The 60,948-nt window shown below is 37.6% G+C and overlaps 2 protein-coding genes and 1 pseudogene across 6 annotated transcripts; all 3 read left to right on the forward strand.

Annotated features, from left to right (window-relative positions):
* Positions 1–11,404: 11,404 nt before the first annotated feature.
* LOC126611852 (40S ribosomal protein S3-1-like) lies at positions 11,405–31,293 on the forward strand (annotated as a pseudogene).
* Positions 31,294–49,235: 17,942 nt separating this feature from the next.
* Positions 49,236–55,922, forward strand: LOC126611407 (uncharacterized). Of its 5 annotated transcripts, none has more exons than XM_050279686.1 (9): positions 49,236–49,546; positions 49,917–50,079; positions 50,580–50,751; positions 51,254–51,309; positions 53,087–54,115; positions 54,274–54,411; positions 54,678–54,968; positions 55,081–55,137; positions 55,539–55,922. In XM_050279686.1, the coding sequence occupies exons 2-9, from the start codon at positions 49,951–49,953 to the stop codon at positions 55,698–55,700; spliced, it is 2,034 nt and encodes a 677-aa protein (XP_050135643.1). In that variant the 5' UTR covers positions 49,236–49,546; positions 49,917–49,950; the 3' UTR covers positions 55,701–55,922. The 5 variants fall into 5 exon arrangements, with proteins under 5 accessions (XP_050135643.1, XP_050135642.1, XP_050135645.1 ...); XM_050279685.1 differs by having other exon boundaries at positions 49,236–49,460; XM_050279688.1 differs by having other exon boundaries at positions 49,236–49,460; positions 49,961–50,079; positions 53,252–54,115.
* Positions 55,923–56,741: 819 nt separating this feature from the next.
* LOC126612142 (developmentally-regulated G-protein 2) lies at positions 56,742–60,630 on the forward strand. Its single transcript, XM_050280460.1, has 12 exons — positions 56,742–56,890; positions 57,151–57,242; positions 57,363–57,430; positions 57,726–57,802; positions 57,927–58,107; positions 58,311–58,367; positions 58,586–58,660; positions 58,812–58,931; positions 59,121–59,291; positions 59,596–59,709; positions 59,823–59,993; positions 60,217–60,630. Exons 2-12 carry the CDS (start codon positions 57,173–57,175, stop codon positions 60,310–60,312), a joined length of 1,200 nt encoding a protein of 399 aa, XP_050136417.1. The 5' UTR covers positions 56,742–56,890; positions 57,151–57,172; the 3' UTR covers positions 60,313–60,630.
* The last annotated feature ends 318 nt before the right edge of the window (positions 60,631–60,948 follow it).

The raw sequence follows: 60,948 nt of genomic DNA on the forward strand, positions 1-60,948 counted from the left end.
AAAATGATAATAATCTACGACAATGCCAAATAAAATCATAGCGTCAAATACAAACTTAAATTGCAATTCCAATACTTTTAAAAAACAAATTAACGATAGTTTTTTTTTTCCTTGAACAGCTAGCCACAATAATGTGGTTCAGTGCCTTTGGAGAGAATCCAACTTAAGACCTCTCGCTTACTAGTAAAGAGGAATACCATTAGACTATAGTACTAAGTCGCAATAATAACTTAAAATGAATAACATTATTTCTCAATAAAACATAAAACAAAATCACTTGTAGTAAAAGCTCGATTGGGTAAGCTCCATCTAGAGATAGGTCTAATTATGGGGTGGGTGAGCTAAGATAGCGATGATCATGCAACAACAGCAACAACACTTTAAGCAAACTTGGAAATCAGAAACACTCCAACGTAACCCAGGATTTCAACCGTTAAGTCTACAAACACCCCTTATGAAGACCACTCATGTAACCAAAACATCATTGAAAACACACCAAAGCACACACATAACAAGGAATACGAAACGATTGCTCTTCCACATAAAAGCCCTAAACCTGACAACATTAAAACATGAAGAAATACAGATCTTGAAAAGATACTTAAGTAACTTAAAGAACTTAGCGCAAGAGACAAGCCTACTCCAAACCAGAAAGGGGTAAAGCCCTACAAACAGTAGCAATCAAAACCCTAAGAACCTAGCACACCCTATGAGGAGCCCGAGATGAGTTAACACCAACTACACTAATCTAATCCCCTAAACAGCTAACAGTTTAACCATTTTCAAACTTAATCTAAAACTTCTAATCAGCAATTCTAATAAACTTCTAGAACTAAAACCGCCCGAATTAGCAAAAGAAGAAAATCCATCATCCAAATTTATTATCTTTACAGATCTTAGTATGACCAAGCTATTAACCAGTAATCAAACACGTATCTCAATAGTTTCCCTTATTTTTGCTTTGTTACCCAGTCTTCCCCTTTTTTCTCTAACCCCATTCTCATGGCTTCCTCCTCTAACCCTCCCAGAAGACCTAAGATTTGTGCCAACCAATATGTTCCTAGATAGGCTAATCCTTTTCCCATTCCCCAACTTGGTGAAGATCCCGTAGTGATTGAAAAGGATTTTGTATATTCACAATGGAGATAGGCGTTACCAAGGTGTCAACAACTTTGACATCTACCCTTAATGCAGAGCATATGTTGAGTAGAATTCTCATGGGAAAAATGCTTGGGCAACCCCTTGAAGCCAGGCTTATCAAGTGGAAGCTCAGGCTTTTATGGAAGAATAAAGTGAAGAATACTTTCTATTTGGACCACTATAGGAAGAAAAGGTTCGCTATGAGTTTACAGATGAGGCAAACCTCAAGAATGTGATGGCTAACAAGCTATGGTACGTTTGCGGGCAGATATTCCACCTTGAAAGGTGGACTACAGATTTTAGTGATGCGAATGCTATCTATAAGTTGGTGGTCTGGGCTAGACTTCTTCATGTCCCCCTCTAGTATAAAGAAGATAGGATCATCAAGGTCATATCTCAGCCGCTAGGTAATGTCCTTAAAGTTGACGATGTTACTCTCAGTTTTAATGGAGTTTTTGTCAAGGTTCTTGTGGAGGTGGATTTGAGGGTCCCTTTGAAAAGAGTTTTAATTATTAATGATGATGATAATCGCCTTATTCTGGTAAGGTATGAGAAGTTGTTTGAAATTTTTTATTAGGGCCGTATGAGGTCTGATGGTCATGTTTGTCCGGAGTATGAAGTGAATGATGGATGCTTCCTCATTAAGAAACTTTTCAAGGATGAACCTGCGATTTTCCCAAAAGACACAAATGTCGATACTGACATAAAGGATGCATTACATGATAATGCTTTGTTTCCCTGTTGCTTTGCTACTCGAGGAGGACTTTATTGAGACAAAAGTGAAGGTCTTTTTAGAGATCAAAACCATCAAACCTTACCAACAAATTTATGCTATGCATGGGCATTAAATGAACATGCACAAACCCTAATGATTTACTAAAAAGGTTCGCATTTCGCTTGAGCGGCAGAACACAGTTATATTGTTGGTTTCGTCAACCTAGCATAAAATGGTTATATATTGGGAGTTGTCCATCATTCTCTTTTATGAGAACAAGCTAATAACAAAGCATATGGACAAATTGATGAAACAAAAGGGAATAGTTTCAAAATGAGTCACAACATATGGTTTAACAACAAGACAATCCAAATTCGGCACCTCTTGTAACTATAACGCTCTATGTAGTTTTGATAAAGAATTATATCAACCACCTGTTGGAAATGTGCCCTAAAACCAATCATATGATGATACTTTACGGACATTTCACATGTTAAACTAATCTAGTTTAATATCAAGGGCAAAGATTATTGTTTAAGCCGTCTCATATAAATGTTATATGCTTAAACGATAAGTCCAAGGAATATGTACTTAGGAGAATGTGATTTAAACAAGTTAGATTAATGAGTCCATTCTCTTTCGTATACATATCCTAAACGTTCCTGATCATAGGATTGCCAATTGGGCATTGACAGTCCGTTAAGATCAGTACATGTTATGTCTTCTCTTAGTGAGAGTGACTAGTCTCGAGTCATTGGTGTGATTAACACCAAGACAAGCATGTAGGTGCTCAATAACGAATGAGTCCACTGAACACGATCAACGAGGAGTTCTCATACTCATGTCACATGAGAACTCATGGTTGGGATAATGCAAATTAGTCCTTTAACCTGAGGCATCATAGTTGTCTTGTGATTAGGTCCTTAATCTTTGACCATGTCAAAGTCACCCCGTCAGAGGGTGTCCACGGCATAGTTGGGGTTAAGCCACTTAGCCATGGAGGCAAGTGAATGCGCAACAAGGGATCTCTAACCTTCAAACTGTTTGAGGGAGAATATTCTATGATATGATTAAGAATCTCTGGCCAGAGTATGAATGAGATTTAGGAAGTCATTCCAAATCACATTCAAGGTAATCATATAAGTAAATGAATCACATTAGATAGTAGACATGATTAAACTATCAAACCAAACAATGTGGTCAAGAGTATTGTATTAGAGAAAGACCGTATTGCATTGTAATCCTAAACTGAATAGGTTTTCCACCTCTTCTGATTAGCTTGGGTAACCATGACATACTGCTAGGTGTCACTCATGGTTTGTGGAAGCCCTAAACGTGTATAATCACTAAAGGGAGAATTCAAAGTAAGTTTCAATTCACAATCGATTTGAAAGTGTTCTAATCGCCCACTGCCTCGCTAAAAGGAACTTAATGGATCGTACACCGTGTAAGGCAGAGATTGAAGAAACAATGGAGATGAGTAAGAATTGTTAAATGGTTTAATTATTTATGGAAATGATTAATTAATATGTTAATTAATCAAACGAATCAAGTTCGTTAAAAGACCACAGGTTAGGCCCAATGGGCTTCGAACGTCAAGCCCATTGACTTAAGTTGTATGACAACTTAATGACAAATAATTCACAAAGGCCTTAAAAACCCAATGAAACCCTATGGCCGGCCATTTAGTTAAAGGAGTGGGTTTTGGACTTAATTACAAGTTTGCCACTCAAATGAATGTAGGTATAAATATGACTTTATAGCCAAAATTCATTTAAGGGTTTCTTTCGGAGAAAAGATGAGAACACAAGCTCTCTTTTCTCTCTAAGAGGCCGGCCACCTAGAGGAATTTAGCTAGCAATCTTACTTCCTCTAGGTCACTCATCTCTTCTTCAAAGTGCTACCTTGGTGTGGAGACTTAGAGGTTCTCAACTTTGGGAACTTGGAGAATCCTTTCAACCATCCTCCTCCAAGAAATCGATGGATCTATGAAGCAAGGAATGAAGGCCCTCTCCTTGGGTGATTAGCCTTTGCTTATGCAAAGAGGAATCAACAAAGGTATAAAATTCTCAACTCACTTTGTTCTTGAGTTGAGTCTTGGTTCACCAAACTACTAGGCTTTGAATTTCATGGGTAATGTTTTGTTTTTAAGTGCATACAAGCATGATTCCGCCTTTAATTTTTTAATTGCATGCTATAGATGTTGCTTAAATAAACATGTTTTTCACAAAATTCCCTTGAAGTGGTATCAGAGCCTAGGTCTAGTAGTTGGTGAATCCTTTTGGGTTTTGTAGTTCATAATCTTTGATTTGAATGTTGTAATTGTTACAAGCTTTATTCTTGCTTCTTTGAATATAAATTTTGTTAGAAAATTTGCCATCTCAAATGTTGTAGATGTAGTTCATATGAGCATGAATTTTGGAGCTAAAATTTGGTGCCATGGTTTTGGGGATTTTCGGCCAAATCCAAAGGGTGATTTTTTGGGTTCATGTTTGTCTTGTTAAAAGTGTTTTAAAGTGACTTTTGGAACCCCTAAGTACCCTAGGATGTTAACCCCATTTTGAGTATTGAAAATTTGAGTTTTATTGAGTGAAAATGTTCATGGAACTCTTATGGGTTTTCATGGATGTTCTTCATTGTTCTTGATGTTCTTGCCAAGAACAAAAAGGTTTGATGTTTTGATTCAAAGTTTTGATTTATTTCATAAAGTCTTTGTTTTGTGTTGGTGGGTGTGACTTATCTATCACCAAAACATTTATTGAAATTTTTGAAAGGTGATATAAATGGTGATGGATGTGTAAGAAGTACTTCTCTTACACACACACCACTTGGATGGCTTTATTCACACCAACCTATTTCCACTTGCATGGCTTTATGACTCTAAAAACCGGCCACTCCCTCAAAGGGAGTACTTTTGGGGCTTTTATGCAATTACATAAAGTTTTGGTACTTTTGTGTATTTTGTAGTTTGACCCAAAAGTTTACGTATTTACGTAAAGGCCCAAAATCATTAAAGGACAAATTGTTTTGTTCCTTTAATGAAGTTTTTCATTTTGTTGAAATTTTTGGGTTCTAGTTGTAATTACATGAAGTAGTGAACTTTTGTGTTTTTACAAAGTGAGTCAAAAGTTTAAGTTTTGCAACATAGCCCAAAGGTTGAGGTTATTGCATTTTGGCCCAAATTAGGTTGAGAACAAAATGGTTTTGTCTCTTTAAATGAGAATTAGATTTTCATTTCATTTAGCTCCATTTAAATCAATTCTATGGATACAAAAACCAAATGACAATGTTGCATTCAAGTTTAATTAGTTAAAGCGTTAATTAATTAAAGAAAGGATGATTATGAACCTAAGCCTACGATAATTGAGCTATGTGAAAGGCCGTCTCAAATTTGTTTGAACCATGGGAATGTGTAGATTAGATTTTGGTTGTAATTTGATATGATCAAATGTTGTAAAAGAGCATAAGCTCTTCTTTACTTTAAAGTAATTTGTTTTGATCAAATGTTGTAAAAGAGCATAAGCTCTTCTTTACTTTAAAAGTACTCCTTTTCTTGTTTTATTTTGATATGCATGAAATGGAGTAGTTGGGTCCAACGCCCAATAAGAAAACACGCCTTAATATGATTAAACGCGTAACTAAAATCAATCACCATCCCTAGACTGAGATTCAACACAAGGCTCGTGTTGGATCTAATTAAAAGGTTCATAGTCATCCTAAGGCCCTAAGGCAACTATATAGTCCATCAATGAATGCAAACCTTATGTTAGTAGTACCATGTACTCTTGCTTTAAAAATCGTTTTACAAAGCATAGTGGGAGTATCATGTACAACTAAATCAATCACATGGACCAATAGTTGTAATAGGACCAAATTGTTTTAATAAAGATTAAAATGCATGTTTATATGTGATGAGACCTAAAACCCTCAACCAAACCATTATTAAGTTGACAAGCGTGAGAGTGCTTTGAACACTCTTTCGTGGTCTTCCACCGTGGTAAGCTCAATCGTTTGTGACTCGTACACCGGCTTCACCCTATCATGGGGGAGTACAAAGTGCGTGCTTACACTCAAGATGAGTTATATATGCATACATGATGTTGTGAAGATAGGCAACGAGAATAGCCAACATCATATCATTGTGAGGTTGTTCTTGAACCCCTACCCGAACTTGCATGGTGGGAATGACTTAACTAAGTGCAATGGAGCCAACATCATATCATTGTGAGGCTTCATTCTCTAGAGGCCAAATAAGATGGGTACTTGCAAGAGATGCAAATGAGTAAGTGTACTCTCTCATTATTATTGATGCTATCCAACATCATATCATTGTGAGGTGGGCTTGGTAATAGTGAGTCACCCATACCCTACTAAGAGTTTCCTCCAAAACTCTTGAATTCCAATGAGGGATATGGAATTTGCCAAAAATAGTGGGTGGTGTTATTTGATTTAAAGACCCAAATCAAATGGCTTAAAATCAATCATTTTATATTCGTTATGTATTTGTTTACCAATATATTTGCAAACGCTATCCAAAACTTGACAAAGAAAAGCCGAATGCTTTAGTTTCCGGACTTGGTACCACAATCCCAAAGATTGTCTTAAATGGATTGTATATGTACCTAAGTAGTCTAATCCTCACAATCTTCCTATTGATAATGTATCATTGGAATAACATGTTAGATAAGTTTATGATAAAGAGGACAACACTTTTAATGTCATAGTTCTTCACTTACAAATCGTTGTATGAAGAAATAAGAGTTGCTTTGAACAATCCTTAGTTAATGCAAACACTAGTGCTTGTTTCTTTGTTAAATGAACAAAGAACTTGAGAAGAAAGCACAATGGCATGGACACTTTATGTGCCATGATTCTTCACTTACAAATTGTTGTATGAAGAAATGAGAGTTGCCTTGAACAACTCTTGAAAGTTAAACCACTTCTAGAGACGGAAACTAGGCAAGGACTTCACCTTTGTGTCCCTATCCAAATGGTTCACTAAGTTTATTGTAAACTATATAGTGAACAATAACCACTCTCTCCAAATCGTTTGATGTGTATAACACAATTGAAATAAGTTTCAAGAGAGATAGTGGGAGTTTAGGGACCATGACTATTGTAGTCAAATGAGAAGTCAAATGAAGAAAGCGAAATAAACTCCAAGGGAACAAACTTTCTTTATGAAATGATGGACATTGGAAGGGGTATTTGCAAGAAATGTCTTGCAAGTGTCAAGAACACACCTTTCAAAGGTGTTGTAAATTGTTCTTGAAAAGTTCAAAACAGTTGGCTCTTCTACTTGAATGTTTGATTCTGTATTAGTAACTATAACGCTCTATGTAGTTTTGATAAAGAATTATATCAACCACCTGTTGGAAATGTGCCCTAAAACCAATCATATGATGATACTTTACGGACATTTCACATGTTAAACTAATCTAGTTTAATATCAAGGGCAAAGATTATTGTTTAAGCCGTCTCATATAAATGTTATATGCTTAAACGATAAGTCCAAGGAATATGTAATTAGGAGAATGTGATTTAAACAAGTTAGATTAATGAAACCCTTCTCTTTCGTATACATATCCTAAACGTTCCTGATCATAGGATTGCCAATTGGGCATTGACAGTCCGTTAAGATCAGAACATGATATGTCTTCTCTTAGTGAGAGTGACTAGTCTTGAGTCATTGGTGTGATTGACACCAAGACAAGCATGTAGGTGCTCAATAACGAATGAGTCCACTGAACACGATCAACAAGGAGTTCTCATACTCATGTCACATGAGAACTCATGGTTGGGATAATGCAAAGTAGTCCCTTGACCTGAGGCATCATAGTTGTCTTGTGGTTAGGTCCTTGATCTTTGACTATGTCAAAGTCACCTCGTTAGAGGGTGTCCACGGCATAGTTGGGGTTAAGCCACTTAGCCATGGAGGCAAGTGAATGCGCAACAAGGGATCTCTAACCTTCAAACTGTTTGAGGGAGAATACTCTATGATATGATTAAGAATCTCTGGCCAGAGTATGAATGAGATTTAGGAAGTCATTCCAAATCACATTCAAGGTAATCATATAAGTAAATGAATCACATTGGATAGTAGACATGATTAAACTATCAAACCAAACAATGTGGTCAAGAGTATTGTATTAGAGAAAGATCGTATTGCATTGTAATCCTAAACTGAATAGGTTCTCCACCTCTTCTGATTAGTTTGGGTAACCATGACATACTGCTAGGTGTCACTCATGGTTTGTGGAAGCCCTAAACGTGTATAATCACTAAAGGGAGAATTCAAAGTAAGTTTCAATTCACAATCGATTTGAAAGTGTTCTAATCGTCCACTGCCTCGCTAAAAGGAACCTAATGGATCGTACACCGTGTAAGGCAGAGATTGAAGAAACAATGGAGATGAGTAAGAATTGTTAAATGGTTTAATTATTTATGGAAAGGATTAATTAATATGTTAATTAATCAAACGAATCAAGTTCGTTAAAAGACCACGGGTTAGGCCCAATGGGCTTCGAACGTCAAGCCCATTGACTTAAGTTGTATGACAACTTAATGACAAATAATTCACAAAGGCCTTAAAAACCCAATGAAACCCTATGACTGGCCATTTAGTTAAAGGAGTGGGTTTTGGACTTAATTACAACTTTGCCACTCAAATGAATGTAGGTATAAATATGACTTTATAGCCAAAATTCATTTAAGGGTTTCTTTCGGAGAAAAGATGAGAACACAAGCTCTCTTTTCTCTCTAAGAGGCCGGCCACCCTAGAGGAATTTAGCTAGCAATCTTACTTCCTCTAGGTCACTCATCTCTTCTTCAAATTGCTACCTTGGTGTGGAGACTTAGAGGTTCTCAACTTTGGGAACTTGGAGAATCCTTTCAACCATCCTCCTCCAAGAAATCGATGGATCTATGAAGCAAGGAATGAAGGCCCTCTCCTTGGGTGATTAGCCTTTGCTTATGCAAAGAGGAATCAACAAAGTTATAAAATTCTCAACTCACTTTGTTCTTGAGTTGAGTCTTGGTTCACCAAACTACTAGGCTTTGAATTTCATGGGTAATGTTTTGTTTTTAAGTGCATACAAGCATGATTCCGCCTTTAATTTGTTAATTGCATGCTATAGATGTTGCTTAAATAAACATATTTTTCACAAAATTCCCTTGACCACCTAGAAGGAATGGTTGACTTTCTATATCCTTAGTAGGAGCCATGCTTCCACTAAAGACTTGGGTAATTCTTATATGACTACATTAAAGGTCTTAGTATGACTAAAACTTGAAGTATGGTGTATGACACCATATAATTTAAATGAATAGACTTGATAAAACAAGTCACACATTTCAAATGGAATTACTTGAGAAGAAATTCTTTTGTGTATGTTCATTTAAATAACTTGTGTTAGCTAGAGTTGTCGAATGTCCCAAAATTGTTGAGACATCATCAAATAAGCTAATGGATCTCAATGATTGTCAATAGATCCAAGACAAGTTAGTGGGAGCAATATGCATTCAAATCAAGAAAATGTAAGTGTTAATTTTTTAATGAATGCTAAGTTACAACAAGGCCAGTGGGAGTGATGTCATAATTTGAGCAACAAGATATGAATAAAGTCTATTTGATAGACTTGATAAAACATAGATGTTACTCAAAAATGACAAGACGTGACACGGTCAATTTTGAAGTATAGACTTGAAATTGGACTTAATGATATAGCAAGGCTATCTCAAGGATGTTATATGGGAAATTAAATCTCAAATGTTGAAGGTTTGAGAAAGTATTTTCCTATATGATAGAAAATCACTTTCGTGACCCTTATAATGAATGTGTCATAAAATCACAAAAGGGACACATGTATGGACTTGTGAGATGATATCCAAAAGTGAAAAACCACAGGGGTTGTCACTTTAAGATATTACTATAGCCCAGGATCAGAACCATAGCAACTGATAGAGTATTATTGCCTTTAAGAAAGGAACATCAGAGTAGGACTCTGGAAGCGTGCATTCACTTAGGTTATTAACCAAAGTGAAAATAACCCATTCCAAATGGTGGAGCCCAACAATTGCTTGCCATTTTGGAGCCACTGAAAGCCACTTTGGTGGGTTTCGAGCAATACTATTGCCCTTGCCCTTGCCCTCGCTTTTCTTGGATGGGTGAAACTGCTTTAATGAGTCGATCAAATGCTCCATAACATGGAGTTAAGTTTGAGCATTAATTGTGGAGAATAACTTAGACATTTTGAATGTATAATTAAAATTTTAATTGTACATTCTTTTGTCTAATTGAAATCGAGTGAGAAACATTTTTTGGCAATAAATGAGCTGTTATTGCAACCTAGAAGTGGAAACCATATCTAAACCTGAACGGAAGACAATGGAATGAGGCATTGACGGTTAGACATAAGAGTGGCTAAAGTTGTTAACAATTTATTATTTTAAATAGTAATTTGAAAAGAAAAAGAAAAAGAGACTTTCTACAATACACGTGTGGATTGGTGTACCCGTTTTAAAAACAAAACATGTACAACTCACATGTCTATTAAAAAATCAATTTTTTTAAGTACAACATAAAGAATTATGCAAGTGATGGCGACACTCTGGCCTAGTGTTACATCCCACATCGTCTAGGAGAGTGGATCATTTATGCCTTGTATGTATATTCCCATCTCTACCTAGCACGAGACATTTTCGGAGCTCATTGGCTTTGGGTTCTATCAGAACTCCAAAGTTAACTGAGTTCGCGCGAGAGCAATCCCATGATGGGTGACCTACTAGGAAGTTCTCGCGTGAGTTCCCAGAAACAAAACCGTGAGGGCGTGGTCGGGGCCCAAAGCGGACAATATCGTGCTACGGCGGAGTCGAGCCCATGATGTGGTGGGGGCCCGGGCCGGGATGTGACAATTTGGTATTAGAGCCAATCCCTGGCCGGAAGTGTGCTGACGAGGACGTCGGGCCCCTAAGGGGGTGGATTGTTACAACCCACATCGCCCAAGGGAGTGGATCCTCTATGCCTTATATGTATATTCTCATCTCTACTTAGCACGAGGCCTTTTGGGAGCTCACTGGCTTCGGGTTCCATTGAAACTTCGAAGTTAAGCGAGTTTGTGTGAGAGCAATCCCATGATGGGTGACCCACTGGGAAGTTCTGGTGTGAGTTCCTAGAAACAAAACCGTGAGGGCGTGGTCGATGCCCAAAGTGGACAATATTGTGCTATGGCGGAGTCGAACCCGGGATGTGGTGGGGGCCCGGGCCGAGATGTGACACCCAGAATATCCACCTAAACACCCAAATCGAGGTGTGTTGGCCGACACCTAGAAGGTGATGAAACTAGAAAGTGATGGTGATCTAGAAAATGCTACAAATTTAAAACTTAAAGTAACTAATTCTAGAGTGCACATGTGAGTGAGGTTAAACCCTTAGAGCATAGTAAATTGTAGTATTAAGGTATAGTAATGATTATACTATCAGGAGTAACCTACTACATGCCAGCCTTTGCCAGAAGTCCTCGTCGTCAAAAGAATTCTGTCACTAAAATCATGGAGGGGCGAAAAACAAGGGTGAGTATGCCTATAATATAAAGTTTTGATAACTTTTTTGTAAACGTGTAATCCTTTGCTGTAAAACAATATATAGTTTCCCAAAAATAATAATATTACGTAACTGTATAGTACCCGGCAGATATCGTAAGTCGAAGAATACGAGGTACGTATATAACAGTCATCTCAAAGTATAAGTTACTGCTCATTAATGTATATAGGCACACAAGTCCACTGTAGAGATATTCTGACAATAGAACAGGGTGGGTATAGGTTTTACCTTTTAGTACTACATCACGTGAAGCTCGCTTACATACGAGTTGAACATCAGACCTAGGGACAGGCTGACACCTAAATCGGGATTTACAATATATTTACATTAAAGCATTGAAAAATATATTAATATCAAATTCGTGATTCATTGTTCCAAACCTAAAAGTTCTCATGAGTTTCAAGTTCCATAGATCACTCCACAAATTTAACTCACCGATTTAAATGATCACTCTAATTCGAACTAAACATAGACTGCCCTATAGTATATATATGCCCTAATCTTTTGGGGATTCATTGACTTTAATAAGGCTTCAATCTCGAACGTCCATAGTCTTCACGGTCAGATCACCCCTTACCCTCCTATATTGTCTCTTAACTTTCTAACATTTCTCAATCCAAATAATGCAACTACCAAAAGTTGTAGAGCTCACTCACTGAACATATCCCTAAAGTTGAATGAACAAAAAGCGAATGGCCTCACCGCCGCCCAAACATGCTCTAATGTACATTTTTTGAAGATTTCCACTTCTTTGAAAGAATACGATTTGGTATCTAATTTTATTGAGGCGGACTGAGTGTTCTTCAATGAGCTGAATGAGTTGTTGACCAAAGAGCTGGGAGATGATGGCTACTCCGGCATTGAAGTTAGGGTTATAGCGATGCAAACCAAGATCATTATCAGAGCCACTTGGACTCACAACGTTCTTGGTATTGTGTTTGTTTATTTATTTTGGTTGAGTTTTTGAGTTTTGAGGTTTAATTTGTGGATTTATACTGCGTAATTAACTGAAAGTCAATAACTTTGATTGTGGTTTAATGTTTTGTTGGATAAGGCTTTTGAAAAGGAAAATGATTTCCGCACTCCCTTTTTCTCCGATACGTTTGTCTACCCTTGGATTGAATAATCAAGGGACAAGAACAGATAAAGGACTGCAGAGGAGATGACGAGAGTGTTAAATCATTTCCCTTAAAAAAAATTCTGAAAATAAATGATTGTCCCTTTGCTCAGTTAATGAAAATGTGAGAATTCGATACTCATACAATGAGTTTATTTGGAAATGAAAATGTGAGGATTCTTCTACTTCTAGAGATTTTGGGAGGAAAAAATGTTGCCTGATTTAGCTTATAACATGAGATGGATTTTGTTTATGACATGTGTTGATAAGTTTGTGTTTCTTGATTAGACTTTTTCGTTGATAGGCTTAGGTGAAAAGGGAAAAATAATTGGAGAACTGACATTTGTTGTTCAGAAGCGTCTTAAGTTTCATGAGAACAGTGTTGAGCTTTATGTAAAGAAAGTCAACAACCGAGGGCTTTGTGCCATTGCTCAGCATAGCCCTTGCATTACAAGCTTTTAGGAGGGCTTGATGTCTGGAAGTATGCTGAAATATGGCTTGATCTCTTTACTTATTAATATTTGGAAGAACATCATTGTGATTGAGGGAAATAAATAAAGTACAAGCATTTTTACGAAATAATTAAGTTTTAAACATGATTGAGTATTACATAAATTTTACTCTTGTGGATGATGTGTTGGAGTTTTTACTTTCCAAAATCTCATTATATCTTTATCTCTATGAACTGTGAATTGCTTCCTAAATTGAAGTCTCTTTTGCACACTCACATATTCATGCCATGCACTTTGAATCTATATTAAAGTTGAAAAAACGTTAAAGAACAATGTTCTTCCAAATATGCCCTCGCTTAGTTTCTTTTATTTCAACTTTTGCCACTGACTAGAACACCTCTTGACATCTGGGATTGCACTTACACAGACCATCTACAGATCGACCTCTTCTTCCTGCTCCATTTTCTTCCAACGTTAAAGCTATTGCTTTAATTCCATTCCCCCATTTTTCCCTTGAACGAAAAATCGAAGACCCAGAACCCAAAAATCACTCTGTTCGTGGCAAGATTTTCCGTCGAGGATGTTCCCTGGCCGATGAGCGCACAGCTCCCCGAGAGGTTGGCGTCGGTTGATGCTTTCGGTCAGGCTTCTGCTTCCTTGGCAATCTTGTCGGGCAAAGCCTGTCGGGCAATGCTTGTCGGGAAAGGCTGAAAGAGAAGGACAGAGTTAACTTTGAAAGGTGCCTTTGTGGGGCCTTAGGTGTAGGCCTTGAGGCTCACAATCAAGATTAACTTTTTAAGTGCTCAGGCGTGCCACTGCCATCTTCAGCATGGCAGATGTAAAACGGATGTTGAGTTCTGATTTCATATATACCCGATAGACTATATTAGTTATGACAGGTGCCTTTGTAGGGCCTTAGGTGTAGGCCTTGAGGCTTCTCGTTAATAACTAACATTAGTACTCGAATATATAAGGTTCGTGTTCTTGGTTAGATGAGTTTTATAACCATTATACTTCTGATTACCTGAGCCCGAATAGCAGAATTAATCCAAATAGGTGCCTTTGTGGGGCCTTAGATGTAGGCCTTGAGGCTTCCCATCAGAATTAATTATGTACTCAAACGTTCTAGTCCTAGGAACAGGATGAATCCAAATAGGTGCCTTTGTGAGGCCTTAGATGTAGGCCTTGAGGCTTCCCATCAGGATTCATTCTGTACTCAAACGTTCTATGGTTATCATCATATAATAGAAATAAAACTAAGTGATATGTCGATTACTTGCGCCTCAAGTAACTTCGGACTTCTTGTTTATCAAAGTTTGCCGTGGATGGGTTAAGTCCACATAAGGTTCTTTTTTATGCCTTGAGGTCAAGGACTTTTAATTAATCAAATCTTACATGCCCGAGGGCTTAGAACTCAGATCTGACTTGAACTATGAAGACATATTCAAATCGGATTCAAGCACTGAGAGAGTCTTTTAATAGCCATATTACTATAAATAACTTGAATACAACTTGTAGTATACAACATATTGCTAGGCTAATGAATGAAAAGACAAAAACAAAGAGGGTCGGGCAAGGTTTAACCTTGTCGGGCAAGGCTGATCGTCTTGCAACTTCCTATCTTTGTGGTTTATCAGGGGGTTTGAAAGTTTAGAAAATGGGTTGGGAAATGAGTTTACAGAAAGAAATCGATACTACAGCAAGAGTTGAACAGGGTAGCAGAGCTATTACAAAGGGTTTATCCCGAAAGGGATGAAGGCTTGGGCTGACTACAGCTTCATGTTGAAGGCAAATCTGGCTTTTGAGCAGAGTTTGTGCTTGTATTTTTTGTTTGTTTGAGTGTCCTTATTCCTGGTTTCTCTTTCTTCTTTTATAGACAACTCAGCTTGGCTTCCTGTAGCAGCAACCTTGCCCGAATGCAGCTTGAAGGGTAGTGACTCATCAGCTATTTTACTTGTTTGCCACTATAAAGTACTTTATGGGCTGTGTAGCTGGTCAGTCTATACCACTTGGCCTTTGGGTAGGTGAGCAAGTGGTCTGCATGGCCTGCACCTAGTCAGAAACGGGCTTCTCCTGCCTTCTAGACTTCGGCTAGGCTTTGACTGGGCTTCGAGTTCTTCTTCCTTTTGGGCTGCCACTTTGGGCCAACTCCCCCCGAGCCCAAAGCTCAAGTTTTCATCCAAACAGTGCCCCCTTCAATCAACGTTAAGGCTGGAATCCTATGCGCCAACATTGATTGAATATCTGCATGCTTGTATATCAACTCTTGGAACTTGTGTTTTTTGGACAGGATGAAGGCGATCCTGTGTCTCTTGCTCTTCCCACGACCTTTGAACTGTCCTCTGAGGTCCTTATAAATTCTGGCTCGAAATTTCTTCTGTCAAACCAACAAATCCTCTCCAGCCTCCTTCTTTATCTCCCTCGAGCGTTCGTCTTTATCCAAAATTGAGAAATGGGTTCTTCAGGATCTAAGTAGGGTTTCCTAAAACTCCCTTTTCGTGAGAAAATGGGTTTTCATCAAATGGCTGCTATCTCCAACACCCTTGGTCAAACACCCCGCTATGTTCAACACCCTTGGTCAGGCGGTTTCCTCTTGAAGGCTTGCCTTCCAGCTCGTTGCTGTGATAAATCAGGCTTCACCATCACATATGGTGATGACTCTGTCTAAGGATCCTCTACCAGGCGTGTCTTAGCCGCACAACCCGATCACCTGATCGGGTTCTATCCATGGAGACATCAAAAAACCAACTGAGAACAACATTACATCAGGAAGGAATCGAATGTAATACGTCGGATTTGAATTTGTTGTAAATTTCACCAATTTGTCGAAATGAAATAAACATTACTTTAGCAACTTTTGTCTTTCTGTCTTCTTGAATGATTGATGAACATACACTGCGCTTGGCATCCCGAAGCTTGCTTTACCTTGCATCCTCCTCAATGTAGCAATCTCTAACATCCCATAGTGTAGGACAATATTTCTTCAAGAATTTAACATTAATAGGATGTTTCTGCCTATTTCCTTCAAGGTTCGCTAAGTAGTATCCTCCCTTGTCCAATACTTGACTAATAATAAAAGGACCTTCCCATGTCGGGCTCCACTTTCCAAAGCCTCTGAGCTGAGCTCCTAGAGGGAGGACTGTCTTCCATACCAAATCTCTCTCCTTGAAAGACTTCATCTTCATCTTTTTGTTATAAGCTCGGGCAACAACTTTCTTTCCTTCTTGAATCTGATTCAAGGCTTCAATTCGGGCTACATCTAAGTCTTCAATTCCTTGACACATGGCTTCGACGTACTCCTCACTGTGTAACCCGAACTGATTTTGAATTCTGACAGAACTTACATTGATCTCCATGGGAAGCACTCCATCTTGCCCGAAGGTTAAAGCATAAGGAGTTGTGCCTGTTCCTGCCCTCTTGGAAGTTCTGTATGCCCACAAAGTGTTTCCCAGCTTTTCATGCCACTTCTCCGGACTATCCATCACCATTCTTTTGATAATGTTTACCAAAATCTTGTTGCTGGATTCTGCCTGACCATTTGACTGTGGGTAGTAAGGACTGGACTGGATCATCTTTATTTTGTATTTGTTTGCAAACTCCTCAACTTCTTTTGAAATAAAAGATGGCCCACGATCCGTTACTATAGTTTCGGGCACTCCAAACCTATACAGAATCTTGGTTTCAATGAAATTCTTAACTGTGGCTGAGGTTATGGACTTCACTGCCGATGCTTCCACCCATTTGGTGAAGTAATCCGTTGCCACAATTATGAAAGTGTGCCCCTTGCTAGAAGCTGGATATATCTGCCCGATGAAGTCCATTGTCCATCCTCGGAAGGGCCAAGGCTTAACCACTGGATTCAAAGGTACTGAGGGCACATGTTGGAGAGGTCCGTGCCTTTGACACTCTTCACAGCCTCGGGCATAGGATTTGCAATCCTTTTCCATGTCGGGCCAGAAATATCCATACCTTCTGAGCAACCACCTCATCTTTGTTCCAGCCTGATGTGCTCCACATACTCCCTCATGTAATTCGGCCATTACTCTCATAAACTCTTCTTGGCCTAAGCATTTCAGTAGTAACCCATCTGGAGTCTTTCTTAGTAGGTCTCTTGCCCACAAGACATACTTGGTTGCTTGCTGTCTATTCTTCTTGCTTGTGGGCGAAGAGGGATCTTTCAAATGATGGATGATAGGTGACCTCCAGTCTTCTACCTCGGTCTCTAGAACCATTATATCCAGACTGAATCCCTTTTCTAGGATAGAAAGAAGGTTTCTTCTCTGGATCTCGATATCTACTCTATATTTCCTCTCCGGTATTGGCACTCTTGAAGCCAGTTGCGCCATTTCGTTGGCCGCTAGGTTGGATCCTCTGGGAACATGACTAACAGATATATCAGAATCCCAGAAACTCAATAATTGTGTAGCCACCAAGTAATATCCCGCCATGGTGATATGTCTGCACTTGAACTCACCATTTAGATGATTTATTACTAACTTTGAATCACCAAAAACCTCCACCTTCACTGCCCCCAGATCCATCAAGATTTCCAGACCAATTATTAAGGCTTCGTACTCTGCCCGATTATTGGTGTTTCCTTGGTAATCCAGGAGAAATGAGTAATAATGACAAACCCCTTGAGGGTTGATAATGACAATCCCAGCTCCTTAAGCCTTCTGAGTGTATGAACCATCAAAATACAGCTTCCAATGAGTGATCCAGAGGCCAGTCACTCTTCTTATCTCTTGTTGGACCCACTCCTCTTTGCTCGAGATATCTTCTCTTGGCGGGATCCAAACGCTAGTAACTTCCAGGCTTCCCGGGATATTGATTTCCTCACCTTGAGATTCTTGATGCTCCGCCAAGAAGTCAGCAATTGCTTGGCCCTTAACTGCTCTTTGAGGTACATACTGAAAACTGAACTCCAATAGTGCTAGAATCCATTTCCCAATCCTTCCTGTTAGCATTGGCATTGACAACATGTACTTTATCACATCTGTCTTGGCGATGATGTGCACGTGATAAGGTAACATGTAATGCCTTAGCTTACTAGCAGTAAAATATAGAGCCAAGCACAATCTCTCTACTGGGGAATACCTTGTTTCTACCTCGGTCAGAATTCTACTAAGGTAATACACTGCTTGCTCTTTCCCGCCTTCATTAGTTTGAGCTAGTAAACTCCCGATTGATTTTTCTGAGGCAGAAATATAGAGCTTTAAAGGTTTTCCCCTTTTAGGTGGCACCAAAACTGGTGGAGAAGTCAGATAAGCTTTGATACCATTGAAAGCCTCTTGGTGTGGTGGTCCACACTCGAAATTCTCTTTATCCTTCAATTTTAGTAAAGGAGTCAGTGGCTGGATCTTGCCCACTAGATTGGCAATGAATCTTCTCAAGAAATTAATTTTGCCCAGCAGCCTCTGGAGTTGTACTTTGTTTGTAGGTGAAGGTGACTCCATTATTGCCCATGCTTTGTTTTTGTCCACCTCTACACCTCTTTGATGAACCAGGAACCCCAAGAAGTTGCCCGCTCTTACTCCAAACGCACACTTCTTTGGATTCATCTTCAATTTGTGGATCCTCATCCTTGTCAATGCCTGCTTGAGATCTATCAGATGATGCTCTTCTGTCTTGGATTTCACCACGATGTCATCAATGTACACCTCCATATTATGGCCAATCAGATCATGAAAGATGGCATTCATTGCCCTTTGGTAGGTTGCACCAGCATTCTTGAGCCCGAATGGCATAACCAGATATTCATATGCCCCCACATGCCCAGGGCACCTAAAAGCTGTTTTATGTATATCCTCCGGAGCCATCTTTATCTGATTATACCCGACATTTCCATCCATAAAAGATAAGACTTTGTGTTTTGCTACTGCATCAATGGATAGATCGGCCATGGGCATGGGATACTCATCTTTTGGTGTAGCGCCATTAATATTTCTGTAATCAACACAACATCGCACTGCTTTTGTTATAGCTTTTAAAATGGGTACAATGTTGGCTAACCACTCCACATATTTGGCTGGCTTGATAAATCCGGCTTTTACTAGCCTATCAATCTCTTCTTTGACCTTCTCTTCTATCTTCTTCGACATCCTTCGTGGTGCTTGCTTAACCGGCTTATATCCTTCCTTGATGGGCATTCTGTGTTCCACCAAGGTTGCATCTAAACCTGGCATCTCAGTATAATGCCAAGCAAAACAATATTTGAATTCTTGCAAGAGACGGGTAATTTTTGCCTGATCTTCACTCCCCAATAAACCACTGATTTGTATTGGCCTTGGATCTTCCTTTATTCCTAGTTCAATCACTTCCAAATGATCTTGGACCTCTGGTGGTGGCTTATCAGGTTCTGCACACAAAAATTCGACTAGCTCCGGGCTCTCGGGCAGGTCGTCTAACCCATCTAGGTCATATATGCACTCGGCCATTTGAATCGCCCTTTCCAATTCTTCTCGACAAGATTCCTCCTTGCTCTCATCCTGGCTGGTCGAAGCTCCTACCTGCCATTCCTGCTCTTCTTTGTCTAAGAGCTCATTTTCTTGTCTTCTTCCTTTCCCATACACCAGCAGTCTTTTAATCAGGGATCTGACTGCTATTACCTGATCTTTCCTTTTTTGCTCCGTCATTGATGGTGTAGGGGCGTCAGGATGATACAAGGTATATCCCACTCCTCAGTAGTAAGGAGCATTCCTTGTTCCAAGAGCTTCTGGGCCGTCACCTTGGTAGGGCGGCCGTTCTCATCTGCTCCTTAACATTTCAAGATTCCTACGTTGGGATTGTAGAAACTTGTTTCCGCCACATTGGCTGTGGGAAGAAATGGCCATGATTCGGCCTCTACCATCTCCCAAAAGCCTGGCCCTTCTGCGTTTGCCTCATGATAGACAGCCACTTGTTGGTGTAGAGTGGAAGGTATGGTAAGACTCTGGTGGATACAATCTCTTCCAAGTAAGGCTCCATAGATGGAGGTGCAGTCCACCACAAAGAATGCCAACATGATCTGTTTAGACCCCAAGTCCACTTCTAATGGCAATATCCCATGAGTCCTGGTGATAGCGCCCGAGAAGCTAGAAACTGTGAGGTCTGTATGAATAAGATCATTTGTGCCTCTTCCCAACTTTTTCATCTGCTTAGTTGTCAGCACATTAACAGCTGCTCCTCCATCAATCAAAATCCTTTTGAAGGGCACTCCCTCCAAATGAGCTGTCACATATATTGGCTTCAGATGATTGGCAAGTGAAATGTTCAGGTGGCTGAACACCATCTTGTCTGTATAGATCCTTAAAGGACCCTCCTTGGGTGTTTTAGATGACTCAGCTTTTCCCAATTCTCTTTCTTCAGCTATCTCCACATTGACATGAGCCATCATTGGCTCAGTTGCTACATAATCACCTTCCATGATGGCGGGCTGATTTGGTTGGGCACCAAACATGGCGGATAACACATATGCCATGTTTATATGAAAGTTGCTAGGCTCCAGCAGTCCTTCATTCTTGCTCCCCATCTGGTCCATGAACTCATCCAACCAAGCCATTGCATCTGGTGGAAGCAGTGGTTCTGGTGCCCCCTCTAGTTGATTCACACCTGAATATGGTATTTGCCTTGGAATTTCCCCGAAATGATCCACCACTGACAGAAAATGTGGTTTCCTTTCAGATGAGACCGTTCCAAAACAAATAGGCTGCTCTGTCTTCCATCTGGGAGTCGGCACCATAACCATATCTTCTTGAGCTCTCCTCAAGATTCTATATTTCCCAGGGTGTAGGCTTTGTGGCACATGGTTTCCTTCGCCTTCAGTCTTGCTATTAGCCTTTTCTAATTCCTTCTTACTCCTCCAGCGGAGCTGACTACTCCCTCAAGATGACGTTTTCTCCAACTTTTGATTTTTGGACGCTTCAGACATCGCAGGGGTTTTTAAGGAGTTCATGTAGGCTTTGTGTTGCCTTTGGACCCTTCTGATCATGGAAGCACCCATTTGTTTAACAGGCTGCCCATTCTTCCCAACCACGTACCATTTTCTCCCAAGGCGGGCAGGGTTATCTCTCTGGACAGGATTTGTTATCCTATCGTTCCTCTTGGCTTATCTTCCCGCATGGTCGTGCTGAGAATGCTCTACACCCTTCCCATTTGACCTTTTAGCTTCCTCATTTTTTGCTTCCTCAGAAACCTCATGATTTCGAAATACTTTTGATAAAGCTTTTGGTTGGGAATCACCTCCTAGCCGCTGAAAAACACTCCGGGAAGGGTTTGCCCGCCTGGCTTTTTCGCGGGCTTCTTTCTTTTTCTCTTCTTCCTTCCTCCTGATCAGCTCATGATCCATGAAGATTCCTGCGGGTGGTATTTTGAGCTCACACTCGCATTGGCACTTGCTGCACAGAACCATCCCTTTGATTATGGCTGCTTTTGGATGTTCAGGCAATTTGACCACCCCTTTTGTGGGTTTGTCAGCCAATCTTCCTTCCTCCACTTCCCTTGTAACTTTTTCTTTCCCCTTCTCAGCCCATGCCATACTAATCATATTCACTAGGGCCTCTGAGAAGGGATCTGTAGCTTTATCTGCCATTGCTTCTTCTGGCTGACTGGTTTTAACTTTCTCTTTTTCCCTATCATCCTTTTCCCCAGGCTGAGGTAAGGATGTAGGAATAGTTGATCTTTTAACCATGTTTGTTTCTTTTCTGAAGCCTGTGGAGGCGTCATCCAATCTTTGCAACATCTGCAACAAGGTCGTTTGCAAATCTTTTGGCATTTTTAAGATATATCTTTTGATCAAACAGATCCCACCGGGCGTGCCAAAACTATGTTCGTGGCAGGATTTTCCATCGAGAATGTTCCCTGGCCGACGAGCGCACAGCTCCCCCAGAGGTTGGCGTCGGTTGGTGCTTTCTGTCGGGCTTCTGTTTCCTTGGCGGTCTTGTCGGGCAAAGCCTGTCGGGCAATGCTTGTCGGGCAAGGCTGAAAGAAAATGACAGAGTTAACTTTGAAATGTGCCTTTGTGGGGCCTTAGGTGTAAGTCTTGAGGCTCACAATCAAGATTAACTTTTTAAGTGCTCAGGCGTGCCACTGCCATCTTCAGCATGGCAGATGTAAAACGGATGTTGAGTTCTGATTTCATATATACCCGATAGACTATATTAGTTATGACAGGTGCCTTTGTAGGGCCTTAGGTGTAGGCATTGAGGCTTCCCGTTAATAACTAACATTAGTACTCGAATATATAAGGTTCGTGTTCTTGGTTAGATGAGTTTTATAACCATTATACTTCTGATTACCTGAGCCCAAATAGCAGAATTAATCCAAATAGGTGCCTTTGTGGGGCCTTAGATGTAGGCCTTGAGGCTTCCCATCAGAATTAATTATGTACTTAAACGTTCTAGCCCGAGGAACAGGATGAATCCAAATAGGTGCCTTTGTGGGGCCTTAGATGTAGGCCTTGAGGCTTCCCATTAGGATTCATTCTGTACTCAAACGTTCTATGGTTATCATCATATAATAGAAATAAAACTAAGTGATATGTCGATTACTTGCGCCTCAAGTAACTTCGGACTTCTTGTTTATCAAAGCTTGTCGTGGATGGGTTAAGTCCACATAAGGTTCTTTTTTATGCCTTGAGGTCAAGGACTTTTAATTGATCAAATCTTACATGCCCGAGGGCTTAGAACTCAGATCTGACTTGAACTATGAAGACATATTCAAATCGGATTCAAGCACTGAGAGAGTCTTTTAATAGCCATATTACTAGAAATAACTTGAATACAACTTGTAGTATACAACATATTGCTAGGCTAATGAATGAAAAGACAAAAACAAAGAAGGTTGGGCAAGGTTTAACCTTGTCGGGCAAGGTTGATCGTCTTGCAACTTCCTATCTTTGTGGTTTATCAGGGGGTTTGAAAGTTTAGAAAAGGGGTTGGGAAATGAGTTTACAGAAAGAAATCGATACTACAGCAAGAGTTGAACAGGGTAGCAGAGCTATTACAAAGGGTTTATCCTGAAAGAGATGAAGGCTTGGGCTGACTACAGCTTCGTGTTGAAGGCAAATCTGGCTTTTGAGCAAAGTTTGTGCTTGTATTTTTGGTTTGATTGAGTGTCCTTATTCCTGGTTTCTCTTTCTTTTTTTTATAGACAACTCGGCTTGGCCTCCTGTAGCAGCAACCTTGCCCGAATGCAGCTTGAAGGGTAGTGACTCATCAGCTATTTTACTTGTACTGCCATTATAAAGTACTTTATGGGCTGTGTAGCTGGTCAGTCTATACCACTTGGCCTTTGGGTAGGTGAGCAAATGGTCTGCATGGCCTGCACCTAGTCAGAAACGGGCTTCTCCTGCCTTCTAGACTTCGGCTGGGCTTTGACTGGGCTTCGAGTTCTTCTTCTTTTTGGGCTGCCACTTTGGGCCAACTCCCCCCAAGCCCAAAGGTCAAGTTTTCATCCAAACACACTCATATGTCACCCATCTCCTTTTTTGCCACTATTCTCATCTCCTGGTAGTTTGTTCTCTCTATTAGATTCAATATGGGTGAGTTCTTCGTTGATCATTGCCTTCATGATTCCCAATTTGGGTTTTTAGGTGTCTTTAATTGTCGTTTTGATCTAGGTTTTTTTGCGTTTTTGCTTTTAGTTTGTGGGTTTTATCTTTTGGTTGTTTGATGAATGAATCTGTATGGGAGTTTTTGGTGTTTTATTAATTACATTGTATTTGGGGCCTTGGGTAAGTTCAGAAATTTTGTAAATGAGTGCATGTTGTTTTTAGGATTGTTGATTTTTATTTGAGTTCTGAAAACTTTGCAGAGCTTCTGCATCTTGGAATCTAGAACATAAGTTTTTAAGGCTACTAAAGTTTTCAAGTTCCTATTTCCAATTTTCTATTGTCTCATGGTTAAATAATACACACATATTATGTTGCAGAAAAAAGGTTCTTAGTAAGAAATAATTGCACCCATCATTTTCATGCCTTTTTCCAGTCGGTGATAGTAAAGGAAGACTTTTTGTGTAATTAAATTCTTTTTGCATTTCAAAGTTGTAAATTGATCAATTTTTTAGAGTTAGCAGTAAAAGTCCCAAGGTCCTACTATTTCAAAATGCCATAGGCTCATAGCCAAAAAGCCTTGAGTTTTTTGTTTTACCATCTTTACCATGTAGCTTACCACTCATACCATAACTCATATTATCTTGCATCTGTCAACAAGTGTCTAAAAGTTCTTTAAATATGTTCTAATCAACTGCAAAAAGGTCTAGAGTTCAACAAAATTATTTCAAGAGCTCTCGAAGATCCAACAGAACCAAATTTCAAGAAGTTCACTGGGTTTTGACTTTGAGTGCCTTTGTTTGCATGGATATGAACTTTGACATTTCACAATGACTAATGATATTGCAGATAAAAGAGAACAATGCCTCCTTTCTTTTTTGGCTGTAGAGAGAGAATAGCTGAAAGGCTTGAAATAATGATTTGGTCACCAGGCAAACATACTAGAGAATTACCACAAAATATATATGCATTCTTATCACTTTTTACTATAAGTTTTTCCTTTTTATTTTTATCCACTATATTAATTGAGTGTCCTAGGGTTGTGTTATTGTTTTCACTGCAAGTTTGTAAACATTTACATATTGCCAACATAGATTTTGATATATAGACACTCTTTCTAGCAATATGTATATTTTGTTTGCAAATTTACAAGACAATGAGCATCGTACGAATCTGTGACTTAAAGCCCCTTAGAAACGATATGAAGATCAAAATTAGAATTTGTTGAATGTGGAGACCCAAAATGTTTAGACCTCAAAACCAATTCAATGGCTTATAATGTGTACTGGTTCATTAATTGGTGAGAAAACCAGTCAAATGGAATAAAGTTAAAATTTGGAGAGAGAATGATGCTATGTGATCAGACAATAACATACATGTACAAATGGCTTAACAACTAATTCAATGGCTTCCAATTTCTAATTGACATATTAACCATTGAGTTTAAACTATCTAATTGACTTAGTGATTAACCACCATTACGGATATTAGACAAGTAATTTGATGTAATTTCTGTTGGAAATCACCCTGAAATTGAGGAAGACTTCTTGTGATTAGTAATTGTAAGTTCACTTAAAATGAACATCACGCTCTTAAGGGTTGCATGGTTTTCCAAAGGGTTTTCACAAAACTTAATGAGTTTTACATGTTTATATTTGATCTAAACATCATAGACGGGTTGCATATTAGATATACGTTTATACGTTTTCGCTTGAGCAGCATGAGGAAAATATGCATTAGGAAAACCTATCTTTCAAAGGAAAACTAATGAAAAGGGCTTAAAAACTTTGAGTTTTAATGATAAGGACAAAATAAAGGGTAAAGTGAATACTACCAGGATTGACTTTTTAGTGTAAAAATGTGGTTTTTCGTTAAAGTGAACAGTACCGGGTGCTTTTCGTTAAAGTTCCCATCTTTCAAAGCATGTATATGAAAATTCATAAATAATTGGTAAAATTGCATAGGATTGTTTATGGTGACGGCTAAACTCTAGTCTTTCCCATAATTGTTTTATTCTTAAAAATGTTTTTCCTTCTTTGGTGCCACTTTCCCCAATTTTTTAGATTCCTTTTATTGTTATTTTAGTTTTTAAATTTCAAAATCACAAATCATTGGTAAAATCTGTTTTAAATAATTAATTAAGAATTAGTTTAATTACAAAATTAGTAAAACAATCTTTGTGGAGAACGACCTTGCATGAGCGATTATACTACAATTTGCTTGTACTCTTGCAAGTATTTTACGTAATTTTAACCCTATTTATGCAGGTACTAAAAATCCTATTAGGTATCCTGTCTAGATAAAGTTGAAATTCTCACAAGTAATTAGACATATTTATAAACCTACACTTTATATGCAATCTTTGTATGCCAACATTTTTTCATGTTATAATCTTATGATATTAGATTGTCAAATTGCAAGATGTTGTGCATATCACAGCAGTGCAAGCATTAGAAGACAAGATGGTTAGAAATGAAAGAGTGGAAACTAAATGTGAAGTTCATCTTCAAAACACTAGATAAAAAGTCAATAAAGTATTTACAAATTTACAAATTTTATTTGACCAAAAGATGTAATATAGCAATTACAATTTTATTTTAGCAGAAGATGTAATATAGCAATCACAATCTTCATGTGTTTTTATACATCATTTGGTGTGAAAGTCACCACCCACAAGTAATTCGTTTACATTATCTCCTCTTATAAACTATATAATTTGTTGTTGCACAATTTGCTAAGAATATTTAAGTTATTTATTCGGGTTTGGCTAAACTAGAATTTTTTTTTTCAATATCCCACACATAGAAATTGCAATCCACATATGATATGCATAACAATCCATTATAGTATTATGTAAATCTTCTCATTTTAGTATTATACGTATCATTGTCTAAACAAATATTGCAAAATACTCCATTCGTGTGCAAAGTAATAGTTGCATGATTTGATTTGAGTAACGGTTGGGGGTACAATGATTCTCCAATCTGTTTCAAACAACTAAAACCAAAGCCCGAAAGTGACCTGCTGGTTTGTCCAACTGATGATATTGAGAAACCTATTGCTTGGTAATATGAAATTACTCTTAGTCTATTACTGTATAATACATAAACTTAGTTATTTTTCTTTATAAATAATCATATCAATTTTAACACATGTTAAAAGTTAGCTTAATTCTTGAAGATGCCAATGACGAAACCAATGTCGTCATTTTGGCAAATCAGCCGAAGAACTATTTGGAATCACATGTGAAGAATTAGTTATCAACAAAGGTTTATGTGACCAAAAGGAATTACCCCAATAAATGTTCTGAGCAAAAGGTCAAATCAAATTTTTCCAACTCAAACTTGAGAAAGTTAAAAATGACATGAGTATAAATGACTTACTCATCCAAGTTCTTTTCCATGATCAAACACAAACTCACCCTTCAAACAACAACAAAGGTGATGAAGCAATAAGTAACCCTGTTAGGAAACATATCATTCATGAAATGCCGCCCTCTGCCAACATCTCACTCAAGAAATCTCTACCAACATCTCCAACTGAGAGCAGTTCAAGTTTAAAGAAATGACAAAGGAACCAATCAGAAAAACTTTTTCACCTCTACACCAACGAAAAAAACTTAAGAGGTTAGTCTTTATAAAAAATAAAATAAAACAAATAACTAAGTAAACATTTTTTTTTCATTACTAGATGTGCATTAATGATTAATCACTTTCCATTTACATGATCCAAGTGATACCACAAGTGGATACAGTGAAGAGGTCATCGCATCTGCAGAGACTTATGACAAGAATGTAGCAAACACAGATCAAACCTCAAGCAAATAGAGTATGGATCCCAACACTCATAAATCAATGTTCTTAATGATAAGTGAATTTTATATTATATATTTAACCCTATTCTTGGTATATTTTGGTTAATATTTTGGAAGAATTTTGATACTTTGAATTGTATTTTCAATATAGGACTCTCGACTTCCTCTGAAGCAAAACGTGGTCAAATGGACGAATTTTGGAGTAATTCCAGTTGGAAGACGTTCGTGAGTTACTTAGCGTGATCGTATCAAGAATTGGGATTTTTCCATCAAGCGGTTATTTTCTAGCGATAAAATAAAGGAGCGATGCGCTGTGCTGGAAAATGACGTTTCTGGGCTTAAATTGCGTTTTTAGAGCCCAAGATGACCTCTGATGGTTTCGTGGCCTTCTGGAGATGTGTTTGGAACGTCCTTAACTTTAAAACAAGCTATCTTGGGCCGGATTTGGAGTAGATCTGAGACTAAAACGTGGCTGGACAAGTACTTGGCAGATTCTCCTAGTTAGTTAGGGTTTTATTTTCTAAGATATTTTATTATTTTTCTTAGTTTCCTAGTTGGAGTAAGAAACCTATGTCTTAGGGTTTGTGAGGGCTGAGCAAATATATTGCTTTGGCCGTCTACAGTTTTAGACGACGCTTATTATTATTTAACTTTAGAGACAAAGAAACTTAAAGGTGTTTTCATTCCTTTTCTTCTTAATAATATTTTCTATGATTTCAGTTATGAATATGCATAACTAATTCTTCTTGCTAGGGCGAAGCCTTGAGCCTTAGCATGAATATGTAATTTTTATTTAATTGTTTATGATTGATTGCATGCACACTTTGAATTATTGATCACTGTTTTAAACTATCTAATTATCTTGATGATTGGCCACCATTAGGATGTTTAGACAAGTAATTGGATGCAATTCGGTCGGAATATCACCGGAGGATTGAGTATTGCTTCTTGTGATTGATAATTGTAATTTCATCTAAGGCGAATATCACGTTCTTAGGAGTTGCATGGTTCTTCAAAAGGTTTTCATAAAACTTAATGAGTCTTGCATGTTCATATTTGATCTGAATATCACAGACGGATTGCATGTTAGACATACGTTCTTGCTTGAATATCACGAGGAGAATATGTATTAGGAAAACCTAACCTTCGAAGTGGCATGTGTAAATCGTAAGTAATTGGTAGAAATTCATAGGATTGCTAGGTGATGGTGGAACCCTAATGCCTTTATAAATTGGTATTTAAAACTCTTTTCTTCGATTATTTTAGTTTTTGTTTAAAATTCATTTTTTAATATTACCCACTCTCAAACTCTCTTTTCTCAAGATTTAATTCTAAGTATTTAATTAGGAATTGTTTCTACATCAATTATCCAAATAGTCCTTGAGGAAAACGACCTTGCATGAGCATCTATACTACAATATCCTTGTATTCTTGCAAGTATTTCATGTGATTTTGACCCTAGTTGCATAGACATTAAAAATCCAATCACTTAACAATTTTTTTTCCATCTTGAATGAGTAGTCTCTCTAATATGGAATTATGTCTTTATAAATATTAGATAATATAGATCTGCCTATTTCACTTGGGTTGTTGGTGAAAATGATTTGCATAATATGAATTTATGACTATTTGCAATTTGACGAAATCTATGATCATTCCAATTCCTGTTACAAAGTACTAACTCCATTAATCTGATTTCATTTTTCACAATCAAACTAAATAGATGCTACATAAGAAACATGACCTAATATGATGATCGTCAGTATATATTTCTTGCTTTATTAGAAGCTTAGTATCTGAGGAAGAACTTTTATATTCACAATTGTAGTTCGATTTTTGCTTATATTGTGTGTGTTGAGTATAAGTATGCCGCTAATGGAAGTAAAATATATAAATATGTTTAGGGTTAATCAATGATTGTTTAAATTTTTGGCCAATGTTAGAGAAACGATTAAGCGTTTTTGTTTGATTGTATTACTGTGCTTGATAAATGATTAAGGAGTAAGAAATTGTTTTTTGCTTATGCTTTGCTTAGGTGTGTACTTGATTAGATGTTGGGTTGGTTATTTTGGAGCTTTCAACATGACTTTCGATATCTAATACAAAATGTGAATAACCCAAGTTCAATTTTGTCAAATTTTTTTGTGTGGCTTGAAAAGAAATTTAACATTCTTAAATATGTCATAATTAGATAATACAAAGTTGCTTTCGTCTTTAGATAGTATCATATGTCATTCAATTTATTCCTATGCAATTTAGAGTCATCCAATTCATAAGTGATCAAATTCTGTTATTAATTTTTTTGTTTTGAATTTCAGTTCATTACTGTCGTACAAGACGAATGAGGTGCCATTAACGTAGTTATGCATATGGGTGCCTTTAATGGAACAAATCTTACTTTTTAAGCTTTGTACAGTCTTAGATGTAAAAGACTCATTGGGATAGGACCATAGCTTTTGAAAAACAATCCATGAGGATGGCCTACTAACATCCTCAATTTTTGTCATATAATATATGAATGTAAATAGAACTTCTTGGCTATAGCATACTACCATCCTAATTTTCGTCATGTAGTATGAGAATGTAAATAGCACGCTCTAACTATGGCATATCATCATCCTTAATTTCTCATGTAATATATTTATATAAGCACTACTTTTTGGCACATATTTTTTTCAAAACTTTTTCATGTTTAACATAGTTTTGAAACCCGCAGCATTGCACAGGCTCAGATGCTTGTCTGTATCTATTATTGGAAATCTATTAGCATTAATCTATAGTAACAAAAATGCTACCCTGTAGACTGCAAACTTAAAGTGACTATTGTTTTACATGTGAATTTTTTAGTATAAATAATTATGGACATCTGCAAATAGCTGAGTTTAGTTTGTACATCCACGCAACTGAGATCTCTCTTTCTAAGGAAAATGATTCCACTTGTCCAGTGTTTCTTGATTGCCTATCGTTAATAGCAATAGCATTCAGTTTTTAATCTCCCTTTGCTCATCATAATGCATTAAGATCTTCAAGAATGCTTACACTGTAGGTCTGAGTTTTGTTAGTCTGTTTAAACTAATAAATAGTTCTTGGAGGTTGGGAACTCCTACATTTCATTAATTGTCAGCGCGTGCTTCACTTGAGTGCTTGAGGGAATCAGTTAATTAAACATTCATTACTAAATGAAGTTAATTTGAATTCCGAGTTGGTCAATTATTATTGTTCCTTTAGGAACCATAGTCTTTATGAATGCTAATCTACAGCTTTTTGATGGTTGCTAAACCAAATGGCTTGAAAGCTTCCGTGTTCTTATTCAACATTTCCTTGTTCTGTGTTGCTTGGTTTCTGTCATACGTTAGGTTTATATAACTCTGTCTTGTACAACCATTATGCTTTAGTTATTACCTTGGGGTTTGGGTTTTGTCGACTCCTATTGAACTTACCTTTTACCTTCTTTTTTGTTAGGGCATGCTATGGCCTTTGGTGTCCTTAAATTTGTCATGGAAAGTGGATCAATGGGATGTGAGGTGAGAACGAAAGCTGTTTCCTTTCAATGACATTATTAGTAAGCATTACACACCAACTTAGTAAAGAGATTTATTTTATTTTATTTTATTTTTTTAACTTTACAACATGCATGTCATTGTTAGTGGTAAACTCACGGCTCAGCATGCCAAGTACATGGAATTCAAGGATGGATAGATGATATCCTCTGGCCAGCTTGTTAATGAATGTATCGATGCTGTTGTGCGGCACGTGCTTCTTAGATATGTTAGCTCTTCTAGCTTTCTGGCACTTATTGAGATTTTGGTTATCTCTTCCCTGCTTTTGTTATCTTTTACTTACTTTCATATACCCTTATGATGTTTTAGGATGGTCTTGGGTTGGTGCCTGACAAGTGGTGTCACATCCACAAACCAGACACCTAATAGTGCCACGTCCTATTGACATTTTGATACTATGATGTCATGCCGCAACGTTATAACACCACGTTCCCAATAGAAAGTAAGGCAAATAGAGTGGAACAAAATTGTGCTTTAACGCCCTACGAGAATGTAAATAAAATTGGTAAGCCAACAATAAATCGAAATTTCAATTTTATTTAACAAGCAAGTTAACTACAATAAAATCAGAGTTTACTTCAAATACAATTTTTAGCAAGGCAAATTCACTTTATCGCCACTGCCATATTCTCCCGTGACACACCCCAACCCGGAATATCAACTAGGACTTCGAATCCAGCCGTACTAGCCAACACCTGGAAGGTGACGGAGCCATAAAGTGTAATGATGTGAAAAAAAGTGAATAAATTTAAACCTAAAAGTGCCAAAATACAAGTGTGCGCTGTGAGAAGAAATGAACCCATTTGACATGTGACGTCAGAGCATAAGTAAAGTACAGTAGAGTGGATTGAAAATCATACCATCGAAGGTAATCTCCAATACCAAGACTTGCCACGAATCCTCGTCGATACGAAAGCTCTGCTACTAGACCTAGAGGGATAAAAACAAGAATGAGTGGGCCAGAAAATAAAGCTTTAATAAAGACCTTTAAACGATATAATCCCTCACAGCATCTCATTAGCAATATAAGTAATCATGTGCTTAATGACCCATAATAGCACGTCAGTCAGAGTCACCTATGGTGACCTGTACGACTACAACCATATCTCATCAATCAATGCTAGTACATAAGTCGGAGTCACCTGTAGTGATCTGTACAGCTCATCCATATCTCATCAATCAATGCTAGCTCAAAAGTCAGAGTCACCTATAGTGATCTGTACGACTCATCCATATCTCATCAATCAATGCTAGCTCATAAGTCGGAGTCACCTATAGCGACATGTACAACTTATCCATATCTTATCAATCAACATCCCAGTAATATGTCAGCTGGATCCACCTCTTGTGGCATGTATGACTGAACCCATAACTCATCACATATCCCTGCACTCTAGTCGGAACCACCTCGAGTGGTCTGTACGACAGGTTGGTTGCAAAATAATTACGCTCAAGTGCTACGATCACGTGAAGGCTATGCAAAGTATCGCAAGTCACCTACGAGTCAAAACCACCTAATGTGGTCTGTACGACAGGCTGGCACCTACCTTGAATCCATAGTGAGCGTGTGGTGCGGGAGGTGAACCATCATGTGAAGGCTAGGCCATGTCCTTGGGCGAGAGCACTAACACCGGGGTGCAGGGTTATGAGCTCTAAATGCATCTAATATGGCATGTACGACTTATAGACAACATGTACAACAATGTCGGAGTTGCCTCTATTGCAACTTGTACGACAATGTCGGAGTTGCTTAAAACATAATATAGTCATGTCATCACTCAATCGTTCTAAATAAAATGTAATCATAACCATGCATCCCACATTTCATAACATATACTCACCTGAATTTATCTGTGCATCCTGCGTTCACCTTCGTACTTGAAAGCATTCACAATAATTATGCCCAATAATAGACTTATGGACATGCCCTGATGCAAATCCAAAACTTAACTGTATCGTAGTCCTTCCAAATATATATATATATATATATATATATATATATATATCAATAATGTGGCTTAAAATGCACAATCTATAACGTCCTACTCCCGAAGTATTAATTTTCAGGAATAATTATCGGTGACAAGCTGAACTAAACACTAGTTTAACTAACTATCAATACTTACGATTCTTTACTTTAAATTTCTCAATCCTTCACACAATGATTTATGACCAACATCCAATCACTCAATCATACGGTTAAATCTCACATTTTCCACCAATGTCCCTCACATGGCACAATTTCCCAAACAAGGTTATTGTCTCAATTATTTAGTCTCATTTATGGTATGGATGCATCTAACATCTCGTTAGATTGCCTACGTACCCTAAACAGGGATCAAACCATTCGTAGTTCGCATTAGAACTTCAAAGCATTCACAGTAATTATGTGCAATAATCAATTTATAACCGTTTTTGGAATTATCAATCATATATATACGATAGAAAGGAAAAGACCCACTTACCTGAGGTCCGCGCTATGACTCCCTAGCAAGAATATTGCGACATCACGAACCATCGTCGCCTAGAACAATTATCAAATCACGTCTCAGAGTTCTTATCAATAAAATATGCAGCTTACATAACACACATCCCTACGTAGTTAGATTCGGAAGATCCACATCACGGATTTCCAATCCCTTACTTCCAAAGATCCACATTATAACAACATCGTAAAGTTCCATTACGATCCAACGGTCGGATCTCCACAAATTGCCAAAACCAAGTGGCGGTTAATATTTTATTTTATGAACTTACAAATCCAATTCGGGAAGATCCGTATATTGGATTCCCGATCCATAAGTTCCTATGGTCCTCAAATATTACGTACTATAACATATTAAAGTTTGGTGACGATCCAACGGTCGGATCATCGATTCATATAATGACCTATTAACATAACATAGAGAATTTAGGTTCTAACAATCAACCTACGTCATAAAATTACCAAAACTGAGCTCAAGACATCTAATTTAGCCTAAGAATAACATCGACGGCCCCCTGGCCACATGCCGCCGTGGGTGGTGGTCGGTCGTCCCGACTCGCCGGAAAATCCAACTATTTCCAAAAATTACCAAAATTTACAGGAATGAAGATCTCAATGAGTAGAGTAAAATTTATACATGTGGCCAAGTCCAATTTTTCCGAGAAAAGTTTCAAATCGCTAAGAACCCGCCGGACCCCAAGGATTTGGGTGTTCTTCAATTCAATTGATCCGCAACACCACTGCCCCTAAAACTATTTGGGCTTTGTTCTTGACCTCCAGAGAAGAGTTTTGGTGGTGGTGATTGAAGGTTGTTGCTTCATAAATGGTGAATTGAAGGCTAGGGTTTCACGGCACCCATACAGGTGTTCTTCGTGAAATCACGATGAAACTGGTCCATTTTGGGTCAATTTGGATGCTGGGATGTCGTGAAGGTGTTTGGGGGTGATGGGAGGTTGAAGAAAGCCGGAGAATTCAACGAAAAACTCGTCGAAACCGTCGTCAAGAGTCGGGTCAGGGTCGCGGGTCCAAAGGATCCGGCCGATCCTATCATTTTCTCTCATCTCCTTTCCCTTCCTTTCCTCTCTTCTCATTGGGCAGACTCTCCTCCCTCCTCTTCTAATTCGTTTCTCCTGTCCGTCTCTATGTTTTTTTCCCCGATTGGGCATCTTTGCCCAATCCTTTTTTCCTCTGTTTTCCTTCCTCCCTGCTTCCTTCTTTTTTCCCCATTTTCCTAACAACAAACTATTAAAATAATACAATAATATTTATGAGAAATGAATAAAATAATAAATAATAGTCCTTACCACGTACTTTCCGAATTTGTAGTTCCGTAAAGCCTCCATCGTAGTTCCGAATTCAATTTTGTGTGCGTCTACGCGTTCGCACCGCCAAGTACTTTTGGAATATAGTAAGGTAATAGTTCATACACGTCATGAACTAGCAATCAACAAAAATCAATACCCTCACCTCTAGGGTATTCTTGTAAATTCACATTTTTTAAATTTATAAAATTGTAAAATTAGGGACGGGTTGTCACAATCTACCCACCTTAAAAAATTCTGTCCCCGAAATTTGAAATCACTAGTTATACATAAAATGCTCCTAAAGATCGTAAGAAGATGTACACATAAAGAAGAAATCAAACTAGAGCGGTTGCATAAAAGAGAATGCCATTTCGTTGTGATCGGAGTGCAGTGATTCCTCTTTTATGCCTTCAAGCTCAAACTTTCCTTCCCCTTCAATACCATGCCAAAATATAATATTTTATCAAAACATAGTGTCCAAAAATAGACGTATAAAACATAACATCAGAATATGTATGTAGTGAAGTAAAGTTAAAATAGTGATAGGAGCATATTTATGCGACTTAGTTAGCTTGTTTTCTTGCATTTTCATAGTTAGTTCTTGTTTATTATAGTGTTTTAAGCTATTTTCGTGTGTTTGTAGGTCCAAATGACAAAGTTGGCAAGAAAGTGCATTTTGGAGTATTTTAGAGCAGTTTTGGGCATCAAATGGATAGCTTATGTATGTAGCAAGATGGATGGACGTTTTTGAAGTTCAAGAGGCTAGAAATATGATAAGAAGATGAAGAAAATAAATTCAAGACAAAGAAGATAAAGAATCAGCTCAAAAGAAGGAACATTATCCAAAACCTTATCCAACATTATCTTATCCAAACTAACATTATCTTATCTTATTTTTTCCTAATCTAGCCTTATCCTATCTTATCTTATCCAAATCAGTTTGTGCCTTAATTCCAGCCATTTATAAGGGATAATTATGCATTTAAAATACATATTTCAGATTCTAGAACCCTTATCCCTTATGTGCCGCATATATGCCTTCTCCTTGGTGATTTAGGACTTGTAATCCTTCTCTAAAACATGTGTCGTGTATCCTTGTCCCTTTAGGTTCAGAAATATGTGCTGAAACATCCCTTGTAGAAGTTCTAATACCTGCCACACCCTTCCCTATTCTCTTTGGTTTCTGACTTCTAGATGGCCTATTCCTTATGGATTTGGAGTGTTAAGTTCTTCTCCAATACAGAGTCTCTATGTTGTGCCCTTTTAGCCATATAAATACATCTTTTGTGCCGCATAAATCACCACCACCCTCCACATAATTCGACATCACCATCTACTATACAATTCACGCCAAAACACAAAGATTCATCAAGTGCTTGCATTGAAGGAAAGAGGATAAGGAGCTTTGTGTCGTGGCTTGCAACCCAATGAGGGTTCGAATCTGCCATTGGAGTTGTTGGGACGTTCCTGGTTCTTTCTATCTTTAAATTTGTTTCAATGTTGGTTTTAATGTTTATTTCAGTTTCTAAAGACATGCAGAACTAATTTCTTTTTAGTTAGAGGTGAGTTCGAAGCCATGATTATATGCTTTATATGAATTGATTACATCCAGTTATTGTTTCTTGAGTCTTGAATGTGATTTGCTTATCTGAGTTATTAAAACTTGTTTATGTATGTTGATTGATGATGCATACTTAGTTTGCATGCATGAATTTGATGCTAGAGTATAAGGGAGTTTCACCTAATCGTTATGAACTTATATTCACAAGTAGTGGAAGTCACTAGTCATGATTGTGTTAAGTAAATCCTAGGCAGGAGTATCATGCTTTTCATAGTTACAAATGCCTCGTCAATGCTCATGGTTTTCAAAGAACTTAATGACCTTTGATATGTCTTTCTATCATGCTTTTCATAGTTAGGGAACTTGATAAGGATAATTTGGTTGTGATACGTATCTCGTCCAATTCAATGAGTTAAGGAAAATCTGATGGTTAATTTGTGCTGTCACGGTTAACTTAGGGTGTTGTCACTCATAGTTTAAGGGAACAATACTGGAAATTGGTTTATATGCATATGTCATGTGTGGAGAAGGATCCTATGGCTAAGTTTTCACCATTCAAATCACCTAATTTACTTTGTTTTGCAATCTATTTAGTTTAGTTAAATTTCGTCAAAATCAATCCCCCTTTTAATTAAGTGTCTTAGATTAGTTAGAAAAGTGTTTAAATCTGTCTAATTTAGGGTTTTGAGTCTTACTAGTCTTAAATTCGTCCAAATAACTCCCTAGAGTCTGTTTTGAGTCTTTTTAACTTAGTTTTGCTGTTTTGAGTAGTTTGAGTCAGTTTTAAGTCTTAAGTGTTTAGTTTTGTGTTTCTGAGTCTAGTTGAGTGTTTCAAAGTCTAGTTTGGTATGTTTGAGTCATATTTGTATAGATTAGCATCCCTAGTTAATCCCCGGTCTAGAACGATCCCTACTTACATCTTTGCTACAATTGTCAACAATAGGGTTTAATTTGTGTGTCAAGTAATTTTCACATCAAATAGTTGTACTGAAATAAAAAACGAGCATAAAATATTTTTCACAAACGCACTCGTAGCGTAACGTACTTCAAAAATAAGCATGTATTATCTTTAGGTCAAGCCCAGACAACAAATAACTACTTAAATAAGTAAATACAAATACTAACGTAGAATGACCTACTTGTTTACTTGCCTAACGAACCCAACGAATAAGTTATTGATATTACGGTCTGCAGCCCGCAATACCGACAACCCACTGTTGTCTCGATAAGCGAGTAACAATTCTCGAGGGTGCAATATTACCATCTTGCCCCTCATTGGGAAATACACATACACGCCTCGATCGTGCTCATTCACTACCTTCTTAGGCAACATCGTCAATAACATAAAATTTTCTACAACACAAATTCAATCATTCAAATACTTAATCGCAATACTCTTCCGTAAATCACAAGATGTGCATAAAATATTTATATTATCTCTCAAATGATGTCATACTCCTAATCATGAATGACACCGTAGTTACCCATAACTCTAACAAAAGTAAGCGTCTACCGAATATGTACTAAGCATAAGGTCTCTGTATGTCAACTTCAATGGTAACATAGCTAACCCAAAATTGTAACCGTGGTTACAAGCAACTAAAATAGAGATAATGGTATGCTGCAACCTAGCTAATGGTGGAAATATGACACTAACAACATCTAATACTCATAATCTTCATAAAGACTTCCAAAGGCTTGGAAGTGAAACATGTAGCACGATGAAATATAAATACACCAAGATGATAATCTTGTCGGGTTTCTGTTTGCCTGAACTAGCATAGAAGTTTAGAAGCAGCTTTCTCATAATGCCATCATCCTCTGGATGCAATTAGAAAAATTGTAGTTGTCCAGAAAGTTTGAACTCCATATTCTCAATATCCTCTCAAAGTTAATCAAAAGCGAGGCGTATCTAGAATGAGGATTCTCTTCAAACACACCAAAGGAAGCCTCAATTTCATTCCTTTCTTACCTCCATGTTTGATCATGCCACAACGAGAACTTCTTGATCACATCACATGGAGGAGTTAACAGCATCCCACTTCTATCTTAGTTATCTTCACAAGTGTCTTGTTGTTGAAATTTCAACGCCTATTTTAAGAGAATAAACCATTGCCAATACTTTAAGCTTTGAGGCTGGAAGGATACTGCTTTCTACTTAAGTAAAACTACCACTAATTGGAACACCACATGAGCGTAACATTGGTTCAGCATCACAATTATTGATTTTCACATTCTCTACACATACAAAATACCTCGAACTGAGAGTGTATAATGATACTTCCCAACTCCATTCATATAACAAAATGATTATAATCATTCAAACCATTTCTTGATAGGTTAAAGGTAACTCCATATCGATACTCGTATTTTCCAACTGAAATAGAATAGGACAAGCTGAAAGTGTTCAAAAGTAAATATATCCTTTTCGTACACCGGAAGATACAATATAGTGCACTCATAGCTGTTGATTAAATTCTTCTAATGCCACTGTCAGAACTTAGTCCATTCCAAAAAGTAAGTGTATTAAAGAAGTTCTAAGGTTGATAAAGATTTTGGACACGTTCTTCACAGAGAAATGTTATTCGATTTCCAAGCAAAGATGATAATTGTTAACTTTAAATCACAAATAAAATAGTTCATTCCAAATGGTTCTATACATTGATAAGACTACTATGAATTCAACATGCTTCACGAGAAAACTCTGAGTTTCAAAAATTTGTTACATAGACCACCAATTTGAAATAGGATTTGTACAAAAAGATGCAGGAAAACTAATGTAGTACAAAGAAGTGGAATGGTGGTATTCTCCCAAATATCGCCAAGGAATCAAAACTATTTTTGATTTCTACTCTCAAAAGGTTTAATAATGACGGTTAACAATAGTGATGAGATTGACCCATAAATCCCTGGCGATACACCAATAATGATACATTAACCCCATGTTAGGGCCATCAACTAGTCTCAATTCCACATCTTTCCTTGGCAGAAAAGTTCTTTGCTTATAATCTAGAGACACTCGCCAAATTGATCTTCTAAAGATCGACGAGTCGTCATATCTGCCCAAAACTTAGGAACAACTAACATATTTTCCTTATTCGACGAGGTGGCAAGATTCAAGCATTAGACTCGAGAACCAAGAATACTCACATCACGCGTGTGATGAACGCAATACTGCCCAACTTATGCTATGATACCAAACTGACACACCCCAACCCGGAATATCAACTAGGACTTCGAATCGAGCCGTGCTGGCCGACACCTGGAAGGTGACGGAGCCATAAAGTGTAATGAAGTGGAAAAAGTGAATAAATTTAAACCTAAAAGTGCCTAAATATAAGAGTGCGCTATGAGCGAAAATGAACCCATTTCACACGTGACGTAAGAGCATAAGTAAAGTACAGTATAGTGGATTGAAAATTATACCATCGAAAGTAATCTCCAATACCAAGACTTGCCACGAATCCTCGTCGATACGAAAACTCTGCTACTAGACCTGGAGGGATAAAAACAAGAATGAGTGGGCCAGAAAATAAAGCTTTAATAAAGACCTTCTAAAGAATATAATCCCTCACCATAGCACCTGTTTAGTTTCCAGAAAATCATACTACGTATAAGTATAAAATCAAAAGTATACTAACAATGAATCCAGAGGTATACCACCACATATCATCTCATTAGCAATATAAGTAATCATGTGCTTAATGACCCATACTAGCACGCCAGTCAGAGTCACCTATGGTGACCTGAACGACTACAACCATATCTCATCAATCAATGTTAGTACATAAGTCGAAGTCACCTGTAGTGATCTGTACGACTCATCCATATCTCATCAATCAATGCTAGCTCATAAGTCGGAGTCACCTATAGCGACATGTACCACTTATCCATATCTTATCAATCAACATCCCAGTAATATGTCAGCCGGACCCACCTCTTGTAGCCTGTATGACTGAACCTATAGCTCATCACATATCCCTACACACGAGTCAGAACCACCTCTAGTGGTCTGTACGACAGACCGGTTGTAAATAATTACGCTCAAGTGCTATGATCAAGTGAAGGCTGTGCGAAGTATCCCAAGTCACCTACGAGTCTGAACCACCTAATATGGTCTGTACGACAGGCTGGCACCTACATTGAATCCAAGGTGAACGTGTGGTGCGGGAGGTGAACGATCACGTGAAGGCTAGGCCCTGTCCTCGGGCGAGAGCACTAACACCAGGGTGCAGGGTTATGAGCTCTAAATGCATCTAATATGGCATGTACGACTTATAGACAACATGTACGACAATGTCGGAGTTGCCTCTATTGCAACTTGTACAACAGTGTCGGAGTTTAAAACATAATATAGTCATGCCATCACTCAATCGTTCTAAATAAAATGTAATCATAACCATGCATCCCACATTTCACAACATATACTCACCTGAACTTATCTATGCATCCTGTGTTCACCTTTGTACTTTAAAGCATTCACAATAATTATGCGCAATAATATACTTATGAACATGCCCTGATGCAAATCCAAAACTTAACTATATCGTAGTGCTTCCATATATATATATATATATATATATATATATATATATATATATATATATATCAATAATGTGGCGTAAAATGCACAATCTATAATGTCCTACTCCCGAACTATTAATTTTCGGGAATAATTATCGGTGACAAGCTGAACTAAACACTAGTTTAACTAACTATCAATACTTACGATTCTTTACTTTAAATTTCTCGATCCTTCACACAATGATATATGACCAACATCGAGTCACTCAATCATAAGGTTAAATCTCACATTTTCCACCAATGTCCCTCACATGGCACAATTTCCCAAACAAGGCTATTGTCTCAATTATTTAGTCTCATTTATGGTATGGATGCATCTAATGTCTCGTTAGACTGCCTACGTACCCTAAACAGGGATCAAACCATTCATAGTTCGCATTAGAACTTTAAAGCATTCACAGTAATTATGTGCAATAATCAATTTATAACCATTTGTGGAATTATCAATCATATATATATATATATGATAGAAAGGAAAAGACCCATCTACTTGAGGTCCGCGCTACAACTCCCTAGCACGAATATTGCGACATTACGAACCATCGTCGCCTAGAACAATTATCAAATCACGTCTTAGAGTTCTTATCAATAAAATATGCAACTTACATAACACACATCCCTACGTAGTTCGATTCGGAAGATCCGCATCATGGATTTCCGATCCCTTACTTCCAAAGATCCACATTATACTTCTAGAACAACATCGTAAAGTTCCATTACGATCCAACGGTCGGATCTCCACCAATTGCCAAAACCAAATGGCAGTTAATATTTTATTTTATGAACTTACAAATCCAATTCGAGAAGATCTGTATATCGGATTCCCGATCCATAAGTTCCTATGGTTCTCAAATATTACGTACTATAACATATTAAAGTTTAGTGACGATCCAAAGGTCGGATCGTCGATTCATATAATGACCTATTAACATAACATAGAGAATTTAGGTTCCAACAGTCAACCTACGTCGTACAATTACTAAAACTGAGCTCAAGGCATCTAATTTAGCCTAAGAATAACATCGACGGCACCCAGGCCACATGCCACTGTGGGTGGCGGTCGGCCGCCTCGACTCGCCGGAAAATCCAACTATTTCCAAAGATTACCAAAATTTTCAGGAATGAAGATCTCAATGAGTAGAGTAAACTTTATACATGTGGCCAAGTCCAATTTAGCCAAGAAAAGTTTCAAATCACCAAGAACCAGCCGCACCCTAAGAATTTGGGTGTTCTTCAATTCGATTAATCCGCAACACCACCGCCCCTAAAACTATTTGGGCTTTGTTCCTGACCTCAAGAGAAGTGTTTTGGTGGTGGTGATTGAAGGTTGTTGCTTCAGAAATGGTGAATTGAAGGCTAGGGTTTTTGGATGCTGGGATGTCGTGAAGGTGTTTAGGGGTGATGGGAGGTTGAAGAAAGCTGGAGAATTCAACGGAAAACTCGTCGAAACCGTCGTCAAGAGTCGGATCAGGGGGGTCGCGGGTCCAAGGGATTCGGCCGATCCTCTCATTTTCTCTCCTCTCCTTTCCCTTTCTTTCCTCTCTTCTCATTGGGCAAACTCTCCTCCATCCTCTTCTAATTCGTTCCTCCTGTCCCTCTCTATGTTTTTTTTTCCCCCCGATTGGGCATCTTTGCCCAATCCCTTTTTCCTCTGTTTTCCTTCGTCCCCGCTTCCTTCTTCTTTCCCCATTTTCCTAACAATAAACTATTAAATTAATATAATAATATTTATGAGAAATGAATAAAATAATAAATAACAGTCCTTACCACGTACTTTTAGAATTTGTAGTTCCGTAAAACCTCCGTCGTAGTTCCGAATTCAATTTTGTGTGCGTCTACGCGTTCGCACTGCCAAGTACTTTTGGAATACGGTTCATACACATCATGAACTAGCGGTCAACGAAAATCAATACCCTGCCTCTAGGGTATTCTCGTAAATTCACATTTTTAAAATTTATAAAATTGTAAAATTATGGATAGGTTGTCACATCCCGTGCATTACTTGCATCCAAAAACTGTTGTAGGGGTGAGCATCGCCTATCTACGATCACGCGCTCGATCGTACCTCACTCACAACAAGTAAAGCAAACCAAACATAATGGCATAAATGATAAGTATATCCTCACTACTCAATAATTCACAAGACTAATTCAACTTCTGTGCTTACTCAGCGTTTACAATTGTTTAAGGTTATCGTAGCTGATCGGTCCATAAGACCCACTACCCCTACTACATATGATAAAGTATTTAGAGTGTCCATTTTCCAACTTCTGTGCTCACTCAGCATTCACAATCACTTTAAAATATTGTAGCTGATTGGTCTATAAGACCCACTACTAGCACGCATGATAAAGTAGCGAGACTGTTCATTTCCATGGTCATACAACATACTACATTAACCGCACTAACAGGATATTGGCTAGTGTGTTCATACAACCCCTCTGAAAGTTTAAGGTATCAAATCCTAAGCTCAATTGTATGTGACCCTTTACTCTTAAGTCATCGCAAGAATAATGCTTGAAGGCCTAAATCCATTCCATATAAACATAAAGATAAACTTATTATTCCACATAACACATACTATAGCAGTAATCCTATACATTTGAGTTTACATAAACTAAGCCAAGAGCAAGGCAAAGCCACCTTAATCAATGTCCAAGATTCAAACCCAAATAGCTAGGACGTTAAAACTCAAACTTGAACAAATTAAACCAAAAATAACTTAGAGAAACTAATGAAAATGACTTCAAAACTTTGAGTTTTAACCAAAAACAACCTAATAACTTTATTTAATGGTTAGGACAAAACTCAACATTAAACAACCTAACAAATTGGCCTAACTACTATTTTTTTCTCTTTCCCTCATTCCTCTTCCACTAGCCCCACCCTTTTCTTTCTCTCTTTCATCTCTCCCCTCTCCCATCTCTCATCGTCCATCCGTCCACTTCTCATCTCTCTTATCACTTATCTTCCACTTGGCCCCAACCCCTTTCTCTCTTTTCTCATCTCACATTCATTTTCTTTATATATATATATATATAAATGGAGATTAGTTGTGGGATCCACACCACATCGACCTTCAATGATCTGAACCATCTATTTTTCAAGTTGGGCCTCATAGATCATCCTTGCAAAATTTTAGCCAAATCGAAAATATTTGAGACATCTAATTGAATTCAAAGAAATTGGCGAACACTTTGTTATATAAGAAACAATGAAATTTCATCGTCATAAATAAATAGGCAAATGGTTTCAGATTAAATTGAATTTTGTAAATTATTTTTATAAAAAATAGTGTGACCATTATTTCTATAAATAGTCATCGTGTAGCACCAATTCTAGAAATAGTGGCACCGATTCTAGAAATGGTGTTGTCGTTTCTAGATTTAGTGATACCTTATGCATACTCATTATAAAAACCAAAGAAAATATCATTAAGTAGAAAAATGATTGAAAACATCTTGTAGGTAAAAAGTTTAAATTCACCAAAGCTTTGTTAAGTTCTCTCAATGTTGCATAGAGAACCCTAATGGTTGAATAGCCTTATTTATACTGCTACAAATTAAAATCCCACATAGAAAGGTCTTCTAAAAACTAGGAAACAAAATAATATAAAGATAACTTAAAAACACAATCCAAATCAAGGTAGGAAATCTGCCTAGCAGAAAAATAACCACGTTTCTGAACCTTCAAGGATCCAAAATAGGCCCAAAAAGACTTGAATTAAAGATTTGGACCTCCTCTTCAGGTCCCAAGAACAGCTCAAGCCCAAAATTCATCATCTTCCGGCCCAAAAGTTGCAAATAAGCTCTGCAGCTCAATCTGCTAGCACTGATGGCTAGGCATAAATTAATTTGCCACAATCAGATGCTTTGGGCTAAAATTATGAAATTTTGACAACATTCTTGATAGACTCATGAATCCACTCCAATTGGAATAACTTAAAAATTCCACCGTTTGACTATTTTATGCTAAAAAATGATTCACATGTCCTACTTTAAAAATACATAAGAAAACATCAAAATCTCACCAAAATATACCGAGAATAGGGGAAATATGTAGTATAAAATCGACTCATCAATATCAATTCACTGTAATCCACTAAATAAAAGCGGTGCTCAGGAATGTGTGGAGGTTTTTCTGGTATCCATTTGAAAGTTGTTTTCACATTGAATAACAGTTGTACAGAGTATGGTACGACCTTGTAGTTTTGTTTACTGCAACGGCTGTGCAACCGTGTGATCTCATATACACAACCAACTTTTATTTTTGGAGCTACTATCTCATAGTCAGCTTCTAAGATCGAGGCTTCTATGACATCAATCTGCATAATAAAAAAATATAATGAGTTAATTATAGCTTTGCCTTTGTTTTTGAAATTTTAGTTTATTGTGGTTTTCAATGGGAATTGTTATTAGCTCTTCAAAAATATCATTTGACACTCCAAACTTTCTCTAATTAGAAAGAAAATTACACTTGTGAGGAGTGTAAAATGAGATTTTTGGAGTCTTTCCAATTATGTTTAGAATGACATCAATGTATTGTACCGTATGTAATGTTATTCATATTTGTCGAAACTAAATAATTTTCATACCGTTTAGTTACCATAGTAACAGTTTGGTACAATGGTATTGAAAGAAAAAGTCAAATGGTGTATAATAATGATATAATACACAATGTAGTAGTGATGAGTGTTGTGGTATCACTTGAATCCATATGTTTAGGTATTTCTTACAATATATAATTCCCAAAGTACGGAATTACACCCGATGTAAAAATCTTATTTAAGTTTGAATCTGGAGGGAGCTTTCACTTGTTTTCTCTTCTTCATATAACCCTAGTGAAGAAGAGAAGGATATGATACACCATGACAAACTTTCATTTTTCCATAATATATATATACTCAAGTGCTTTCCCTATTATTTTCTTAAGTCAACCGATGACAATTAGTCATACCAACAGTTGTTTAGGGTAGGACAAATAACAAAATAATTGGAACCGTGTGTGATCTTCTTCTCCAAGGCTCATGCCTCTGCAAATTTCTCGCACACCAATTTACCTGCCCTGAATTTCACAATTGGAAAATCAGAGCCGCTCCATGCCGTATCACATGCCATAGGCTGACGAACTAAGGTGAATTCGGCCGCTGCCACTCAAACTCCCCGAACGCATTTCTGCGCCAAATTGAAGCTCGCGTGCTTCATAGGTTTTTCAACTCTAGGTAACAATTTTTTCTCGTCAAAATGGACGTTTAATTTTAATCTCAATTCCATTTATCCCTTTGGTCCACCGGAAAAATCTTTTTCAAGATACTTGTTGCTAAAGTAATTATGAACATTTACATGTGTACTCTATATCTTAGATTTGATTTCCTCCTCCCTGCTCTAACTTGTATAAAAACAACAAGAATAAAAAATATATATAGCAGTTGTTATTATTGTATACGTGTCAAAATTAAGTTTTATGTGGGTTGAAAGTTGAATACTATTATTTCGTCTCGTGTATTAAAATCGTGCTTTGTTTGGGTCGAGATATTCTTTATTTTCATTGTTCATTTTACGACAACACGAAAAAATCAACTTAATTATAAATACTTATGAAGATATAGAAAATGTGTATTTTTCCTTTAGATGAGGGGTTGCGATACCCCGTCCTAAATTTGTCATATTTTATATTATCGAACGTATGAAATTACCAAATTACCTTTGAGGCATGAACGTTGACTTTCGTTGACCGTCTCGACATAACGCTTGTGACTAATTTTCTTAGTTTATTCTTATCGTACTCATCGCCACGAATGCATGGGCGCGAACGGATTCGAAGTTGGAGCTATAACGAAGACATTACGTTTCGAAACGTCAAACGTTTTTCGAATATTTCACGTTTTGTCTCTTGTGACCTTAATTTGTGAGTCAATGGAACCCATTTTGGATCCTTTTCCCTTGCTTTTTATTCCCATATTCCCCGAGACACCTCCCCCTCCCATTTTCTTTCTGTCACTTCCTTCTCTCTCTCACCTCTCCGCCCTATCCTTTCTCTCTCAAACCAGCCTCCTCAAGGGCACCACAAGGCCACAACAACAACCATGACTACACCATCACCTTCTCTTGAAATCCCTACGAGTTCTTGAACCAAAAAAGAGGAGAAAAACCATTCGAAAACTCCATCCCCGTGTTGCACAATGCAGTTACTGTGCAAGGAACTTCATGATTAGTAAGTTTTTGGGTGGTGTAAGAACACATAAAAGCTTAAAGAAAGTCACTGTGTAAATCTGGAACTTTCCAAACCGTGGTCATTTGGCCATCTTTTAACCACTTTTCTGGCCAACTTCAGCCACCACTCGGTTCCAACTTGGTATGAATCTCTTCTCCATATTCCTAACTACATTTTGGCCTTTGAATCACTCGATTTAGACTTGTATCGAGCTCGAAATGGGCTCTTAAGTTGGAGGGAAAATCTGGGAAATTCGAAAATTTTCGAAGGTGGCGCGTGGAGGGCTGCCATGGCCTGTGCATGGAGCTCACACGCACGGCGGTGTCAGCAAATTTTCTAGCTACCCATATCGACGAGTGGTGGCGCTTGCAGTGGAGTGTGGCCTCCCAGGCCGCCGCCCTGTGGTGGTGTGTGGGGGAACCCGAGGTCCTCTTTTAGGTTTTCGATGTCCTGAATCAGATTACGACGTCTGGTTTCCCAAATTCAATCGTTTTAGTAGAGTTTTATTAATTGGTCCCTTTATGTGCTTAGGTGCGTTTGTTAGAGGCAACCCCGTCCTTTATAGTTCGAACGACTTTTCGACGACGGAGTTTTTGTGAGTGGACCCCTTCCAAAATGCATGATTTTATTATTAGAAATGCATACATGAAAAACATGATTTTATGACTATGTTTTATGAAATGTTTACTAAATTATCGGATTTACGCTTTATGAAATATCATGCTTTATCGAATTTACGTTACTGAGATATTTATGAATATGATTTATGATATGATGTTTGAGCTATTAAGCTCCGATGAGATATATTTTGGAAAGATTATGTTTATGATTTTCTATCCTTACTTAATGGATATTCATTTATATATGCCTTCGGGCGGGCAATGTAGAACCTTCGGGCAAAAGATTTATATACGCCTTCGGGTGATTGTGATACCACTACTAAGCACACTATATACAATAGATGTTTTATGAAGGTTTTATGGCATGCTAGGGTTTTCGGAAAACCTATTACTTATTATACTATTTGAGTTTCTAAAACTAGGGGTTAGTACGTTGAAGAATAATTGTTTTAGTATTACTTATATATAAACTTGGTCCCCTCATGTTTTGTTTTGCACCCCCTTAGGACCTAGGAATGAGGCATACGACCCGAGATACGAGGCATTCCCATATCAATGAATTTGTGTCATCCTCTCTGCGTAGGACATCTCTTGTAATCACACTTTCTAATATTCCTTCCGCTTGTATATCGAATTAGTAGTATGCTCTGAACATGTCATGCATTATCACTTTTTAATTGTTGGCAATTGAATATTATAGTTTATTAAGGTTTGTACTTGATTACTTTATTGCATTGTTACGCGTGAAAATTATATGCATGTTTTATATGTTCTCAGCATATGCATTCATAAAATGTTTGCGTCACCCTTGGGTGTTGGCCATCTCGTTCTCCTTCGGACACCAGGATCGAGGCGTGTCAGGGGTAGTGAGATAGCTAGTTGATACTTAGTATTATAGTTTAGTGATAGTTTTTTTAGATAACTGTTATTAGCACTTCAAAAATCTCATTCTACACTCCTCACAAGTGTAATTTTCTTTCTAGTTATAGAAAGTTTGAAGTGCAAATGAGATTTTTGAAACATCAATAGCAATTTTTATTTATTTATTTATTTTTTATCTCATGTAGTAGTAAACTAATTAATATTGTATTTGTATCGAGTTGTGTTACACTCACATTCTTACCAAGTAACGATTCTCTTACTCAACTGATATTTTTGTCCGTTTTAATATTATTGTCGTGTCATCTCATATAAAAAATCGTCATTACTACGTAATTTGAACAAAAAAAAGGAAAACTAATGAAAATGGCTTGAAAACTTTGAGTTTTAACGACAAAGACAAAATAAATGATAAAGTGAATAGTACCAGGATTGACTTTTTAGTGTAAAAATAGAATTTTTCGTTAAAATGAACAATACCGAAAACTTTTCGTTAAAGTTTTCTATAAAAAAAACATTTTCTACTAAAGAAAAAAAAAAAAAATATCGAAAACATAAAAGAGAACCGGACGCCAAGTCCCATTTGTGAAGTGCATTGGAAGTAGCGTTTGGAGTCCGCAACTGTACGACAGCAAAGCTCGCAGCTTACTAAAAAAGCGAGGCAAAAAATAGAGAGGCGCAAACAAGGCACGCACGGGTGCAGTAGCAGCAGACCAATCCGATTGTTTTCCCTTTCCTCAAAGCTTCCCTCACAAGCTTTCTCTCTCAGAAAACGACTCGTCTTCTTCCCGACTCAGTCTCCGGCGCGCCTCGAATCGGTCGCTTTCCTTGCAATTTTCCACTCGCAAGGACCGAGTCAACTCCCTCCTCACTCCCACAGTCCTATGGTGAGCCCCGTCCTACTCAATTTTGCTTCATCTGTTGTTCAATTTTGCCCCGAATGCGAAGATTTTGAACATTTCTAGTTATGCATGTAAGTTCCCAGCTTTTAGTGTGATATTGTGTGAATTCCTTTGAAATTCAGCTTGAAATGGTACTTTTCTCTCTCACTAGACATATAGTTTTATGTAATTAGGCTTGGAAATTTGCAGTCTTTGGAGAAAATGTAGTTTGATATAGTGGTAATTTCGTTTTGTGATTTGCTTTTGGTTTTGGGAAATTTGAAATTTTGAATTGCAGGTTTGAGTGCTTGATTTGGGGGAGATTTTTTGTGTGTTTTGAGTTATGGGTGCGTTATATTTTTGTGGATAAGATTTTATTTTGTTTCATTATTTTGAAAATTTAGAAGTTTAACTTTGTATACCTTTTTTTTTGTGTTTGTTTATTTGTTGTTGGGGTTTCAGTTTGTGTATTTGAGTTGCATGTGGTGGATTTTCCATGGAAACAGTGGTTGGTGTTGAGGGGAATGATGAAGGGATGTGTGAGGAGAGTGGGGTTGAGAAAAGTAGCTCTTCGTTGTCTTCGCCAAAGCAGATTGCCGATCCTGTTGTATACAAGCTTGTTCGGGTACATTTTCATTTGCACTAAAAGTTTTAATTATTTTTCAGTAGGATTGATTCAACTTTCAAATTTGTAGAGAAACATGATTAGCTTGTGTAATGGGTGTTCATTATACTGCTTTAGAGTTGATAGAGGACTGTATATTTACCAAGTGTTTTTTATGGTTATTTTATTCAAAAATTACAATTAGAAGTAGCCAGGTGCTGGGGTGAATCAGATTTTAGAAAATCATAATAGAAAGGCGTTGAAGATTGAGCATCGTGATTTGATATGTTTTTTTCTCTGAAGCTTTTGGGTTTGGGGATTTAATTTGTCACCAATTTTAAACTCGAGGTTTATACTTGGATTAAATGAGAGGCCAGTTTTGGGTTTGGCGAGATGAGAGCCAGCTTCTCCATAATGCTTTTAAGCAGGGAAACTTAAAATCGTGTTGCACTACAACTATGAACTAAAAAGTTCATAGTTGATATTTTCATTGCCGTTTATTTTGTCTTATTTGATTCCAGGTTGAAGGTAATGGGAGATTAGTGCCAGCAACAGATGATGAAGTAATGGAAGTTGAGGATTTTCTTGTTGACGAAACAGTTGAATTACCTGTTGTTCCAGACGCTGGAAATGTTAGGTGCATTTCCAATGAAGAGTCTTCCTCTGGGAAACCTCAGAAAGAAAACTCAGAAGGTCTATTTGAGTTATTGTTATGACTAATGATTTCATTATCTTTATCATTATGGAAAATTTTTCGTAGTAACTTTAATGCACTTTGGAACCTTCAGCTATAACTTCTGTACCTAATGACTAGTGGGGCATTCTAAGTCTGATTTTTATCTATTCAGACTTTTGTATTTAATCTTACAAGTTAAATGAGTATCTCAAATCTCAAATATCTAATTAATTTGAGAAATCTTATTCCAACTTACTTTTTCTCCTCAATGGGTTTGAAGTTCATTTATATACACCACTGAAGCGACCAATTTTGGGTACTTTAAGTTATATTCAAGTTCTGTGTTGTATACCTATTATTTCCGTGACTTAGTGAAGTATTCTTTCAATGATAAATGGCTTTGTTGGAAACTAGTTGTATAACTTGGTTTGTTAAGTTATTTGAAGGCATTCTGTTTTTATATCTCATGGTGTTGGTTCTGTAATGGTTTTCATCTCTGATGGAGCAATACATTTCCAGGTCTGTCACATTCAGAGAACACAGAAGCTGATGCAAAATTAAGTGCACGGCTTGAGGTACTGACTTGCTTTCTTTGGATACAATTCGTCTTTTGTTGTAGAATCAGATGGATAAGTACTATTTTGCTTAAAATTGTACCTTGCTATGACCTTTCTGAATAGCCTAATTTTTTTATTAGCACCCCATATAATGTTGAATACACCCCACATAAAAATTTAATATTAAATAACTTATATACCCTACTATTCAATGACAATTTCGACCTTATTAGGTTAAAAAAAAGTAAGAAATTTCTAAATACACTCCAAATCACGTTTTAACGTATTATTTATCTTCTTCAATTCTCAAAACCCCTCACCCTCCATTACAGAATAAAACCCTAACCAATAAAACTACAAAAACGTTGGTTGAGAAAAATTATTTTTGACGAATAGAACACAAAATCGACGTTTTGGAAATTTCACGCGAGGTAAGACTTCATATTTTTCATTGTTTTAGTGATTTGAATGGCATCTCCCTATATAAAGTGATAGAAGTCTTTCCATAAAGGAACTTAAGGTAGGATTGGAGTTGTTTAATGAATGCTGAAGCTTTAAGTAGTCTGAATCTGTGAATTACCTATACTGGAAACTGCACAAGAATTGCTAGGTATACAAATTAAGTACTTGTGGCCTGCCTATAGCAGGATTCATAGGATGCTTTTATTTTGCTTCCCAAATACATGTGACTCCCAAGAAACAATAATATTTGTTGTGTGTTCAAGGTCTTAGCAGGAATTTAAGGTTGTTTGTCATATCATTCAAAGTGCCTGCAGTCATGGGTTGTATCTGCACCATGGTCATGCAGAACGCTCTTAAACAGTGAGTCTTTTGTAGTCAAACCCTTTACATTAGAACACTTTGGGAAATGCAGACACCAATTTGCTCCTTAACTTATATCTCTTAGTTGATCGTTTGAGGACCTAATTTACAATGCCAATCAATTCCTCCAGATCATCAAACCTTAGTTGCTTAGAGAGAGCATTACTCCCAACAACAACAAAGCCTTTTCCCACTAAGTGGGGTCGGCTATATGAATCCTAGAACGCCATTGCGCTTAGTTTTGTGTCACGTCTTCCATTAGATCCAAGAACTCTGAAGTCTTTTCTTAGAGTCTCTTTCAAAGTCTTCCTAGGTCTTTCTCTACCCCTTCGGCCCTGAACCTCTGTCCCATAATCGCATCTTCTAACTGGAGCGTCAGTAGGCCTTCGTTTCACATGTCCAAAGTAAATTTAATTTATAAAAATTAAAAATAAGTATTATAAGGTGTGAAGAATGTGGGGTGTATAAAAATGTAGGGTGTATTAGAAAATGTAAATTGTATATTGAGAATGTGGGGTATGAGGGTATTATTGGGAAGCATGTGGGGTGTATTAAGATGATTTTTAATTGAAAAAGCAAATGTGGGGTGTATTCAACAATATGTGGGGTGTTAATATAACAATACAAGCCATAGCATTATTCTTTTGGATAACTTGGAACTTTATGTCTCTTTCATAAATTGATTCAAGTGCTTGGACATGTTTACAGATACCCCTTGTACAGCAGTTATATTTCCTAGTTGCTATGCATTTTAATCTTCTAGAAAGGAATTTCTTGATCTTGAAATTTTTCAGTATTACGTGTTAGTGGCATATCTCTATATCAACTGGTTTGATTGTTCATTTCTTATAACTTACAGATAGTTTCTTTCAATTCTTCTTTTTCTTTTATCTCTTCAAGTATGTGCACAATTTTAGCATATCTAGTTAAAAAATCGTCTTGAATCTTTCTTGACCTCTAAAATCTCTTGTAGTACATTGAGATGTTGCAAAAGGTCAAACAGGAAGAGAGGCTCCACTTAGCATGGGGATCGCCTGATCATTCTTCTTCTTTTATGAATGTAGACATCCAGTGTTCTGATCAGCATGATAAATTACCTGCTATTGATGAGAAGCTGCATTCTGAAATTCATTTGCAGGATATTGGTCCTCCATCATCACTGAGTCCAGATGGAAGTCATATTAATGAATCTGGGAGAATTGGGGAGTGCTCAAAACAACCGCCAGATGGATCAGCTTGTGTCATTTGCACTAGTTCAAAGCCTGATGTAAATACACTAAAGGGGGAGATATGCTTGGACAACCTATCAATTAGAGAACTTCATGAATTATTTCGGGCAACTTTTGGGAGAGAAACTACTGTTAAGGACAAGTTATGGCTTAAGAGGAGGATCACAATGGGATTGACTAACTCTTGTGATGTTTCAACCACAACTTTCACCATCGTAGATAACAACTTGGTGAAGAAGGGTAAAGACGATAGCATTCAGAATGCAGATGGTATGCTCACTGAGGGGTCTGATGGTGAAGCAAAGAATCATGGGTATGAAACTTCACCAACTAGCCACAGTAGCCAAGTTGAAAATCCTCACACTGTTTCGGGCAAGAGATTGGGAAACAGTAGTGTAGAACTTGATTGTGGAAGTGAGGATCTTCACACAGATCAGAGAGCTGCCAAACGAGTTCGGAAGCCCACTAAGAGATATATTGAAGAGCTTTCTGAAGTTGAATCAAAAGATTGTAGCCCAAAAGTGATTAGTCCAGTTAAAAATGCTGGACAAGGACAAACATCTCTAAAATCTTGTAGGCCTCTTGGAAATGTCCCTTTAAGTGAGAAAGCTACTGTCACCAGGTTGGACCCTCTTGGAAATGTGACAAATGTCCCTTCAAATGAGAGAACTTATGTCACCAGGTTGGACTCTCTTGGTGGATCAGGTGTTCAGGTTCCCTATGTTTCTCGAGTTCGTAGAAGCCGTCCAAGGAAAAATATTATGGCCCTTATGGTAGGTAAAACCCTTTTATAATGTGGCAATAGAGTTGCTTTATCATTTCATTTCTTTTCCTTTTCTTCTTAAGCAGAGGAATTACTATTATGATGATATAGCACTCTAAGTCATCTGTATGACACAATGCCTGAATGTGTTCGATTTTCTATTTGTAGAAGTTCGACATGAGTGTAATGGGTGTGACAGCTAAACTTGTAAAAGAGGCCTTTAGTGTGCGTAGTTCGCTACCAGAGAGTGAGCATGCAGACAAAGTCTTGAAAACCAGATCTGCTTCTGAACAGATGAAATCACAGGCAAGATCAAGTTCGCTTAACTGGATTCCATTATTCTTACTTCACATTGAGTTATGGGCATATGTGTTTGAATTTGATAATGCGTGGGTAACGTTAATGTAGCAGGTTATTAGTTATGGAGTGGTATTTTGTCTTACTGAGGACTAATGGGAGTAACAACCTCTTTTTGATATCATAGTTTTACCTTTTGTTTGAGTGCTATACTAAATTACCTCTCAGTTGGTTGCATGCTAATTTTTTGTTATGTTAATTTGTTACATATGTAGTTTACTGCTGAACCAGAGAAAGACAAGCGTCGCTCAGTAATGGGCACAATTGAACCGGATAAGAACATGGGCATGAAGCAGACAGATTCATCGGAGGACAATTCGGATGATGGTACAGCCCAGATTCCCACAGCAAAAGGTGGAATGAGAAGGAAACACCATCGAGCTTGGACTCTTGTTGAGGTTATAAAATTAGTAGAGGGTGTGTCTAAGTGTGGCACTGGTAGGTGGTCTGAGATCAAAAGGCTTTCCTTTGCATCGTATTCATATCGCACTTCTGTTGATCTCAAGGTATAATTTTGCTTTACAATTTGTGTTCAAGATACCAAGTTCATTTGGCATCCAGTTATGCTAAAAACGATGGTAAATACTTTTGACTAAGAAAACATGTATCATTTTGCAGGACAAGTGGAGAAACCTGCTGAAAGCTAGCTTTGCGCAAACGCCTCCTGATGATGGAGTGAGTACATTTCCCTTCCCTCTCTTTCATGAGTTGGTTAGACGGGAAGTGTTCCAATTTCCCATCTCTTTCAAATGCAAGCTTTCTTTGAACTCTTTGCTCAGCCTTTAACTTCTAATATTGCATTCAAATATATCTTCCAGAAATGCCTATATTCTGTAAATAAATTTTTTGCACTTCGATCTTATCTCCATAGTATTTTACACTTCGATGGGTGTCTACAGCAAAATCTGGTGTCCTATGGTGGTTTGCTTCATTGTGACGTGCGAAGCTGATGTTTGGCGTCTGTACTAAGAAGCAAATATGCCTCTATATATACTACACCATACAGCATTGATTTTCTCTTTAAATGTCCATTTGATTACTGGCTTTACTTGGTTTGTCTGTGGGAAATTATGCAGATAAACTCCCGGAAACATGCTTCAGTACCCATCCCGGCATCAATTTTGTTGAAAGTAAGAGAGCTTGCTGAGATGCACGCGCAGGTACCGCCAAATCTAGGGCCGAGCAAGCCGGCCAGTGTTAGTCGAAGCGTGCATCAAATGAGACCAGGCTTCTTGTAGCATTGTATACAAAGTAACATTTAGTCGTGCGGATCCAGAAATAAGGATACTGCTGGACTGTAACCGCTTTCATATGCTGACGCTCACTTATTAACATAGCTTATATGCTGCAGATGGATTGCCGAGATGTAGGCTTAAACATGTTTATGGCACCTTCTCTGACTGCTAACACATTCTCTCGCTCAGTAATTTATATTGAACGGGTTTATGCCTGTTGTTAAACGTTAGAGATTTTCTCTACTACGGTTAACCGCGGGCACATATCAATTTTTGCAATGCAAGTTGACCGGCGAACACTTGCCGGTTGATCAGCGGAACACAAATTGGTTTAGAACAAGGATGGACTCGAAAAGCATGACCCGAATGCGGCAATAACCGAAGGGCTAAACAATGTCTGGTTTGGGATTTGGGTGAATTTTCAAAGAAAATCTTGAATAAAGATCCAAAAAATGAACGAGTTGCATCACTTAAATTTGTGGAGTGAGCCAAAGAGACTAACCATATTAAATTAATAACTATTTAGAGCTTGAGTGCTATCGAGACCAAGGTTCAAAAAAACGTTAAGCGTTGGTCGGATGGGGGGTTGGGTTTAGTGCCTAGGCGGCTTGTGGAGTCGAGGTGGACTAGGTAGATTTAAGTAAATTTATATGTATCATATAAATAAGTGCCTATTTATATTAAAAAAAAAATTACATAACTGTATTGGGACACATAAATTGCAAAGTAGAATAACATATAAATTATAAAGTATTATAATATATTGAAAACATGGAGAACAAACATATAATGAGTGTTCATCCAAGTATTCAATAAGTCTCTTACAATTTAGTGAAAAAATAAAATGAAAAATAAAAGTTATCTATTCTTTATCTAAATAAAAGTCATGACCTAAACGGGTGACTAAATGAGTCTGAACAAAGTAAAGTTATGTTAGGAATACGATAAATACAAAGTTTGATTGTTTCCCATATAATGAGAAAAAGGAAAAAAGAAAAAGACAGGAAATTTGATTAGATGGTACCCAAGAAAAAGGCCCAAGACGCAATTACCGAACCTGGATTTAAAGCCCATACTCTCTCTCTTCTTCTCAGCCCTAACTCATACACACACACACACTCTTTGTCTCTCTGTCTCTCTCCTTCTCTGGTACTTTCAGCTCCAGAGACGTCATCGTCGCCAACTGAGTCACGGTGAGTCCTCCACCGCAGCACTTCCACTCCCTCCAATTCGTACAATTAACATTTCTTCCTTCAACAATTCAACCTCCCTTAGAGCAATTCAGCCTCTCCTCCCTCACTGAAATTCACTCTCTGTTTGGTAACTTTGGTTTCCGAGACATCGAAGTTGAATCGACAAATTCTCGGCAACCAAACAGACCCTTCAATTTTTAATTACTCAATTGGTAGTTTCTATATCTCATCTGTTCCTGCTGTTGCTTTTTTCGTTGTAGGGGCTGAAAAAATCCAGTAGCAATGGGGATCATCGAAAGGATCAAGGAAATTGAGGCCGAAATGGCTCGAACTCAGAAAAATAAAGCCACAGGTACTTTACCTTTTTATATTAAATTCAAAATTTTTGGGTAGTTAAATTCATTGATTTCTTTTATAAATTGGGTTATATATTAATTCTTTTTATTTAATTGAAATGCTGAAAAAAATGCAGAGTATCATCTTGGCCAGCTCAAGGCAAAGATTGCCAAGCTCAGGACTCAGCTTTTGGAGCCTCCGAAAGTATGCACTTCTTCCATAAATATGTGTGTGTGTGTATATATATATGTATTATGTTTTATACACACATACACATGGGTATGGTCCTTAGTGTAGATAATATTGTTTGTTAGAAAAAAAGAAAAACATGAGTATGGTTTGATGTGAATATAACATTTCCTGTATTAGTGTTAGGAAGTTTGGTGTGCATGGGATTCTTGTTAAATCTTTGTACTGGTTCAATTGGTTTGAAACAACTTTCTTTTCATGTGTTTGAGGTTTAGTTTTTCCATTTTAATGATTCATAAATGAATTTCAGGGGTCTAGCGGAGGTGGAGATGGTTTCGAAGTTACAAAATTTGGTCATGGACGTGTTGCGCTTATTGGGTTTCCAAGGTTTGCGATATTTATATAATCTCAATATGCATTGTGTATCGTGGAAAGAAAGCAAAATGAAATGTTGTACCTTCAAACAGCAATAAGTGGCGAATCCTTATGACATTTGCTGCTTTGTTTGTAGTGTGGGAAAGTCGACACTTTTGACTATGTTGACGGGCACACACTCTGAAGCTGCATCTTATGAGTTCACAACTCTTACCTGCATTCCTGGTATTATACATTACAATGATACAAAAATTCAGCTGCTCGATCTTCCTGGAATTATTGAAGGTGCTTCTGAAGGCAAAGGTCGTGGGAGGCAGGTGATAACAATATTCTCCTTAAGCTTCCTCTCTTCTTGTGATAACATGTCATTATGCGTTTATTGTACAATAATATCATGAGAATTTTTCAACAAGGTAGAATGGTGATCAGTCTGATGACTTGTATTTGGCCTTTTCTCTCCTGCTCTGTATTTCCAAGTATCATGGAAATGGATAGAATTTGATAAGACCCTCTCTTGCAGGTCATTGCTGTTGCCAAGTCTTCAGATATTGTGTTGATGGTCCTTGATGCCTCAAAAGTAAGTATTTATTAGTAACATGCTGTTGTTACTGTTGCTATTTAAACAGCTGATAAAAAAGTTTACTGCTAGTCTGCTTACAGACCTTTCATTGTTTTCCATTCGTAGCAACGTGCTTGACCTTTGAATCCTGTCTTATTGATACTTTATGTGATTACCTGTTTTTTATTTGGATTCTGTCAGTTATTTAGTCTAACCCTTGCATTTTGATGTTTCAGAGTGAAGGCCATCGGCAAATATTGACGAAGGAGCTGGAAGCTGTGGGCTTACGTTTAAACAAGAAACCACCTCAAGTAAGTTTCATCTTCACAATATAGATATTAGCATTTTGAAAACAGACTCAACCGGGTCTTAGTTTCTGTCGGTTGTTTCTCTGTTTCCATATATTGTTTGTTTTGTTAACTGTGGACTTCCGCTGGATTTTGCGTTTTGTTCCATGGGCAGATATACTTCAAAAAGAAAAAGACTGGAGGAATTTCTTTCAACAGCACTCTCACTTTGACTCATGTGGACGAGAAGCTTTGCTATCAAATTCTTCACGAATACAAAATTCACAATGCTGAGGTACTTTACTTAGGCTTAGTCAATGTTGTTCTTTATGAAAGCTAATGGTGATTCTTTTATTGGGCATACACAACTAGTGGTACGTGCTTTTCTTTAAGTCGGTGATGTACACTCTTTCAATTGGTGATGCTGTCATCTCCGTGCTCATCCTTTGGGAAAGAATACTCATGTGTAATAGCTTTTATGCAGTTGCTGTTTCGTGAGGACGCCACAGTGGATGATCTTATCGATGTCATTGAGGGAAACCGGAAATACATGAAGTGTGTATATGTATACAACAAGATAGATGTTATTGGTATTGATGATGTGGACAAATTAGCCCGGCAACCTAATTCCGTTGTCATTAGTTGCAATCTCAAGGCAAGTTTTACACTTATTGTTTCAATTAAATTCGAATGAGATGGAGCCGTGCATCTGTGTTATCAATAAAAAACCTTGAGCAATTTGTCGCAGTTGCAAACTTGCAAAACTTTTGGTCAGAACTAAGAAGGCACTGTCAACCGTGCTTCTTTCCATGAAACATATGTTTTTGTTGGACCCTATTGTGCAAAACGAAAAAAATTACATTACCATTTTCTAACATCTTGCAATGGATATGAAACAAGAGTTTCCCATACAAAATGGTTCCGGAACATTAACTTTGATTCATGATGTTGCTCAACAGCTGAACTTTGACAGACTACTTGCAAAAATGTGGGAGGAGATGGGACTTGTTAGAGTTTATACCAAGCCACAGGGCCAGCAACCTGATTTCGGTGATCCTGTAGTTCTTTCTGCTGTAAGTTGCAAATATTTTTGTTCTGTTATCTTTTAGGATCAATTAATACACCATTCTTATGAGCTTTCTGGCTTTGTTCGTTTTCTCTTATTCCTCTTTGCATGTATGTGTAGGATAGAGGGGGCTGCTCTGTTGGAGACTTTTGTAACCATATACACAGGAGTTTAGTGAAGGAAGTCAAATACGTGCTAGTGTGGGGTACAAGCGCAAGGCACTACCCACAGCATTGTGGTCTCGGTCATGTTTTGAATGACGAAGATGTGGTTCAGATTGTCAAGAAAAAGGTAAACTTGTCTTTGTGCTTTTCATTAGAAAGACTGCATCGACGAGTATACATGGCTTCTGTATCACTATATTTTGACCAAGGTATCACTAGATTTTGGGTCGTATGACTATTGTAATTCCAGATGCTTGCTAGATTCCAGTGTTTTTTGTTTTCTTTGCAACGGACAAGGAAAGAAATGTGCTTCTGATAAAAATCTATTTTTTGGCGTTTGCATTCTCCAGGACAAGGAAGGGGAAGGGAGGGGTCGTTTCAAGTCACATTCAACAGACCCTGCTCGTATATCCGACAGAGTGAAGAAGGCTCCCCTGAAGCAGTAATATCATTGATAGGCATACCATGCAGACCCGAGTTTCTTACATGAATCGGCACAGAAGAATGATCCGTGGATGTGATGTATATCCAGATTTGAGATGCCTACAGAGCACGACATAATCAAATCATTTGCTCAATTTGAAAATTAGTCGAAAGAGAAGAATTGATGTTAGAATGTCGTGCTTATCGAAATAGGTAAATTTTCTGGTCCATGTGTTGTATGTTTAGATTAATTACTTCCTGAAGTTTTGAACATGTACTGCACGATAATCTGTGTTTCTGGAGATGGTGATCAATACACTTGTAAACGCTCTTCGGCTCTATCTTGCTTGCGTGCCAAGCATAAATTCCGAGCCTATCTAGCTAAAGTCGGATGCACTCATTTGTAGAAAGAGAACAATTTTTTCGATGAGAAAATTTACGGTCAATTATTCACGTGATGAGAGCGATGGTATACCCCAGTTACACAGTAGAACCTCTCCAGCTACACCCAGGAGATTTTACCATTCCTCTTTGAGTCATCATCTTTCTCACTCTGTCAGCATCAACCCATTATTCCAGATTTTACCTTTCCTCTTTGAGATTTTACCATCTCGGCCTCCACTACATCACCACGCTTCCCGTATCCCGCTATCATAGCC

This window comes from Malus sylvestris, chromosome 17, assembly GCF_916048215.2.
Source record: "Malus sylvestris chromosome 17, drMalSylv7.2, whole genome shotgun sequence".
Taxonomy (NCBI): Eukaryota; Viridiplantae; Streptophyta; class Magnoliopsida; order Rosales; family Rosaceae; genus Malus; species Malus sylvestris.

Excerpts from the sequence above, each read along its gene's own strand:
- LOC126612142 (XM_050280460.1), top strand. The coding sequence starts at position 57,173 with ATGGGGATCATCGAAAGGATCAAGGAAATTGAGGCCGAAATGGCTCGA. Across the intron at positions 58,108-58,310 it reads GCAAAGGTCGTGGGAGGCAG|GTCATTGCTGTTGCCAAGTC; the intron begins GTGATAACAATA and ends CCTCTCTTGCAG. Across the intron at positions 58,368-58,585 it reads TGGTCCTTGATGCCTCAAAA|AGTGAAGGCCATCGGCAAAT; the intron begins GTAAGTATTTAT and ends TTGATGTTTCAG.
- LOC126611407 (XM_050279686.1), top strand. The coding sequence starts at position 49,951 with ATGGAAACAGTGGTTGGTGTTGAGGGGAATGATGAAGGGATGTGTGAG. Across the intron at positions 50,080-50,579 it reads TTGTATACAAGCTTGTTCGG|GTTGAAGGTAATGGGAGATT; the intron begins GTACATTTTCAT and ends ATTTGATTCCAG. Across the intron at positions 55,138-55,538 it reads AAACGCCTCCTGATGATGGA|ATAAACTCCCGGAAACATGC; the intron begins GTGAGTACATTT and ends GAAATTATGCAG.